The sequence below is a fragment of the Nyctereutes procyonoides genome, unplaced genomic scaffold, assembly GCF_905146905.1.
Source record: "Nyctereutes procyonoides isolate TBG_1078 unplaced genomic scaffold, NYPRO_anot_genome, whole genome shotgun sequence".
NCBI lineage: Eukaryota > Metazoa > Chordata > Mammalia > Carnivora > Canidae > Nyctereutes > Nyctereutes procyonoides.
The window spans coordinates 33759538-33819480 of NW_026575132.1; the positions used below are offsets into that span (position 1 = coordinate 33759538).

The window sequence follows — 59943 nt, forward strand, 5'->3', positions numbered from 1 at the left end:
ATCAGGCTCCTTGCACGGAGCCTGCTTCTCCTGTCTCTGCCTCTCTCTCTGCCTCTCCCTGTGTCTCTCATGAATAAATAAATAAAATCTTTTAAAAAATCAGTTCTTTACTCATATAAGTATGGATGGACTCATGAGTATTTGAATGATTGATTGATTATGTCTGTATCGATTAGTACACTGTTCATTGTGTTGCTCAAATTGTTCCATATATGGCCACCAGGAGCCTCTTCAAGTTAGCTCCTTTGCCTTTTGACATGTCTCCATTATTTTCCAACCACCATTAAGGAGCTCCAGGCCCAGTTCTTTCTTGTAGCAACATTGTAATTAGCAGATTTTAACCCAATTATGATTGATGCATGTCCGCATTGGTCATCTGAAGCTTTCAATTCTTTAATAGAACTTACCACTGAACAGAATTGCATTTATTTTGTTTTTGTAGGACTGGGGGTGTGTAAGTACTCATACACTCCCACATGCTTTATTAGATTACTTAGTTTTTGAAAATTATAAATAGATAGAAATTTGTGATAGAAACTCTCCTCCTGGGAGGAGTAATGCCTTTCCATGCCATCATTTTCATTCACTGTTATTAACCAAATTCTGAAGTTATCTCTCCTTTTTCTTGCCTATTTTGTTTGACCCTAGCTTGAGTGTTAAAAAGGAAGCTTCTTAAAGGACAGGGATTGATAGTTTTTCATACCCACCATTCAGCTAGCTTTGGGGACTAATTGGTATACAGATGCTGTTAGGCAAGTTTTTGCTTTTGTTTATTGCTAGAACAAGAAAATCTTCTCAAAAACACTCAGTGAAAAGATTCTGTCTTGTCTGTTTAAAAGAGAAAGCACTTTAACATAGGAGGTCTTCATTCTTAGTTTTCCTACTCCAGAGCTAATGGTTTCTAAGCTATTAACTGTATAGTTTTGTAGTCAAATGCTTGATATGCCATTTCATAAGAATGGCTGGATGTTGGATCTTGAGACTTGCTCTTTTTTTGCGCCACAATGGGTCCCTTCATGCCTACATCAAACCTTCTTCAAGGAGAACTCATATGTATTCTCAGTATAACTATAATTTGTGCTTGCATTCTAAAATAGCACAATTTCACTAAACATGATTTAGATTTGCAAAGGCCATTATGGGGAACTTTTCAAATGATAAAGACAAAGCATTTTGGAGTAGCTTCTGGAAAGAAGGAACCATACCAAATATTCAGAAGGGATATTTTTTATTGTTATGCTGAGGGCTCAAAACAAAATTTTGACTCCATAAGCCTTCTCCAAAAATTCTCTGGGAAAAGCTAAAGTTCTTACCTTTATTCATATCATCATACACCGGTCCTCACTGTGGCTTCCTATGTTCTACCTGCTGTGATTTCACAACTTAGACTACTTTCCTCAAGATTTTACCCAGAAGACTATTGATTTAATGGGTCTTTCTTTCCTCACTTCAGATTGCCAGAAGGTAAATCAGTGGAAGATTAATATAAGCTGAGTCATATTAAAGCCATAATAAAAGACTTTCAAAACCACAGAAAACCAAAATATTGCCATGGGTTTAAAATTCTATTTAGAATTTCCTGCAGAAGAATGAAACTAGACCACTCTCTTGAACCATACACAAAGATAAACTCAAAATGGATGAAAGATCTAAATGTGAGACAAGATTCCATCAAAATCCTAGAGGAGAACACAGGCAACACCCTTTTTGAACTCGGCCACAGTAACTTCTTGCAAGATACATCCACGAAGGCAAGAGAAACAAAAGCAAAAATGAACTATTGGGACTTCATCAAGATAAGAAGTTTTTGCACAGCAAAGGATACAGTCAACAAAACTAAAAGACAACCTACAGAATGGGAGAAGATATTTGCAAATGACGTATCAGATAAAGGGCTAGTTTCCAAGATCTATAAAGAACTTATTAAACTCAACACCAAAGAAACATACAATCCAATCATGAAATGGGCAAAGACACGAACAGAAATCTCACAGAGGAAGACATAGACATGGCCAACAGGCACATGAGAAAATGCTCTGCATCACTTGCCATCAGGGAAATACAAATCAAAACCACAATGAGATACCACCTCACACCAGTGAGAATGGGGAAAATTAACAAGGCAGTGAGTGCTTAAATATGCCCTTCCTTATTTAAAAGAAAAACTAATCATTCCTTTCACTGGTCATTGTAATACTTTTGTTTCATCTACAAGGACCAAATAGATAAGACTGTAGCTCTGTTCAATATTTTATGCAATTAATGCAATAGTATATTTTGTTTTTTGACACAGCCTAGTCCAAACAGCATAGTTTCTTTCCTTAGTCCTACTTAAGGATAAAGCTTCTGTAACAGACTTGTGCTCAGCAATCTTTACTATCCCAGTAGATAAAGACAGTCAATGTTTATTTGTTTCACTGGGGGGAAAGTTACAAAACACTTGGACAATGATGACTCCAGGATGTTTTATTGAGGCTCCATCTTGTATCTCCTGACTTTTAGGTCAGGATATCTAAAAAGTATCTATATTAATATACCTTGATACAGCATGTCACTGATCTCCTTCTGCGCTTGACTTAACTGAATCTTCTAAAACTGATTCTAAATACTTACTGATTAAATTGGTTTAAAAAGGATGCAAAGTTTTTAAGTATAAGATTGTGTCAGCCAAAGGTAGGAGTCGTTTGGGGAAAGACTGCTGACTATTCAAAATTATCCAAAACTATTTTCTAAAAGACAATCAAGAGAATTTCTTGGATTTACTGTTTATTGCAGATGATGGGGTCCCAGTTTTTCTGAACAATTAAGGCCTTTACATGAGCTTTACTCCTGTGGAACTCAGAAGTTAAAGATGCTTTTAGTAATAAAAATATTACTCTTAGTAGTATCAGAATGTCCCTCTTCAGCAACCACTTTTGCTCAGTCTTCCAGATGATGATAATGTTTTATTCCTGTATGTCCAGGAAAATTCAGGTCATGGTCTAGAGGCATGAATGTAAATATACCCATTAAGGACACATTGTATGTAGCCTCTCCCTTAACCCAGTAGCTGAGGCTTATCTTTCTTGCCTCTGAACAATTGCAGCTTCAGCTAAATTTTTCTACTAGTGAAGCTGGCCACTCTTTTCTCCTTACCCACTAACTGGGCTATGTTGTGTTTTTAATAGGATAATCTAAGCCCGAAGCTGGTTGTCTGAATACCACCTCCAAAATCTTGGTGTGATATTATTTGCTGATAGGTTTTATCTTAAAAGTGAAAAAAGTCAATACCACACGTGGTTTCTCCTTTGCCCAAGCAAGAATTTTGAAGTAAAGTTGTTTAGGTTTATTAAACAAATGTTTAATAAACAGCTGTATAATATCCCATCATATGACTGTGTCATAATATTAATTATTAACTGAAGTCATAAAGTTAATTAGGAAAGAACAAAACTAAAACCTTCATATTCAACAACATAAAAGATTATTAAGACTCCATATAACAAAATATATTTATATATATAAACAAATCAGGTATAAAATGATTAATTGATTGGAAGAAAATATTTACATCATACCTGACAGATAAAGGTTAGTATCCTTTTTTGTTCTTAGAGAGAGTGTGTGTGAGGGGCACAGAGGGGCAGTGGGAGAGGGAGAGAGCCAGAATCCCAAAAAGACTCCACATCTGCTGTGGAGCTCAGTATGGGGCTCAAACCCATGACCCTGATATCATGACCTGAGCCATAATCAAGATTCAGATGCTTAACTGACTGAGTCACTCAGATGCCTCAGGTCAGTATCCTTAATACACTAATCACTCCTAAGAGGAAGACAAACAATTCTATGGACAAATTAACAAACAATATAAAGGATAATTCTCAGAAGAGTAAGTGTGCATATCAAATATAATAATAATCAAGAAAATGAGAAGTAAAATAATAGTCAATAGTGAAATAACATTTTATCTATCATATTGGCCAACACTTAAGAGAATTACAACAGTTAGTACAAGCTAAGGGCACTGGGAAAAGGCCCCATTCCTCTGCTGTGGTTGTGTGAATTGCTAAACCTTCATGGAATAGAACTTGGCAGTACTTATGACATTTAGAACACGCATACCCTTTGATCCAGAAATCATACTTGAGAGATTGGCTCTACAGAACTTAAAGTCCCAGTGCATAAGAATCTATGTGCAAAGATCTGTATCCTAGACTCAGTGTCCATGCTAGTAGATTATTGAGGCTGATGTGTGCTTTTTGAGGCCATTGAGGGGATTAAAGATAATATGTAGGAATTGTATCTTGCAAATTAGCTATCAGTATTAAAATACATGACAATATGGAAACAGTGTGGGATTTCCCAAGGAGGACCCCACCTTTCCTTAGTCTGTCTCCTCATACATCATTCTCTGTACTTGGTGTTTCCCATAACACAGCACTCAGCAGGAGCAGCAAGGGAAGAACAGAAGGAAATAACAGCAAGGAATAGCAGAAATAAATTCAACAGTCAAGGAGAGAAGCCCGTGCTTCCTCAGCCCAGGATGGAGATACCCTGGAGGACCACCTCCTGGAACTCTAGCCCATTAGTCTATTGATGTTTCTTTAAAGTATTAATTAGTCTCAGAAAGTTTGGGGTAAGGGTGAAAAGAAGTCTCTGCATCTTGGAGGCAGCAGTTGAGCCCTGGTCATGTCTGCAGATCCTGGAGTCTGACCATTATCACCTTGTCTCTGATGGTTTTATTATCTCATGGAAGTAAGTCTCCCAGTGGGTACTTCCAGAGAGCTTGGAGGCTCTGGGGCAAGTTCTCAGGGGCCACTTCTAGCCATAGGAGACTCTGGAAGCCTTTGTTAAATCTCCTCTAGTAGATTGAGACATCACACTGGGGTTTAGGCTTCATATGAATTTTGGGGGAACACATTCATTCCTTCTATAGCAACTCTCCCAAGGGCCTGCCTTCTACTTTCTGAGATTTCCTTCAGTAAATTCCCTATAAACATGTTTTTGCTCAGGCTCTGTTTTTGGTAGTATCTGAAACCAAAGTAAGTTTATTTTTCCTGTTTAATTCCAGAAGAGTATTTCCTTTTTTTATTCTGTATTATGTGCCAACAACCTAATGATTTGGAAGCAGATTCTTGTCCAGAGCCTCCAGATAATAACTCAGACTGGATGACACTTTGATTTTCACTTTGTGAGACCCTAAGCAAAAAACCCAGTCAAGCCCACCCAGACTTCTGACCAAAGCTACTAAATTTGTGGCACCTCGTTTTATCACTGATCTTGAGTCAAGGAGCACCTTGAATGATAGAACCTATGTTCTTTTAGGGTCCTTCTAAAATTCACATCCTTCTTCAGAATGTGACCTTATTTGGAAATAGAGTCACTGTGGGTATATAACTAGTTTCAATGAGGTCATGCTGAAGCAAAGTGGCCCCTTAATCCATTATGACTGGTATCCCTACAAGAAGAGAAAAAGAGACATAGATATGTACAAAAAAGGGAGAAGGCCATGTGAAGGTAAAGGCAGTGTTTGGGGTGGCACTAAGGAGCACCAAGTAATGCTAGCAACATTGGAACCTGAGAGGAAGGCATGGGGCAAATTCTCCGCTAGAGTTCTCTGAGTGAGGGCATGGCCCTGTCTACATCCGAATTTCAGACATCTCGCCTCCAGAAATATGAAAGAATATAGTTATGTGGTGGAAAGTCACCTAGTTTGTGCTATTTTGTTACAGCAGTCCTGGGAAACTTGGACAGGACTTACGTGTCTTCCTGCTCTTTTAGGTGGAAATGAAGCCTGTGCTATAGTTTCCTTAATCCAGCCTTATTTGTTAGCTAATAGGTTGTCTATCACTCTCAGGTTTTAGTGAGACTGTGGATTGAAAAAAAAAAGAAAGATTTCATTTATTCATGGGAGACACACAGAGAGAGGCAGAGACGTAGGTAGAGGGAGAAACAGGCTCCCTGCCTAATGTGGGACTTAATCCCAGGACCCCAGGGTCATGCACGACCTGAGCCGAAGGCAGACACTCAATCATAGAGTCACCCATGTGCCCCAAGACTATGGGTTTTTATCCTCGCCTGTGTGCTCACGAAAATATCAGTGGGAGGTTATAGGAAGCTACTAGACACTGCTATGCAGCACAACTATTCTGACTGTTCTTGATGTAACAGGTTTTTTAAAACTACCATGAATCTTTTCTGGAATCAGGTGAGGTATTAATTAATTAATTATGAAGATAATAAATATTGCTAGAAGGTAAGAGAGCACTTCAATCCATTACATAAACTTTGCCTTGGCTATGGGGCTTTGAAGGTTTAAAAGGCCAGCTCCAGAAAGGAAAGACATAAACCAGTCAATTTCTCTTCAGGCTTAGAAAGGCAATAAAAGCATTTATGATTCTCAAGTGGTATCATTTGGAATAACACACCTTCAGCATTAGAAAGTGGTTAAGGAGAGGAAACTGAAAAGACTCTGGAACATACATCAGGCTATGTCCTTGAGACATTCTTCTACACTGCTGCCAGAAAAAAAACAACAAAATGCAGATCTGGTTTGGCCTTGTCCCTACTTAACACCACTCTGATGGTACCACACTGCTTTCAAGACATCATGCCACACTTCTTAGCTAGGCATTCAAGCGTCTCCATACTGTGCCCTCCCTACTTCCCTGTATTTATCTCCTCTACTTCCAGCATATGCTCTTAGCAGCAGCCACACTGGGCTATGCACACCTGCTTGAATATTCCATGGTCTTTAACCCCTCTGCCTTTGCATGTGTTTCCACATGGGCATGCCTTCTCCTCCTCCATCCCTCTCCCACTATACTGACGAATCCTTCCTGGTCCCTTCAATGCAGGTGGTCCCCCCAACCCCTAGAGCCTGCTGGAGCCAGCACAGGTCTCTGTTTTGCACACATCTCCATTCTATGCAGTAATTCATCTCATGGTTGACTTTTCTACTATTCTATTATGCAGAGAGCTCCTAGGCAGGTGCTATGGCCTGGTGAACTCCACCCTGGCAGTACTGGTACTGTGCCCATCAGTGTTGGCTGATTAAAAGATCACTGGAGTGGAGCACTGACTACACTTTTAGAGTCACATCAGAGGTGAGCAGTAGCTTGGTGTCTATGTAGTAGAAAGTCCACTGAGGCAGATAAAACCTCCTTATATATGTTGAGTAGGCTACATAACTTTTTAAGCCAAAAGAGCACACAGCCTTAAAAGGCATGCCTTTTCCATCATTGTGACTCATGTGCACTACAGTAACCAGATTCTATCTCCAGCATTATTTTCCAGTAAAAGGAGCCAAGATCCCTTAGAGGAAAACTGATTCCATGGCTTAGAAAAAAAATCAGTGGGTCTGGACTTACTGATAACATAAGATGAGGATGTTTTTAAGATATCAAGGGGAGAAGATCCCTGGGTGGCTCAGTGGTTTAACACCTGCCTTTGGCCCAGGGCGTGGTCCTGGAGTCCCCAGATTGAGTCCCACATCAGGCTCCTGCATGGAGCCTGCTTCTCTCTCTGCCCCCCCCCGCCCTCATCTCTCTATGTCTATTATGAATAAATAAATAAAATATTTTAAAAAAAGGAGTTGAGGTGATATATTAAAAAAAAAGATATCAGGGGGAGAGGCTCCCACTAGGGAGGATGAACAATCAGAATAATAATTGTGATGAATTAGAACAAGGTAATCCAGGGAAATGCCATGAAATGAAATTAATTTTTTCCTAATTATACATTAGTAAAAGGGTTTTTTTGTGTGTATATATATATATATATATATAGAGAGAGAGAGAGAGAGAGACATAAAATATACAATATATAAAAATATACAAATATGTATTTTTTAATCTAAGTAAATGTGAAAGAACAAAATAATGTGTTCAGTGTAGTAATATACAATCTGAAGGGCAAGTTACAAAAGATATCTTTAACAATTCTGCCACAAAGAATAAAGTTTAAAACTGGTACTTGACTTAGCTTCAGATGTTTTAAGGGAAAACTGCCCATGATGAACATTTCTCAGTCTAAGTGTGAGGCTAAAAACAAATTTAAATAAATTTATTCTTATTACTTCTGAGTAGATATGATTTACTTACTGGAAGTTCTCAGAAGACCCGAGTCAATAAATGTGAATATTTAGTAGCATTTTTCTGTGAGAATGGATATAAACATAATACAAAAACATACACAGAGATGAATTATTGTTTCTTTTAAAGTAGTCGCATCAGAAAGTATGTGTTCATTGTAATATTCCTGTTACTTAAACTATTATTAGATCACTAATTTAGATATTTGGAGATTATTTTCAGTGCTAATTTATAAGTTTTAAGAATATAAGTCCTATCCCTTTACTCATTTTTTTTCTCTCTCCTCTCAATTCCTTTTCTCCTTCCCTCCCTCCAACTGTTAGAAATGGCAATATTCCTTCCCCTTGCAAAACATATCCATTGGAGCCCTGTCATCACAGCTAGCAAGCAGATGGTGGCTAGAACTGAGAACTTCCTATGACAGCTTTTAAAAGATCCGTGCATGACCCTGACATCCCTAGGGCTGTCCTGGCTGACCTTCCTTCCTAAGATCTAGTGGTTCAATTCTTTCTTTAACCATCTTTCTTTACTTCTCTTTGTATTGTTTTAGTTAGCAAAAGTTGGCTTCAGCAGCTTACGGCTATAGAACATAATTGAGACAACTGGTTTACCTGTCAGTTTTGACTTCATTTGACAGATGAGAAGACCTATGATCAGAGAGGAAAAATGAATTGCCTGAGGGCATATAGATTTTCCACAGAAGTGGATCTGAAGGGGCACCTGGATGGCTCAGTTGGTTAAGTGTCTGCTTTCAGCTCATGATCCCAGGGTCCTAGGATGGAGCCCTGAGTTGGGCTCCCTGCTCAGTGGAGAGCCTGCCTCTCCTTCTCCCTCTGCTGCTCCCCCTCCCAGTTCTCTCTTTCTCTCTCTATCAAATAAATAAATAAATAAATAAAATCTTAAGAAAAAAAAGAAATGGATCCGAAACTCAAGACTAATCACTCCAACTCAGAGGTATATCTCTTATATGCACTACTTCTCACATTCAACACCCTTCTTCCCCTCTACTTTCACCCTAAGTGTACCCAACCACTGAACACAAAGATGTACTCATATATGGCTCTTTGTTATAATTCAGCCTTTTTGAAGTGGGGGAAAGAGAAGCACCCGGAAAAGGACTGGAAGAATAAGTACCAGATAAGATGGTGAGTTTATGAAATGCAATGCTACTTAGGATATCTTACCTACCAGGCAAAGGTGACAAAGCACCTAGGCATTACTCTGGGATCCCTCCTCTCCTTCCCCCTCCCCCCAGGCTATTTAAGTCAATCTTTTGCTACAGGAATGTAATTGGCTTTACATTTATATTTTATTTTATTTATTTTTAAAAGATTTTATTTATTGATTCATGAGAGACACACAGAGAGACACAGAGACTCAGGCAGAAGAAGAAGCAGGCTCCCTGTGGGGAAGCTCTACATGGGGCTTGATCCCAGAACCCTGAGATCATGACCTGAGCAAAAGCAGACATGTAACCAACTGAGCCACCCAGGTTCCCCAAATTTTCAACATTTTGAGTATAGCATTTTCAAAGGAAAATACAAGTTGAATGTAGTTGAATGTGGATCAACTACAGTCTGGTTTCTATTATATCTCCTTTGCTGCCATGCAGTGACGGTTCTAGGAAATACAAGAATCCCAATGTCCTAGAACAATGAAAACTTCTGTGACTGAGTACTATGTTCTTTGCCCATGAGGTACTTTCATTAGGTGGGGATATTTCTGAGCCTAGGGATTTAATCTGCTGATTTGCATCAGTGGTGACACTTAATGTCCTCGAGAGCACTTACTAAACATGTTTCCGGGTCCTGTACAAAGCAAGGAAAACAGACCCCTGAAAATGACATGTGGTCCATCTCTAGCTCAAACAAAAAGCCATGAGGGCATCATGAGAAATAAGCCCATCATTGAATACTTGGGTTGCTTCTATCTCTTAGCTATCATAAATAATACCCACCCTCTCCCCTTTAGTTCCAGAACAGTCTCCATGGCACTCAGCTTTAACCTGCATCAATAAACTAAACAGCTTTCAACATCAGAGAAAGCAAGGGAGGGTTCAGTGAATGAAATGAGGAAAGACGGATGCCTGGCTGGCTCAGTGGTTGAGCGACTGTCTTTGGCTCAGGGTGTGATCCCCACCCAGGATCTTGGGACTGAGTCCCGCATTGGGCTCTCTGCATGGAGCCTGTTTCTCCCTCTGCCTATATCTCTGCCTCTTTCTCTCTCTCTCTCTCTCTCTCTCTCTCTCTGTCTCAAATAAATAAATAAATAAATAAATAAATAAATAAATAAATAAATAAATCTTTAAGAAAGAAATGAGGAAAGAGGATTGGTTTGTGTAATCCTATCCCTTTGCTGGCTGGTCTCCAGTTGGTTATGAGGAGAACCAGCCAACAGGGGGCAGCAACAGCATTTTGGTTTATACTCACTTCCAAAGTGAAAGCTGTGTCTACTGCTGAGTGATGCGAGATCAGATTAGACCTTTGGTCCCACTGAAATTCTTCCCTACAGAGGACGTCATCATGCTCTTCCCACTTGTGAGCATCCCTTTGCTTCTCCTCCATTCATTTTTATCGAGTTTTCAGGAAAAACTATAGATCAAGACTTGCAAAATTGTCCTAGGAGTAGCAGAGTTGAACAACCAAGATCTACATGTAAAACAGAACCTATGTTTAGATCTCTTTGGTTCTCAAAGGGCAAATAAATCCAAATTTGTGGGTGTCTATGCAACTAAGGTAGACCCAGGCATGGAACCAGAAGAGCTGGAGGCTGTGTGTAGTAGAGTCAACACTCATTCTGTCATACTGTATCCTGGCAAGTCTCCTCTCTCTTTGAGGTCAAGGAGGTTGGGACTGTTACTTTTATTTTTGATAGCCATATACATGCATTCATCTCACATGATCTAGGATGGGGTAACAAGATTTCTAAAAGAGACATCCAAAAGGCCATGAACCTTTTTGTCATATTCAACCTTGATTAAGTTACTTGAACTCTCTGAGTCTGTTTCTTTATCTAGACAGTGGGAATAATATCTGTTGTGAAAACTCAGATGTTGAAGCCCTAACCCCTTGTGTGAATGTATTAGTAGATAGGGCTTTTAAGGAGGAAGTTAAAGTTAAATGAAATCATAAGGGCGACACTAATTCAATAGGACTAGTGTCCTTAAAAGAAGAGGAAGAGACCTCGGCAGCCATTGTCGTCGTTGTCGTCGTCTTCTTCTTCTTCTTCTTCTTCATCTTCTTCTTCTTCTTCCTTCTTTCTCTCTCTCTCTTTCTCTCTGTATGGATAAGGAAGAAGCCATGCAAGAACACAGTGAGAAGATGGCTGCTTTGGAAGCAAAGAAGAGAAAACAGAAAACAGCCCTGTCAAGACCTTGATCATGGGATACTGGCCTACAAAAGAATGAGAAAGTGTTTATTGTTTAAGACACCTAGTCTGGTATCCCATTATAGCAGGTCAAGCACGCGAATATAATATCTAATGTTAGCACAGGATGCTGCAAATAATAATTTCCTTCTTGAATATCTTACATGCTTAGACTTCGATATTCAATTTCCTATTATACTTTTTCACCCAGATACTACCACAAACATCTCAAGATCAGCATTTCTTAAAACAAATTTATCTTCTCCCCCCTAAACTCTAGTTACCTGGGCTGGAAACTACCACTGTGTTTCCTCTTTTGCTCACATCTCAAATCTGATGTGTCTCCAGGCTTGTCCATTCTATCACAATATCTCTTAATTCTCTCTTCCTCAGCACTTTCCACTCCAGGAACCCACTTTAATTTCCTCCCATGTGGACTATTCTAAGAATCCTCTTGACTCTCAGTAATAGCAAGTAGTCTCCTGGATCCACATCTCTATCTTTCAAATCATCTAGAAAAAATATTCTCTCCAAATTACCAACTTAAAATCTCTTCCAACAACTTTTCATTTTCTAATTTTTGAGGGTCTGGTATTGCTTGGACATGAAAATGATATTAAGAAACTGTGTGTGTGTGTGTGTGTGTGTGTGTGTGTTTTAAAGTCTGCAAAGTCCTTAAGATGCTCTAAATCTGGCTTTAAGTTGAAAAACACAGAGTGTTGGGTTATTTAAAAATTGGAAATGGCTGTCTTCTAAAAATGACATAGACTCTATGTGTGTGTATTTTATAATTCAAAGAGTGTAAGAGAAGAATTAGGTCATTAAAAAAAAATAATCATCCAATATAGGGGAAGGTGAGGTAAGTGGCCTTCCAGGACCCTTCAGACCTGAGAATCTCTGATTCTTTAAAGGTTGATGCCATTTTTTACATTTGTTTTTTTTTCATTCACTCAACAAATAGAAGTGTGTGCCTTGTGCAAGGCTAAAGAATGAATTACACAATGAGCAAGGACCTCCAAGGGAATAGAAAGACTGAAGAAGAGATAGAAGGACAGCAGATGGGGGAAGAATCAAGTTCTAGGTGGGATCTCCAGCAAGGTAGGTATGGTATCTGACAGCCAGGCTAAAAAGTCCCCAGAACTCTCCTTACCTCTTTCTTTATCCTTCTTTGTGTGCTTCTGTCTTGGCCATTCTTCATTAAAACTGTGGCTTGAATGACTACTATAAGCCAGGAGCTCACAGTCTAGTAAGAGAGAGGAAGAATGAGAGAGCTTGAAACATGGATCATTACAATTCAGTTTACAGGAAGAACATCTAAGAAAGATTCAAGGCTGACTTCCTGGAGGTCTGACTCTGAGTAGGTATTGGGCAAAGCAAGATAAGCAAAGTTATAGAGCAGTTTGGAGTTGCTGTCACTCAGTGTGGAGCAGGGAATGAAAGGAAATGAGATGTGAGGCCCAAGGTAGGAAGTGAAGCCGTGTAGGTCCGAATAGGCCAACTTGGTTTCTTCTGGGGGAGTTTTTCATTTAACAACATGGTTGTTCTACTTCACGGGATCATCGCCTTTCAACCTATGCTCTAAAAATCTTTATGCAACTCACCTTAACAAACTGTCTCACTCTTAAGGTAATATTTAAGGCTCTTGTGGAGGCCCATTCTAGCTGTATCTCCCACATCTCTTAGATGAAACTGAATTGTCAATAAAGCAGCTACTTGCTGTTCTCTGAGCATTCTTCTGTGCTTTACAGCTTCCACTCCATCATATAGCTCTGCCTCTCCCCTTCTTGCTCCTCTCACCCTGTCATACATGCAAGCTTTACATTCTTAAAATTCTACTCCAAGTGTGGCAAACTGGTTAGAAGAGTAGTGACTAAAAATCTGAATTTTTGGTTTCTCTTGGAAAATCAAGAGCTGGTATGTGTGGGCCTGAATGTCCGCATGGCAACAAGTGGCTAAAATGGAGTTGGGTTATCCTTTAGAGGGGCACATGTGCTGCAGTTTACAGAACAGGTCTTTTTAGCTTAGCTGCCTAGCTTCTACCACCTTTTGGGTTTCCATTCCCTAACCTGATAAATGTCATCCCTTTCACAATATATTCTCCCAATTTGAATGACAATCATACCATATACTCATCACCTGTTTTAATATTACTTTAGAAAAATATAACTTACCTTTGCTTCTGGTCTTTTATATATGGCCAGTGCCCAACACATTTTTATTTCCTCAACAAAATGAAAGCACTCTGCCTCCCTAATATGGAGTATAAATACCGTGTTTGTGGCTATGTACGTGTATTTTGAAGAGGGACTCATATTACCTGTCAAAAAAATCATAGGTTCTTAAATTTCCTTTAAAAACGTATTAGATGGTTCTTGCCCTTTATAGGCATCCTTTTCTCTGTAAGTCTTGACTCATTTAACAGAAATTTCACAGATGAAGACATAGACATGGCCAACAAGCACATGAGAATATGCTCCGCATCACTGGCCATCAGGGAAATACAAATCAAAACCACAATGAGATACCACCTCACACCAGTGAGAATGGTGAAAATTAACAAGGCAGGAAACCACAAATGTTGGAGAGGATGCGGAGAAAGGGGAACCCTCTTGCACTGTTGGTGGGAATGTGAACTGGTGCAGCCACTCTGGAAAACTGTGTGGAGGTTCCTCAAAGAGTTAAAAATAGATCTGCCCTACGACCCAGATCCAGCAATCACACTGCTGGGGATTTACCCCATAGATACAGATGCAGTGAAACGCTGGAACACCTGCACCCCAATGTTTCTAGCAGCAATGTCCACAATAGCCAAACTGTCCGGAAGGAGCCTCGGTGTCCATCGAAAGATGAATGGATAAAGAAGATGTGGTTTATGTATACAATGGAATATTCCTCAGCCATTAGAAATGACAAATACCCACCATTTGCTTCAACGTGGATGGAACTGGAGGGTATTATGCTGAGTGAAGTAAATCAATTGGAGAAGGACAAACATTGTATGTTCTCATTCATTTGGGGAATATAAATAATAGTGAAAGGGAATAGAAGGGAAGGAGAAGAAATGTGTGGGAAATATCAGAAAGGGAGACAGAACATAAAGACTCCTAACTCTGGGAAACGAACAAGGAGTAGTGGAAAAGGAGGTGGGTGCGGGGGTGGGGTGACTGGGTGACGGACACTGAGGGGTGCACTTGGCAGGATGAGCACTGGGTATTATGCTATATGTTGGCAAATTGAACTCCAATAAAAAAAAAAGTATTGACTCATTTAAAGTAAAAGAGAACCTATCTTTAAATTTATGGGAGTAATACTTTTGTCACTGACAATTTCAGATTCCATATAATAGTTTCTCTGTCTCTGGCAACCTAATCAGTAAATTCTAAACAACGTCCCAGGCTTCATGCTAAGCTCTCTACCTGCATTTAATTCCTTCCACAAGTCAACCTTAAGTATCTTCTTTAATTTATTCAAGAGCAATTATTCAAATTGACTAGTTGCTAGGTAATTAAGATGTAAACCTAAATAGGCTGACCCCAGGGCAGTCTTCATCATTAAATCTTGCCCACCCTTACCAAGGACTAGTATTCTCACAGAGACCCCATTTTATGCAAGCACATCACTACCTACCTCCCACCCCCCACCCCACCAAGTAATGGATTATAGCAGCAATTCTCAAGTGTGTCCTGGACCACCATATTGGCATCACTTGGGAGCTTGTTAGAAATGTAAATTATCTGGCTACAGCCCAGACCTGATAAATTAGCAATTCTGCGAATGGTCCCAGAAATGTGTTAACAAGCCTTTCAGGTGATTCTGATGCACCTTGAAATTAAGAACCACTGGGCAGAGGTCCCTCCTCTGTGCTTGCAGGGCACCTTGTTCTTGCTTTCCTAGTTTCTCAGTTCCTCCACTTGACTACTCATTTAAAGTTCTTTAAGACGGACTTGATTTATTTCTACCACACTTACAAAATGACTGAATAGATGACTGTGGCAGGCCAAGATATTTAACAACACTCCTTACTCATTAGTGTAGGGTGAATGAAATTTCAGCAATACTTAAATAATAACCTTGGAGTTTTTTTTTTTCTCTTCCCAAAGCATCCAGAGATGGGGTAAGAAAGGAGCCTGCCAGAGGAATAAAAGAATTCAGTCTAGTAAACCTGAGTGTTGATGGAAATTCCACAGGATATTGAAGGGGAGCATACTTTCATACAAAACTGTATTCAGAAGCAGAGCCTATCAGATTCACATTCTCCTGTAACTCAATTCCTAGTAGTGGAACACATCCTTTAATTAACTTAAAGCAGCAATGATTTGTCTCTTGTAAGATGCTCATAAAAGGAGATGAAGACTGCCACAGTGCACATTAATTACTACAGGAGGCTACCCTGTTACTGACCTGTTTGCTCCTAGTTTTAGGGCTCTGAGAAGACATGCATACCAAACTGGGAATACATAAAAACCTGAAGAGTATTTGCTTTACTTCTATACAGAATGTAAGTGTATTCAGGGTAAAAATATAAATTTTGAAATCTAGCAATATACAGAGGTTTTTCTGTTGCAGGTTGCTGTCAAAATTTGCAAATTATTAAGGTGGTGTTGGTCCCAGTCAGAAGTTACTCCAGACACAAAACTGCTATAATACTGAGGGCAGATCCTCAAAAATGGCCCTATAGCCATGCCCCTGCTACAAAGTGACTTGGTTGTGATTAATAGGATACCTGCTAAGTGGTCAAAGATCAAGTTATCTTTTTGTAAAAGATAACTATAATCACCTCATAGTCCCAAAACACTTTGTGGATATTCTGTTGGATGAAACTTATCAACAAGACCATCTTCTATGACTTGGACTCAAATGCAAGGCCAGGAGGGGGGCAAAGTTCAAGCTTCAGGAAATCAATAACACACAAAGCAAGTGATTTTTCCAAAACCTGTGATTTTAGGTGTTGTCTATATCATTAAAACAATTTCCCAAGGGCAAAATAATCAGGAGGTAGTAGTATGCAAAATATTCCATTTTGTTTTATTTTTATGGATAACTGTCATTAATACAGCAGGAACTGGTATGATTATAAAAGATACAAAAAAAATCAGAAGAATGTTAGCATTCAATAGAAATTAAAACCTGAGCTGAAGGCTGATCAGAAAGTCTGACTTTTGGCACTGTTCTGATGAAAGTTAAGAAACATGTATGCTTGACTTCATAAATAATTCATATTAAATCAGAGAAAGTTAGCTTACATTTCAAAATCTACACATTGAACTACAATGCACCAACACTTTAAATGATTTTCACTGTTGACAAACATTTAAGATAACCAGTGTTATCTAAAACTCTCAAAGGGGGTACACAGGGAAGTGTGTAAATTGTAGATTTCTAATTAACAAGTGGAGATGTGTTGGTATAATATGGTTTGATTATTAATTCATGTAGATCTAAAAGGCTAGCTCCGTTTGTCAGAGCATAAAAGAATGCCAAAAGACAGAGGCATGGGGATAGATCAACATAAATCCACCCCAATTTCTGGAAAACAAGTGATACAGTATAACACCAAAGAACTGTGCTCCTAGGAATAGGAGACTTGTGGTCTAATTGTTTTCACTTTGGCTTCTAGAGTATCTCTTACTAAGAATTTGGTGAAAAAGAGGGAAATTCCTTTGATTAATAACTGTCCATAAGAAGTAGGGAAAAAAAACAACAAAAAAAGCTAACAAAGTGATGGGCATTATTGATTAAAAATCTGAACATGAATACATGTTGTTATGTTCAATCTGGAGTCATACTTACAAACCAATGGTTAATATACTACAAAACTTTACAAACATAAAATCTCCTCATCGGTCGCAGAACTTCCAAACTAATGTAATTAATTTCTTCTCCCTTTTAATTACTCCTTTCACAGAAAATCCTAAAACTGAGGAGTCACCAGAATACCTGCACTTTTACATGTGTCATCAAAAACATAGTTGTTTTTGTCAAAATGATGCAGGAAGCAATATCACAGGAGTTCAAGATCTTAAAGTCTCTCAAAACATAGTTTCAGTTTTTTTGTACTCCAAGTTACATAAAAAAAAAAAAAAAGAGAGAGAGAGAGAGAGAGAAAGAGAACAGGTGGACTCATAGTTTCTTTCAGCCCAATGTCGGCAAATATCCAATGTCTCCATGCTAGGAAAGGATACAGTATTTAAGTGGTCTATTACAAAATATCTCCAGTTCTAAAAGAGATAGCTTTTATTTATTTTTAAAAGAAGGTTGAAGCAGTGCCCTTTACTTAGTTTAGCGGAGACCAGCCACTGACTTCCTACCTGTACCAGCTTTCCAGGATGACACTAAGTGAGTTTTTGACCTAATACTTTTGCCTCGGGTTTTACGAGGTTTCTCTTCTTTGTGCACCTTCGTGTGCTGCCTAAGATGAGAGCTCTGGCTGAAGCATTTGCCACATTCACTGCATTGGTAGGGCTTCTCCCCTGTGTGGGTTCTCTGATGTTGAATAAGGTGGGAACTCTGGCTGAAACATCGGCCACACTCATCACACTGATAGGGTTTTTCTCCAGTATGAATTCTCTGGTGCTGAATGAGATTTGAGCTCTGTTTAAACCTTTCTCCACACTCATCACATTTATAGGGTTTTTCCCCGGTATGGATCCGCCGATGCTGAATGAGGTTAGAGCTCTGAAAGAAACTTTTTCCACAATCGGCACATTTATGGGATTTCTTTCCAGTGTGAATCTTCTGGTGTTGAAAAAGGGTTGAGCTCTGACTAAAACTCTTTTCACATTCAGTACATTTATAAGGTTTCTCATCCAAGCTTCTTCGCAGTCTACTCAAGCTTGAGTCAAATCGAACAGTCATTCCCCATTTTTGCCGCTGCCTGCCTGTTTTGCGTGGGTTCTCACAGGCTTTTCCTTGGCTCGAGCTCCGAGAAATACTTCCCTTTGGTTTTCCTAACCGCATGGTGATGAGCCAAATGTATTCTTAAGAGTCTGCTCTCTTCTGAAGTTTCACTTCCTAGTGCTACACAGCTCAGAATTTTCTGTGTAGAAGAAAAAAAAATAAGAGCCAAGATAGATCATTGTTGTTATTATTCAAATTGAACCCATATTGTTTAATCTTCAACCCACTGAAATTGCATCCATGTTTAAATAAAAAATGTATCCAATACATAAGAAAACAAAGACAATTTGGGGGGAAAAACATTTGGAAAATAATTCTAATAATTCCCAGGGTTTCAACTTAATAAATATCCCCAAATTTTGACCCAATTTACCTATAGAGTTTTTGTCTGTTGGGATAGGACAAAATAAAAATAATGCGAAATGAAGTAAGTTTTTATTAAGGCATTATCAAGTAAGTTTTTATTAGGCATTATCAAGTGAATATATAACTCTGAAGGATTAACGGGTGGAGACAACATAGTATATTAACGGGAACAGAATAACTCCGAAAGACAACCTAAATTTAGGTAATAAACCATTACTACATTTTAATATTTACTCCTGTGTTAAAGTTCTACTTACTGGTGACTATTTTAGGCATCCAGATTAGAAAGAAATGACAAATCATAGCACTTTATTAAATATTTTTGTCTATGCTTCTTTCGCCATTCTACTTTCACAGCATGGATACAACCTGGCTCTAACTTTGCAGCATGAGTTGTTTTGAAAGTAGGAACTACCCTATAAAGAGTTTCTGGAAGTCAATTCAGTAATCCTGAATGAGAAAATGTAAACGAAGAGATGCTTTATAGGTTTGTTTTCCCTAGATTCTAATGATCCAAATGAAACAAAGGAATTGTTTCTGGAGAAGAAAAGAAATCAAGAACTTTTACTGGATAGTGGAATGAAACTGGGTAGAAACAAAGAGTGGTGAGTAGAACTCAAGAAACGGAGGAGGAAAAAAGTAGTTTACATGCAAAAATAGAAGTTTTAAAATACCCAAATGCTGCAAAAACTCAAATTAGTTTCATGTATTCACTTATAAGGTCGTTTAAAATAATGGCTATAAACAAACCTATAAGCCACAAACTCCAAATAGGTGACAATGTGGAATAAGCGAGGCTGCAAAAGTAATAAAATTATTGGAACTATTTTCCACATCTTATGTCAGGAAGTAGACTTTAAAATGGGAATAGTTACTCTGGGTCTCTGCATCAAGCTTATAAAGCAAATAATGGAAAATACAAATTATATCATTGTTCTTGCCTTTCTTTCCTTCATCTGTTTGTATAATTCAGACTCCAGGCCTGGTAATGCTGAGGACTTTACCTGGATATTTAATAATTCTCTATGTTAAAATTACGGTCAAGTATCGGAAAGAGCCAAGTGCATACAATACCAAGCACCGAGAGAGCACTCATTACTCATTAACTTTAGTCAGTATTTGCAGAATATCTAGTTCAAGGAGGCATTTGTTAGGTACTTGGTGTAGATGATGAAACAAACAGCTATAACAGAAATCATACACTGAAAAAATCATTTTGGACACTACAGAAATCAGATGTGGTAGGAAACTCTGAGACCACGTAACCCACCGAGGCCACTACTCGTGACGAAATCGCGGATGCAGACACTATTCTATGGTACTTAATTCGCAGAGCAGCTTTATGCGGTGATGCCCACTTTACAGCTACGGAAAGGCAGGCCTCCTTCGGCCAGGTCCCCAGCCCCGGGCAGCCTGATCCCAGAGCCTGTCCGCTTGACGGCGGAACGGCGGGGCGGCGGGGCGGCGGGGCAGCGGGGCAGCGGGGCAGCGGGGCAGCCACAGCTTTCAACGCCCAGCGCGGCGCCGGCTGCGGCCGGGCTGGCTGCGGCCGGGCTGGCTGCGGCCGGGCTCGGCCTCACAGCCGGCAGGTGCGGGTATCACCGCAGACCTGGGGGACGAGGGCCGCCGTCGTGCCAACACGCGTACCCGGAATGGACCCGCTTTCTGCTACGTAGAACTGGGAGGACAATAAAGCTGCTACATCATCGGGTGTTAGAGGCGCAAAGGAGTCCGTATCCGGAGGTCTCCTAGCAGCCGCGTGCTACCCAAGCACTGGTTCAGAGTATCTAGTCCTGCAAAGCGCCGGGCGGCGGCCGGCCTAGGGACCGCGGCCGGAGCAGCAGGGGCCCCGCGCAGGCCTCCGCCCGCCCAGGCCTCCGCCCGCCAAGCCCCGCAGGCCGGGCCCGCCCGCTCCCTCCGCCCCCCGCCCCCGCCCCCGCCCCAGCCCCGCGCCGAGCCCTCCCGGCGGCTCCCGGAGAGGGGGTCCGGGTCCGCGGCGCCCGAGCGGCCTCGACCACCGCGCCGCGCGCCCCCGGCCCACTCACCGCGCAGCGGGCCGCCGCCGCCGCCGCCGCCGCCGCCGCCGCCCTGGCTCGCTCGCTGGCTGGGCGCCCCTCGCGCCGCCGGAAGTGCGGGCCGCGCCGTCTGTCGGCGCCGGCGGCCGCTCTAGGAACGTGGCGGGGGCGACCCTCTATGGTGCTGGGCCCACCGGAAAGGAGGGACCCAGACTTTCTCCTTGCTTTGCTGCCCCGCCCGCCGCCCCGAAGGCATCTCGAGGGCTGCAGGACGCCAGACCCATGGCCGCGTCCCTTTGTGGGTGCGAACTGGCCTCCCTCCCGGGCGGCTCACTGCAGCCCCAGCAGTCGGGGCCTTGAGAGGCGGCAGCAGCCTGCCCAACCGCTAGACCTCCTCCCTCCTCCGGGTGTCGAGCGCTTCATTCTAGAGGTGCTCCCAGCTCGGGGAAGCCCGCAACGGGCTGTGGAAGCGGAGGAGGGCGGGGGGGGGGGGGGGGGGGACGGGCACTGAGGAGGGCGCTTGATGGGATGGGCGCTGGGTGTTACAACCAAATGTTGGCAAATCCAGCTCCAATAAAGACAAATGAAAAAAGAAAAAAGAGGTACTCTGGGGAGAGCTGCAACTGTTACTGATATAGTCACCTGTGGTTTTTTGAAAATGTTTCCTTAACGGAGTAAATGTCAACTGTTTTTTTTTTTTTTTTTTTAATTTCAGGGGTAGGTGCACCTGGATGGCTCAGTGGTTAAGCTTCTGCCTTCGGCTCAGGTCGTGATCTCGGGGTCATGGGATCGAATACCCCATACGGCTCCCCGCAGGAAGTATGCATGTGTCTCTGCCTGTCATGAATAAAAAAAAAAAAAAATTAAAGATCTTTAATTCTGGTGTAGTTTCTAGTGTAGTTAACTTACAATGTTATATTAGTTTCAGGTAAATTTTAAGATCTTAGTCCGCTTTGTTAAGCCACTATGAATGGGCAGCATCCAGGAAGTAGAGAGATGCTCCAAGGAGTTGTACAAAATGGAAAGTTTTTTTTTTTTTTTATAGGAAGGAGGGTGGGAAACATTATTAGCAAAAGGAAAAAAGAAAGATTGTTATATTTTGGTGGAGAGGGATGGAAAGGCAGAGTCTTTGTCATATGGATGCCCTCACTAATGATCATCAGAAAAGTTCAGATGTTACAAGACCACATTCCTGGCATAAGTTGAAACTGTAACTAAGTCTTGGTTTCTTTAGGGGAGGGGAGCAGGGGCAAAAGACTCCATTTTGGGCTTAACACCTTAATTATCACCAAAAAGTGTCTGGAAGATGGGAATGATCACACTCCACAGATAGGACACCAAGGCTTAGAGAAGTTTACTCAGGTTCACACAGTGTGTTTAGTGGAAGATCAAGGATTGGGAGGAGTCTTTTTGGCACCACGGTCTCCTGACTTTAAGCCTGCCCCCTCCTTTCTCTTTGAGAATGATCTCTCTTGGTTCTCCTCTCTCACAAGCTCCTCCTCCTTCTCTGACAGCCTGGCAAGTGCTGGGTTATCTGACCTCTCTTCCTTTCTCTGTGCCCTCATTCCCCTGTAGAGCTGCTTCAGTCTGATAGCTTCAAATGCCATCTTATATGCTAAAGACTCCTGACTTATAACTCTAGTAGTCCGACAATGGGATGCAAATATTATTGAACTCCAGACCTGTATATCCAGTTGCTTATTCTGGGGCCATTTGCGTATGTGATGGACATCTTGAACCTAACATATGTCCCAAAGGAACTTCTGACATTCACCCAACCAGTTTCTTCAACAGTCTTCATCCTAGCAATTGGCAACTCCTTTTTTCTAGTTGCTCAGGCCGAAAATCTTGATGCCATTCTTGTCTCTTCACCCCCAACCCAAACTCAATGAAATCCTGAATTCTGGTATCTCTGTCTTCAAAATATATCCAGGATCAAGCCACTTTCCACATCTTCACTGCTCTATCCTCCACCAAGCTGCTGTCATCTCCTTGTTGGCTGGGCTTCTCTGGGAAACCACCTGGCAGGGACCAGTGTGCCCTTGAGCCTGGTTGTATCTGAAGAGCTCATTCTAGGAAGGGAGTACACACATGGTACAGAAAAGCCCTGTCTCAGCAGGGAGCACTGCTGCATTTGGCAATAATTTAAGGGAGGATGGTCACATGTATGGCACAAGTGCAGTAACAGGAGTGATCCATCTCCTAGAAAAGGGACCCTGAACAATGGTTCTGTCCACCAAGCTTGAGACTTTGTTTCCTTTGGGTTCCCTGGGAAAGGAAACTCTAGGGATTCCCATTCCTGGGTTTGCAGAAAACATCTCTATTAAAAGCATGGCCAGAGGGGAGCAGAGCCCCACCCTGCATGTTGTGAGTCCAGGGGCAGGTCAACAGCTGGCTTTCTTCCAATCTCAGCCTGTGGGGTCTAAATACAGCACGTGCACATTTGTTGTTTTCATACTTAGAATGAATTGGCTCTGACTGTACTTCCTGCTTGATCACAGTTGAGGACTAAGAGGCAGGGGGGCTGCTGTCCATCCGGGCACCTGAGAAGAGTTCTCTCTCTCCTTTCTCCACAGCTGCAGGGTACCTGTGTCCTGCCCACCAGGGGACAGATTGTGCATTGCTGGCTCCTCCACAAATCACCTGGTCAGACTGGATGTGCTTTGTTTCCATGGGACTAAAAGGTCCAGATGTATCCTGGGTGAACACATGGCTTTTTTGTGATGGTGGAAAGGCCTTTAATCCATTTTCTGGTAAACATACCTGCAGGTGGCATATGGTATCACATGAGAAAAACAAGCTGTTTTTTGGTTCCTTCTGATAATTTGTTCTGGGCAAACTACCCTGTTTTTCCTGCGTCCAGTACTTTTGCAATCATGTTGATTTCATCCTTTGTTTATTATTTTCTCTGGTTCCTGAGACTGGGAAGATAGTCCTGTTTTAGGAGAGGACATTCACTCACCGGAATCTGTACTTTGTTTTGGCTACTTTTATTGCCTGAGATACTAGTTAGTGAGGGAGCACATGAGAAATACTGTAAGCTCTTTGGAGAGGAAAATAGAGCTCCTGCATTAACCAGCAGGAAGCCACAGAGCCTAGCAGAGAAAGTCTGCAATTGTGGTGTCATGGTGAGCTGAATTAGCAGCTTTTTAAATTGCTTCTGAAAAGCAAATACACTGTTGATAGAAAGATTGGCTAACCCCTCAGCTGACTGTAGAGGCCTACATTTTTCCCTTTCCTGTGCAACTTGCTAGTGTTTTTTTCTTAGCTGTGATATTCAGAAGTTAGTTTTGATAATGTCTATTTCAAAGGTGGTCTCATCTAGATAGGCCTTAAATCGTATTTTAACAATTGCAAAAAAAAAAAGAACATCCTAAACATGAAAAAACTATGAAGCAGAACCAGCAAGTACTTTCAGAGGGGGTCCTGATCTGATGGTTTGCCGTGTGCAGGGCCCTATCCTGCTCCTAACCTGGCAGGTGTTTCTCAGGCTGGAATGCCAACTGTTCCAATCTGGGCTCAGCCTCCAGGGCCCCTTCCAGGGCTCTATACCAGCTCTATCCTCTGTGGGCCCCCTGGCCCTCCTGGGTATCTAGTTTGCTTCTCCAATTGAGGATAACTCTGAACACCTCCTATTGAGGTGAACCGTGGCTCTTTGTCCCTCCAGGAGTGAGCACTAGCCTGGCACAATTACTGCTGAACAATGGATTGGCAGTTGTCCTAGACCTGAGCTTGTAAATATGTGCTGGGGAGTAGAACGACCTGGGAAGGCTGTTTGATTTGTTTTCTTCCCTCTCTTAGGTACTACTGCCGTCCCATCCGAGCCCCTGCGTGGAAGATTCCTATGGTCCTCTGAGATGCTGATCCTATTGCTCATCATCCAGGCTGCTCACAGACTCCCATCAGTGATTCTTCCCCTGTGCCCTTTGGCTACCTTTGTCCTCAGGCCCCACACTAGTCTGAAATGCACTGAAATGAAGGAGTCACTTTGGGATCTAGAGCAGCAGGCTGTGGCTCAGCTTTGGCTCTGTTGCCAAATCTGGCCACATATATTGTAGGATAAAAGTTTCAGAGGTTAGAGCTGGGAGTCAAGGTTGACACATAAAAGCAAAAAGAAGTCTTGGTCCTAACTCCTTCAGTTGAATAGAGCACGCCTTTATTGAGTACCTAGGAAACTAGAAAGGAAAGGAGCACAGAGATTATAGATACAATAGGGGATCTCCCTGGGGCATCTCTGCATGTCTCTGCGACAATGGAGCTAGGTCTGGGAAATCCTGGCATGAAGTTCACCCTGAACGGTGGGTCCACACAGCATGGCTGCTCCCAAGCTCTGCTCTTTATGGGGGCCAGTAAGGAGCCATTGCATGGAACAGAGCTGGAATGAATGTCTCTTATATTTGGAGGATTTTATAGTTCTTCTCTTTAAATCTGCTATCCACAGGCCCCAGTGGGAAAAGAATTTGGGCTTCAACTTGCTCTGTTCTGGACAAACACTTCACATGACTGATGTAAACTGTTGCATAGTTTTGCAAAGCCTTTCCTATTCTTTCCAGAAATTCCCCATCAGCTGATGAATCCAAATTGTTCTGGCCCCAGGGAATTTAAAGCCCTTTCTCCTCATTGTGCCCCTTTGATAGGAAGTGTAGAGAGTGGAGGAAAAAGCCCAGAAAGGGCAGGAGGCACCCATCCATGGGGCAGTGGGGATGAGGACTGAACATTGCCTTCTTGAGCCACTGCCTGAGCCCTGGACTCCACTGCACATGGGCTGGCATCCTTCCAATGTCATGTGGACCACCTCCTCTCTGTGATCAAAGTGCCATGTTACCCGCAGTAAAGCTCCTTATAAGAATTCCTTCAGGTCTCATAGAGGTAGTTAAAAGCCAGGGCTGCAGAGAAAGGATGGGATGCTCATGGTCTTATTCCCGGTCTGACCTCTGCTGCCAGGGTGCTAGGCTATGCAATGCTCCTTGAGTGGCATTGAGGCTTGGAGGCCAGGGATGCCATGGGGAAGTGACGGCCAGAAGCAGGGCACATCCCATATCTACTGGCATCTCCAGCTTTTCCCAGCAGAGTCCTGAGCAGCAGCACGAGGTGAAGGCAGACAGGGATCTCATGGTTCATGTGGATGAGGAGGTCAGGGGCTTGTGGCCATGCAGAAACTCTGGGCCAGGCACTTGGAAAGCAGATAGAGCATACATCCCATGGGCTCAATCAGGTACTGCTCTCCTGAGCAAGACAGGTGTAGCATGAATAGGACTGGCCACACCATCCAGCCACATAATGTGGCCAGTGCCCCAACTCCAGGGCTGCTTACTGCACAGGCAAGCCTCACACACATAGACCCCACCGAGCAAATTCGTGGCTCCGCAGTCCTGGCTCTGGGCCCTGTGAGTGCTCAGAGAGCCAGGGACATGTGACTCATGGTACTTAGGCAGGTAGACATGTAGAAACACAGGTGCTAGATTCTTCAGCAGGTGGCTCTTGATCAGTGTGACCAATCAGGGCCTGGCCACCCACACTCAGTGTGCATTGGCTGTGGGAGGCTTCCGGAGAGGCTGGCACTGGCTGGCTACTTGGTCTCTACCAGCTGCTCCAGACGCTGCAGCATCGTCAGACGCAGGGCTTGGAACCTAGATGAAGACACAGCCAAGAGGACTCACTGACACTGGAACACACAGGGACAGGGGAACAGAGTGAGGGACTGCACAGATGACTGGGCCAGGAGACCCAAGGCTGATTAGTGGCTACCATCTCTTCTCCACCAAGGAGAGGGAAGAGCCAGGCCCACACCCTGTAAGGCCAGTGGCTTAGAGGAACAGTCAGACAGGGCTGCAGACCCCGCCAAGCTTCAAAAGCAGAATGTGCTGTTTCTATCTAAAGATTCTCCAGTATAGAAAGGAGCATGCTGGAGAGGACAGGGTGGCAGAGCAGGGATTGGGAAGCCTGAATTTAGGCCCAGGCTCATCAGTGACCCAGGCTGCAACCTTCCTCGCCTCAGGCCTCGGTTTCCTCTCTGTGCCCTGAATAGACTGGCCAGGTGACCCCCCAGGTCCCCTTCCAGCTCCCAGACCCGACAGCAATACAGCAGACTGCATGGTGGACTGTCCCCTCTGATTGGGGGTCTCTGCTGACTTCCCAAATGGGACCTCACTGCACAGAGGTGAGGGGTGGGGTTGGGGGCTTAGGGCAGGGCTGTGGCTTTTCAAAACTCATTCAGCCAAAAACTGGAATCCAAACCAGTCCGCCTACTACAGGCCCTCTCACCGTGAGCAGACTGCCTCCTTCCCTTCCTTAAGGGGGACTCCAACCCTGGCCCTGACTGAGTGCCCCATGTGCTCTCCCTGCCCCATCCTTCACTCTGCAAAAGGACAGAGCAGTCACTGGCCAGTGCAACTTGGCTAGCCTCACCCAGCTGGGCTTTGATTTAGCTTCCCCAGGAGCCAGCAGGTGACACCTGCTCATGCTCACCTTTCCATCTAACAGGTCGGGTCCCTTGCACCTAAAAGCATCAGCTGATACAGAAAGTTCCAATGGCCACTGTTTTTTGGCAGGCTCAGAATTCCCTCTAGCACAAAAGGCCCAGACCAGGCTGAATGTGCCCTGAGCAGACCCTCTCCTCAGTCACTCTTCCAGGGCTCTATTATCAGTAGAACTTTTTACCCTGGTCCAGCACCCACCCGCACTCCTGTCTGACTCTCCTGCTCAGTTTCAGCAGCTGCGCCCTTCCCATGCTGGTGAGGTGCTGAAGCCAGATGGGTGGTTTGCACTGTGTCCTGCCATGTTCACAGGCTGTCACCCCAGCTTGATGTCAATAGTGAGCAGGGGGCCAGAGGGCGGTGCTGGGTAGCCAGGGTCCGCAGGTCTCCCTGAGTCAAGCAAGTGCACCTGATGCCCCCAGAAGGGACAGCTCTCCCAGCCCCGGCCTGGGTGCTCTGCCCCCTGAACACTTGCCCTGATGTTCAGCACCCACGACTGGCTCTTTATGTGCTGCTTACTTCATGGTCAGTTTGATTATTTCTCTTTCCTCCTCTTCTTTTAATTTTTCAACAAAACTGTCCAGCACCGGCATTTCAAATTTAATGTACTGAGCGACCTAGAAAATCCAAGAACATTTTAATGTGCTTTAAATTAGATGCCAAAAATGTGTTTTCTTTTCCTCATGGCTTCCACAGCAGCCGACTCAGCAATGTTTTAGAGCTGAGGAAGTGGCTGCCCTGCTCCTCACCCACCCCCAACAACCTGTCTGTACTAGGATGGAGGACAGAGAAGCCCATTCTTACCTCACAGGCAATAAATATCCCTGGGAGGAAAGATTAAGTTGAATATTAGGAAATGTATTCAATAGAAAGTAGAACCACACTGGGTGTTCTCCGGGGTGGGGGTGTGGAGTGCTGGGAACACCATTGTTTCTGACAGTGGAATGAAGCCGCACCAATCTGTGAGTGGTGTGAGGGATACAGGCAGAGTAACTAGTCTTCACCTTGGATCCAAACCTTACTGGTTTTTTCTGTGCAAGGGAGCTCAGCAACATGCTCCTTCCTAGCCTAGGACTCAGCTGTGGTAAGACTTAGCCACCTGTTCCCTTCCACTGGCCCTGTGGCAGGGGCCCTAGTTAAGGAGCCCTTGTATGGGTCTTTGATGTAATGACAACTAAACACACTCTAACAAAGGAAAAGTTTCTACCTGCCTGAGGGGAAAGGCAGAGGCAAAGGTTTTTTATGACCCAGTTTCCTTCCTTCTCTAGGACAGCTGATAGAGCTGGTGGCCACTGGCAGGAGGAGGGAAGGCTGGAGCCATCACTATGCTGGGCTTGGGGCCCTTTAGGACAGCTGTGTGAGAGGTTGCTCAAGAGGGCTCTAGCCAAGGTCATCTTCAGAGCCCTTGGGAGACCCCCATGCTATCGTCTAGCCCCTTCCTCAGGAGCAGGCCTCCCTGAGCCTCAGCCCTGACTCACATCATGGGGAACTTCCTCGCCCAGGTCTGCTTCCATCAGGAATATCCTGGCGATCTTCTCACATGGCCCATGAAGGATTCTGGAAATCAGTGGGTACTCGCAGTCTTTTAATTTTGTTCGCTCTGAAAAAGAAGGCAATTTACAAAATTCATGGGGCATTAGGATTGCCCCTCTTCATTGCAGGATTGGAATGTGGCAAAAGATGGATGTCCAGGGGGCCTGGGAACCTTCTCTAGACCCCAAAGAGAAGGTTGCTCTGAATGATGCATAATGGTGGCATTCAGCAAAGACAGGTCAGAGAGGAACAGGAGCCCAGAGAGTAGGAGAGAGGGGACAGGGGACATGGGGAGGCCCGGCTGCTCAGTTACCATGGGGCAGAACCCTGCACAGAATGACATGTAGGTTCTGTACCAGTTCTTAGGGGGCGAGGGGCTTCAGCTCCAGCTCACAGAACCTGACGTGCACCCCTACCCCTCCCAACAGAGTGAGGTTGAAGACAGTGGCTTCCCTTGTGGTTTTGGTGGGATTCTGAAAGGGGCAGTGAGTGTGCCTGGGTTTGGGCCTGGCAGAGACATTCATGGAGGCCCACTGCACAAGCCAGCATGGCCCTCAGAGAAGGAGCATGGTCCATGAGCTTGCCAAACGCACAGAGATTTTTGTTTTTCTGATCTCAAAGCACAGGCAGACACTTACCCCCAGACTCGTGAACAATGTAGAGTGCAAACTCACTGGGGCCATTTTCCACCTGTGCAGGCAGTGACAGGAAGTCAGAGCAGGGCTTGATGAGACAGGACAGAGAGCGATCCCTGGCAGTAACCACACCCCCAGTGCCACACACGCACACATAAGTCCCCAAGGATCCTTCCCTCTCTTTGCTTAAAATCCCAGAGACGTTGCATTAGCAGAGGGCTAATAGACCTTCTACCCAGGAACCTCAGGCAGTGTCCCCAGCCTTTGCCGGCCCCCTCTCTCCCTCTCCCAGCAAGACAGCAAACCACCAGCATCCCAAGTCAAGGCAGCACATGGCCAGACTTACTCGGAACTTGTTCAGCAGCAGGGTGAGCACGTGCAGGGTTGTCATGGTGCTGTTGACTCTCACATTGGTCACAGACCCGTAGGCAGGAGTAAACACCGAGGTCTGTAGAGGGAGGTGGGCAGTTCAGGGTGGGGCCAGAGGGACATGGAGCTGACACCACACGGGGGCTGGGCACTGTCAGCCAAAGGGCCCGGGGTAACAGGTGAACCTCGTCTCTGGGCTCTGTCCAGTCACAGATCCACACAGAGCTGTGCCCACATCTGGTGCACTTGGGGAAGCTGTAGCAATTCCTGTCTTACAGAGGCCTGTGAGAAAGATGCCTCCAAAGCCACCAGGGCTAGCTCTCTGATCCTAGCAGCCAGTCCCATGGAAGTACTTCACAGTGGGTGGGGGGACCAGTCTCCTCACTCTTTCTTTGGGTCAAATTGTCAGAGGTCTGTTGATTCTAAGACCAAATGTTCTGGAATCTGTCCGCTCCTCCCCATTCTCCCAGAGGCAGAGGCTCAGTTTGTACTGCATCAATGTCTCACTTCTCCCCTTCCAATCTCAGTGCTTTCTGTCCATCCTCCACACTGCTGACCAAATGAACAACCTTTCAAAAACCCTGCAGCTCAAAGTGCATTCTGGATCAGCTGCATTAGCATAGAGTCTTGGCTCCCAGCCCCAGATTCCTGAATCAGAATCTGCATTTTGAGGAAACCACCAGGTGATGCTCTCCATAGAGTACAATTTGAGAAGAACTGCCTTTTGGCAATAGTTCTAGTTAAAAGGATCTGAAGGTTTCTCATAACCTAAATAATACCATTTGGAGCTCCTCTCACTGTTTGCATGTGTAATACAATGATTCTCTCCCCAGTGCCCTGTGGTCCCCTCACATAAGCTCTTCACAGTTTGAGGGGCGCATTTATTCCTGCAGATATCTTGCCTTTGCCTGTGGGACACCATATATACAGTCAACTAGGGCATCACCTGGTTTAATATGTTCTCAGTGAGTAGCCAGGTTATAGACCTGCTACGCATTTTACCTAAAATCTTTGATTTAATCCTTATTACAGCTTTTTAAAGTACCCATCACTAGTCTTCCTTTTAAGAAAGGACACAGAGTCTTGGAGAGATCAAGTAGCTTATCATGGTCACCTATCTAGAGAGGGCAGAGCCATTGGAAACCCCATGCTTTACCCCCATGGCACTGGGGGCTCCCTGTGAGTCTCACCCCCTAAAGTGAGCTCTTCCTTGCTTTCTAAAACCAAATTCAAATGTACACATTCCTCCTCTGTGGTCCTATCTCTGCTTTCTCCGGGATGTAACCAGGGCACAGGTATATTAAAGACTTGCTCAGTTTCCCAAGTACCGGAGTCAGACTCAAATCCAGGCCTGCCTCCTTCAAAGGTGACATGCAGAGTGATTCTGGGTTATACAGAAAGCCAGACTAGGCTTCCAGTCCCTAAGAAATATGGAATAGAGGAGGCAGGCTATTTCAAGAAGAAAGGTCTTGTCAACAAGACATTATTAGTGTTTCTTCTGCCTGAAGTCTTTTCTCAAGATGATACTGACCAAGTAGGAACAAAGATCCCAAGGGCTTGCAACTAACCACAGTGGTTTCTCTCTGATAGAACACATTTGAATCAAACAGCCCAGGACAAAGCAAAGGGACAGGTACCAAGTATTACTGAGTGTGGAAATCACACCAACACTACTGTGAATCAGAATAGTTTTGGAAAATGATTGAGTGAAGTAATAGTGTGCAGTTCTAAGAAATAAAATCCAGAATAACAACCTCAGGAAGTCAATTCTAGGTATTTCTTTTTTTAAATTGTTGCCTGTGATTCAAGTACTTTGTCTCCTGATTTCTAAGGACACTGATTCTGAATGGATTGCAATTAAGGGAGAGAAAAGGAGCCCCTTACTCAGCCAGGAGATGGGAATCAACTGTCCAACATGCCCAAGATACTAGCTCACATCCTGGAAGTTAGTTTGCCTGGAAAAATGAACCCACCTTCTGTAGGTAAATCTGTTACTGGGAGAAAGACCTGCCCTGACTGGATTACAGGCTAGTGGATTGAGTGTCAAGTTGGCTAAGGAGTCCTTCAATGAAAAAAAAAAAAAAAAAAAAGGAGTCCTTCAATGGACACGAAAAGCTGTGACAAAAGCCCTCACTTTCATTTTTATTCATTTCAAAGGCTCAGACATCTCCATGTTCTCTGGGACATTTGCAATGACTAACATAAGGGTTAATGCACCAGACGCACTTCTTAGAGATGAATGATTCCCTTAGAGGAGAGGGTGAATGTACTGGAGATAAACTCCACTATATGGCATCTTGAGTCATGGATCAAAAGCTTCCTTTTTTAGGAATGTAGAAATCCAAAGAGCTCAAACCCATGCAAATATTCTTTTAAAATTTTTGAATAATCCCTCAAAATAGCATATAAATATCTAATATGCTTACTTAACACTTTACAGACTAAATCTGTTTGAATAAGATTTAAAGAATACCCAAGTCAGATTGTAGGTCCTTTGGCTAATCTAAACCATTCTTAATCTCTGCTTAACTTCAACCCTGCCTCCCCTGCACCCTCTCAGGAAACTACTCTCAAATAGTCCTGGGTTTCCCTGCACTTAGCAAAGAAAACCTAGTGTCACCCATGAGCACTCATTGCGAACCCAGCACAGATTGGAAGCTGGAAGCAGAAGCGGGCCAGGGGGCGGGGGGTGTCCCGTGAATAAGGCAGGGTCCCTTCAGCTTGCCTTGCTGAATTCTTTACCCCAAAGTCCAGGGTGCTCTCAGAGCACTTGATTGAAAGGCCTCTGGCAGGCCTAACCTGTACAACTGTTCTTCAGGTCTGACCCTGAGACCTGCCTCTGCCAGGCCCCCTCCCTCACCCCTCCCCTTCCCCTTTCCCATCACCCCTCCTATGAGTCATTGCCTATCAAGGCAGGCAGCTGCTTCAGCTGGAAACCTCTGTTTCCATTTCCCATCGGTACAGGATGTGGCCCTGTTATAGGACACTCCATCCAAGGCCTCACCCAAGCTGCCAATCATGCCATTTATAGAAACAATTAACTTCTCTTTCTACAGTTTGGTTTGTTTGGGGACTGATGTCATCTGGGGAAGGAGATCTTTTCCTAAGGTCAGTACAATACATACTCGGACAAAAGGCTAAGTGCTGGGAACCAGGGGCAGGGCAGGTTCTCTGGGACACAGAAACACATGCCCCTGGACACACCTCCACCTAGCAGGACTTAATCTACCCAGGGAGAATGCCAGCAGCACGTCATGTTCCCATGAAACTATCAGTCGAGCTCAAAGAAAAATGTCTCATGAGACATAAACTTGGCATGACTTTCTAAAAATCCATGTAACTTATATAAATGGATTGACAGTGAGTATGTGGTAAAAAGAAAAAAAATACAGGCTTTGGGTTCACCAGCTGGAATGTGTTGTTTTTTTTTTTTTTAATGTAATTTTGATGGGACTTTGGACAAGCTATTTTTCCTCCTGAGCCCGTTTATCCATGAGGACACAGATGTGACCCCGCCAGTACATGGGGCCATGATGAGGGTGAGCTCTGACAACACTATCGTGAGGCCTGCTTGGGGCTGGTTGCCTGTGGCCTCAGCTTCAAGGCCTATGGGAGAGGCTAGGCTGGGACATCACCTTGTGGTTGTAAAAGTGTCCATTGATAGAGAACCGATGTCGCCGGATCCTCTGGGCCTCGCCAGGTGTGCGGGACCGGGGCCTCCTCTGGATCACACAGGCTGCATCACTCTTGGTCCGCATAAGCTGTGGGGTCTCTTCATCTTCCTCCAGGGGCTCTGTAGTGAGGGACAGAGGAGAAGGTTAGTCCTGGATGGAGCCAAGGTACCAGAGAATTGCTGTGCTCCAGTGGTCATGCAGTGTGTGGGGCTTTGTTCCCGGGAGATCTGTGGTCATGCCATGCTGCAGCAGACAGTAATGTGAGTGCTGTCTCTGTGACGGAGCCTGGGGTCCAGCTTGGGTGATGCTTGCTTCTCAGACAGGAAAGGTGACCCCCAGACAGATAAGCTGTATCACCATGCCGTATGGTTTTTGGCAGCCACACACCCTGTCCTCTGAGCCCCCATTGAATGCAAGGGGAGTACACAAAGAGGACAGATGAGCAGTCTGGCTCCCAGTGTGGGAGGAAGACATCCTAGAGGCCCACGGGACCAGGAGAGGGCCATGCCGGCTGCTGCTATCCTCACCTTTCTCTAAGGCAGGGACTCAGACAAATTACGTCAAACAATGTCACCCTGCAAGCCACTACTTCCTTTTCTATAGCTGAGAAGCTGATGGGAATGCCTTGTACTGAGGAGGTATTTAGCAAGTGTTGCTCCTGAAGACAAATAAAGCCACTCTGTGCTCCTCCAAATTGCTGGTCTTTTTTTTTTTTTTCTTAGAAAGGGAGAGAGAGAGGGAGAGAGACAGAGACAGGAACAGAGACAGAAAGAGACAAACAGAGAGAAGGCAGGAGAGGGGAAGAGGGAGGAGAGAGAAAAAATCCCAAACAGGCTCTGCGCCCAGCATGGAGTCCAACTCAGGGCTAAATCTTACAACCCTGAGATCATGACCCAAGCCAAAATCAAGAGCTGGGCACTTTAACCAACTGTGTCACCCAGGTGTTCCAACACAAAGCTGTTTTTCAGAGATGGTGGTCATGAGCCGAGCCCCTCCTCTCCTACTTCTGTTGAGTGAGACAGGACCAGGTAGTTTGAAGCCTCACTTACCTGAGCTCTCTCTGGAACTCTCAGCCCTGTGTGCTGTCTGTGAGCTTGGCTCCTGGGCAGTGACCCTGCCATCCTGAAGGAGTGGCTCCTTTCTGAAAAGACAGTCATGGTGCTCAGAGAGATGTTCATAGAAAAAAGTAGCTCATATCACAGAGAAGAAGCTGTCTTTTCAGTTCTAACAAATTTATAAAAACAAATTCTTACATGAAATAAAAGAGCAGTAGGAGATTAAATTTGTGTGAGTTTTTAAGATAGAACAGGAGATGCCAAGAAATGCTTATTTTGCCCGGGATACTGGGAAGCCCCCTGGCTACAGCTCCTTTCCTTGCAGATAAGGTCACTCCTGTGAATGTATGAGAAACAACTGGGGGTGATAGTCTGGAAAATTCTCCAAGAGTGAGATGACTTGGTCAGCATCTAGAAAGACCAGTGTTGGCAGGTGGAGCCATGGCCTCAGGCAGTCACAGGGTGACAGGGTAAGGCTAGCTTGTGCTCTCCAGTGCCCCATTTGGGAATGGGACTTTTGCCCTGAGACTGAGGACACCACCCCATGGACATTCCAAACAGTAAGCTCGGGTTGCACAGGTGTCAGGGAGGCCACCTGGCCCTGCCTCAGCCATCCCAGCACTCACAGGTGGCAGCCGGGCTGTCCGGGTGTCCAGGAGCCTGAGGAGAGGTGGACTCGCTCCCGGTCATCCTGTATCTGGAGCCGGATAGGCCGCCTCAGTCCCCAGGCAATGTTGAGAAGCCCCTCGATGACCAAAGCTCCTTCTTCCTGTGGGGAACCCACACAGGTTAGCCTCTTTTCCCAGAGCAACTCTCCTCAGGGGTCACTCCCCACCCTCCCTGAGCCTCTGTAAGGCCCAGACCTTCATCCATGGAACTCCCTGAACACTCTCACCCCCAAACATGCCCTCTCCTCCTTGGGGTCCTGTCCTGCCCTGAGAAGGCACACAAGCCTCTACATGCTCCAAGGTATGAGGCCATGGGGCTGACTAGAGGAAGCCTGAGGCATGCCCTTCCACTGTTCAGTTCATGTCTGGCCAGGGCATGGCCTGGGATGGAGCAGCTGAGTCAGGCGTCCCACAGGAACCCAGCTGCTATCCAGCAAGCACGTCTACACGGGGAGGGAAGAAACATGTCCCAGAGAAGCATGGCCATGTTAACACTCGTGTCATGCAGGGTGCCCTCCCACATCCCTCTCCCCACTGCACCTGGGTAGGGGGTCCTGTGGTCACCAGGAACATGCTATGGGCACTGGATTCCATGCCCACCAGAGCAGGGGTGACTGCTCCTTGGAGCTGTGTCTCAGTCTTGCCCTTTTCCCCACACTGCTCCCAATTGCTGCAGTAACCATTCAAGTGGGCTGGACCCGCCCCAAGCTTTCTAAGCTGCCCTCTTTCCTGAGGGCCTGTGTTGCTCTTCTCAGCACCTGGACACTGCCAGCCCCCATGTTCCACTACTGGCACAAATACCCAGAATATCTACAGCAGCTTTCATTCTGCATCCCCAGCCAGCCTTGGTTTCTCCCCCAGGGTCTGCGAATGGCATAGCTATTGCCCTCCTGCCAAATCCTGAGGTCCTAATTGACAGAACCTTCCAGAGGTACGCTCAGCCAGTTTCCCCTCACTCCCCTTGGGTCTTTAATTCTGTTTCTGACCTCTTTCAGGCTCCTATCTTTGTGTGACCACCTCTACGCTCTCTGTGCCTGGACAAATTGTCCCCAGGCGTGTGCCTGGCCAGGCTGCTTTCAGAGCATCTGCCTAAAATCTTCTCAGCCTCACCTCCCCCAGAGCTGTGGTCCTCCCAGCTACCTGCCCCTAAACTGCTTTGATACTAGCCTTTTGACAATGAATGCTAAACACCATTCTCCCACTGCTATCTCAAATACCACTTTAGATTCACAAATTCCATTTCTTTCTCCTTATTGGCATTGAAAGCCTTCTGAGGATAAGGGACCTCATGGAAACATCCTTGTAACCCTGGAGGGGCTTACACAGGTGTCCTGCAGAGTTGATTTCATGGTAAGTTAGTAATTGCTTAAAACACCCTGCTATCCACAGAGAAAATAGTTCTACTGTGTTCAAGGTTATCAAAATACACATAGCTTTCTGGAATGACCTTGCACTATTTGTTAAAAAAGAAAACAACAGCAACAGTCAAAACAGAGCAATTTTTGCTAATCACTGATGTTACACAGTCATAGACATGTGACTAACACTCCCTGCAAAGGAAAGACTGGATTGACTGACTGGAGTTAAAGGGGGTAGGAAGAAACCCCAAAGTGCGGTTCGGTTCTGTTTCCCGTCTTGGCCTCAGATGCCAGTCATATGTCAACAGTCTGCTGGGAGAACTACCCCCCTCCGCCCACCCGAAACACCTCAGCATGTTCATTCACGGAGCCCCGCTGCCTGCCAGCCCCACATTGGACCCTGTGCAGGGAGATCAAGCAGCCATGGTTCTGTGTCTGAGAGTCAGGAGATCATCTAGTGCTGTGAGGGGCAGGAAAAGAGACCACAGCTGGAGCACGGCGCAGTGGGGCCAGACACACTGAGGCAGGTTCATTCAAAAAATAGGAAGACTCCATGAAGGAGGCAGGAGGAATTGCTCTGGGACTGGAGCAAGGGGCTGAAGCAGACCTGCTGCCTCTGAGTTCAGGGATCAGCTCTGCTGGGGGGACTGCTGGCCTGATGTCACTCAGGCCCAGTGTCCCTGCAGAGGCAGCATATGTGCCTCCGAGCTGCCCTCTGACCACTGTTCCACTGTCCCTCAGCCTGGACCCATCAGGATGGAGGGAGAGCCCTGTCAGGCTGCAGCTGTCTCTAGTCAAATCAGAAGAAACTGAGGGCAGAGCAGAAGGACGTCCAGGCTACTGGGCAGCCCTCACCATACAGGTGGAGGAAGCACATGCAGGCAGAGGCAGGACTTGAATGTGGGTCCCACGGCCTCACATTTCCAGAAGTCAGGAAGTCATTCTGGGCCCTTTGATTCTGGCTACCAGTGACTACGTCCCTCCTTGTTGGAGCCCCTGACCTCCCCCTTGGCCTGAGGTGACAGGAGGGGTGTCACGCCTGCCCTGTAGAGTAAACATCCCCAGAGCCTCCCACAGCTCCAGGCTGGCAGCTGGGCCAAACCCCGCCCGCCAAACTGTTTTCCTCTGAGAGCCTTCCTGTTCACTGCTATTTTTGGCCCTCGTGACAGTAACTGATGGCTGGTGGGAAAGCATAAAAGAAGCTGCCAAGCCTCTAAGTTCGTCAGACAGCACGGGGAGGCTTGCAGTCCGGACAGTGGCCTGTCATCCCCACCAGAGTGCTCACTAGCCACCTCCCAGCCATATCCACGCTGGATGCGGGGCTCCACCTGCTGGACTCCGCACCCTCCACCCTGAGCTTTCTGGGTCTTCCCAAGGACTGTCTTTGCTCATCCAGCAGCCGTGTGATCCCCAGGTGAGAGAGAACAGCCTTCCTCTGGTTAGAGATCCAACAGAAAGGTTCTGTTTATCTTCGAGGGTGGGGGCATACTGGGCCTCAGTGGGGTTAGAGAGCAGGGTGTGTGGTTGACAGCAGTGCTAGTAGCAGCTGAGGGCTTTGTATTCGTGGAGGAATTTCACGTGAGTTGTATTTGATGCATTTCCTACAACACCCTTTCCAGTGGGCACTTAGAACCCCATTTTATGGATGGGTCAGGGGAGGCTTAGAGAGGTGACCTTGCCAAAGGTCTGCAGGTCAGATGCCCAGCAGAGGCTGCCTTTACAGCCAGGTTCTCTCCGACTCTGGAGAGAACTGTTGGACCGGGTTCTCTTCTTTATACAGGCTCTTCAATAACAGTGAGGATAGACTCTTGAGCACAAGGCTTTCAGTGTTAGCAGGAAGGAAGGGCCCAGGAGTCTAGGACTGGGCTGGGGTCTGCAGACTTCACTCTACTCTCAGGCCCTCGACTCACCTAAGCAGCCTCAGATGAGAGAGGGAACACAGGAGGAGTGACAGAATGGCAGACCCTCATCCCTGGTCCTCTTGTTGATCGCCAGGTTGCTGCTCCCCCCCTTGTTGACGGCCATGAGGTCCCGGCTACTGCTTCCTGTGGCCCATCTGCCCACAATTCAGGAGACCTCGGAGGAGATGCTGCCTGGGGGCCCTGGGCAGGAGCCCCCAGCCTCCCCCAGCCTGGATGACTATGTGAAATCCATTTGTCAGCTGGCACAGCCCACTTCAGTGCTGGACATGGCCACAGCCAGGGCCCAGCCCAGCAGAGCCCTCTGGCCAGCCAAAGCCTTCAAGAAGAACTGCCCTACTGAGTCCCTGCAAGACATCACTACCCACTTCAGTGGTCAGCAACCTGCACCAACCAGGGATTGCACTGCTGACCCCCTGGACTGGCTCTTTGGGGATTCCCAAGAAAAGCAGCCAAGTAGGAGGAACCCACCAAGGACGATTGGCTCCTCTGCAGACCCCTGGGGTCCACACAGACAGATGGATGGTGGCAAGGCCCAAGGGACTCCCAGAGGGAGATTCTGTGATGCCAGCGTGCAGGAGCACTCTCTGGTCAGACCCTCAAGGGATTGGCATCAGGGCTCCTGGGCTTCCAGGCAATTCAGTGGGGCTGCAGCCTCTCCCCCGGCCCCTCGCCCCAGCAGCACCCTCAGAACTCTCTATTTGCACCTCCCGGTGATTCATGAACTCTGACCTCTCCCCAATAAAGCCTTCTGTACAGAGCACGCTGGTCTGTGTCACCTCCTCCCCCTCCTCCCCTGAGGTAGGCACCATCCCCGGCAGGTCTCTGAGATGGAAACACTTTTCTGCAGAGGCTGCCTGCCTGGGCATTTCATAGCAAGATCCCTCCTCTGAAGAGTGAGAACAGCCTATCTGGCATGATATGGTGTTACTGTTCCTTGCTGGCTGATCACCTTGGGCAAGTTACTTAACATTTCTGTTTGTTGGGTTTCTCATGGGTAAAATGGAGGTAATTAAACAGACCTGCTTTCTAAGGTTATTCTGATCAGTAAATGGGATAAAACCCACACGCATCATGGGGTGCATGTTATAAGCCCATACACATGCTTATACGCACATTTATATGGTTGCTTTACAGGCAGGGAGGGACATGACATTGGTGGCAAGTGAGAAGCAAAGCTCTCAGCCACACAGGGATTTCAGAGTGAGGCCCTGGGCACTCCTGAGTCAGCCTCCTGGCCTCCACTCTCAGAGCCTGTGCTTCATGCAGCCCAAGAGGAAACATAGGGTTTCCCCAAATGTACCTGCTAAGTTTGGGGGGGAACCTATTACTAGGGTACCAGGGGTATCTCAGTGGCTCCAACTCACAAGCCCTATTGTGTCATTGGGAGAGTTTTTTTCCCATGCTGAGGACCAAAACAGAACCTGCACCAGCTCAGCTTGCAGGGTGCCAAACCACTGGACCAGGTGGCCCTGTCCCCACCATCCCATCCCTTCCTCCATCCAAGGGGTGCTTCTCAGCTGTGGGCAAAGTGCGGGCTGTTCTCCAGCTGCCGTGCTCTCAGGCAAGTCCAGTGGCCAGGGCCTCACTTCCCATGTGCTAAGGTTTGGGCCAGCCCTGGGTTCTCCAACCCCAGGGCCTGGAGGTGTCTGGCAAGGAAGGAGATGAAGGTGAGGCATAGGGAAGAGACATGGTCTTCTTAGAGAGGCAGGTGAGACATCAGAGAATGCAAAAGAATCAGGCCTGAGGACCCATCACCATGTTTCCTGGGCCAGATCAGAGCTGGCTGACCCTGGTCAAGGTGGAAGGGACAGAGGAGAGAGGAGGAGGACAGAGCTGGGGCCCTGGCCAAGCTCACAGCCTGCTTCAGTTTCCTTCATCTCTTTGCTCTGTGAATTATCAAACTATTTTCTTCCTTTCTTCTTCCTTTCCTTCTTTATTTTTTCTATTTTAAAATTGCTTTGCACTTTAAAAATGTTGATCTGCCCTCTTATATGTGTGTCTTGTGGGAAGGCAGAATGTAAACCATACATTTAACATTTTCAGACAAGTAATTACTCACTTTCCTTATCTGGAAAATGGGGACATGCCCTTCACACCCTGCAGGGGTTGAGGAATGGGCACGTGGCCTTGGAGATGGAGTAGAGACACGGCATAGGAATGCCTATGTCTGCCACAACCTGCTGGGTCTCTGGTCTGCTCAAACCTGCTGGTCCCTGACCTTTGCTGGCAAATAAGTGTGGGGCAGCCTTTAGCCAGAATATCCTTAGAAGGTGGTGAGGAGAGCTGACCTGGGAGGGAGTGCTGGCTGGTGACCACATGGGCTGGGCTCGCCTCACTGTCGCCTCTTCTGTGAAGCTGTGTGAAACCAGGTCAGAAGGAGGCAACTAGGATGAGGTTGGCTAATTCCCCCCAAGCTCAATACCCACACGGCTGCATTTGGGAGGTCAGACAGGGCTCTGGACTCCTCTGCTAATATCCCCTGATGTGAAAGAAGCTAATGGCAACTTCAGAAGGTGGCAAAAACGAAAACAAACAAAACAAAACAAAACAGCACCTGAATAAAGGGCATGAAGAAGGGGCTTCTGGCATTATTCCAAGCTTCCCACGGGACGGTACAGCCTAGCAGAAAGTCCTCGTGATGGGGGTCCTGTAGAGCAGTCTCCTCCTCACTCACCACTGGAGTAGGGAAGCAACACAATGCCCTGACCAGGGGGCAGCCCGGGAAGCCCTTGGGAACTCTCAAGGGAACGTAGCCACTGTGGAATAGTCACCCAGGTGCCAGCAGTCTGTCAACTGCCTATCGTTCCTGCCTTCAGATGTTAAAAGAAGGGGGATCATTATAAGAGGGAAGGGTATCCTGACTTCCTCCACCCAGAGAGGAACAGAGGTGCAGGAGGCTGGGACCAAGGATGGGGACTGGGTGTGGTGCGCACTCTTGGCCACCAGGGGGAGGAGCGGAGGCCGGCTCCCCGAGTGGCCACACGCTGGCGCACCAGCCAAGGTCCTACTTTTCATCACAGTGATAAATTTACCCCCTGGTATTTCCGGGTGGACATTTTTCTCTCGAGAAGCCAGTCTCGTTAAAATGCTTTGCTATCTTCCAAAGGCACAGATGGCTCCAGGTTGCTCATGCTCTTCATTGTAATATAAGCAAAAGTATCCCAAAGGCAAAGGTCATGACAGAGGAAGCAGTGACTGGGCCTCCTCAGAAGAGGAAGCCCCGTGGGGTGCGGGGAATCCTTCACCCTCTGGAAGCTGGGGGAGAATTCACAGGAAATCCCTGGCCCCAGGGCATGGCCCCTGCTCCCTGACGCACTTCATCTCTCCATGTTCTATGGATCCCGGAAGAGATGGTGGAGAAGGTGTCCCCAAACCATAGTAGTCAGGCCACAGTTGCTCAGGGGGAGGCCCAGTGACAGCAGGGAGCAGGGTCTCTTCTGGATCCCCACATGGCTCTGTGAGGGCACAGCGGTGCTGAGCCCTTCAGCGCTGGAAGCCACCTCTACTTGGTGATTGAAGGTGACAAGCAGCTCCCTGCATCCCTGATGGCTGTCAGAGCTTAATGCTGTTGCTGTATTATAAACTTGTGTGCTTAGGCCTTGGAGCCACGCTGGCATCTTCCACTCACTGCAGTGTAGGAGAGACTTAAACTCTGAAAGCCTCAATCTCTTTGTCTGGAAAATGGCCATTTCGACATCACGAAGCTCCTATATTACAATAAATAATATAGGGGCAAAGTGCCTGGTGCCCGGCTACCCTGCCCTCAGGGCCTCCCGTGCCCAAGGAGAGGCCAGCCTGAACTGTGGGGTCTGGGGTCTGCATTCGGAGGAACTGCAGAGGCCTGAACACCTGGTGGTGGGTGGGTCACGGAGGTACTTGGTATCCAGGAATCGGTCATGCATCTCAGCGTCAGAACTCTGTGCTACCCAGGCCTACAATGTCTTTGTGGTGGCAGTCACCTCCTGAAGATGCCAAGTCCCTCAGGCTGGTGCCCCTTGGCTGTTAAGGCTGCAGTAGGTTCCTGAAAGGGGCTTTCTGGCTCCAGGGAGATGAAGTCAGATCCTTACGCCTTCTTCAGCTTAGAAACCAGAAAATCCCCATCTGTGGGTGTTAACTTCTTACCGCAGGGGGCTGTCAAGAATACCTCTTCTCCTTTCTGGAGTCTCTCACTTTGCCATAAGGACTGTCCCACCACATACAAACACAGGGGACATGGGTTTGGGGGCTTCCCAGCCCTACTCCCCATACAACTGTTCCTACAGAGGGGACTGTCTTGGGGAATCCCAAGGGCCAAAGCCAACTCTTAAGAGTAGCAGTTCTCAAACTTGGCCCTCATTACAACCCTATGGAGGGCTTGTTAAAACACAGTTGGGAACATAGTTTCTGATTCAGCAGGCCTGGGGGCAGGACGGCGATGAGAATTTGCATTTCTCCCCAGTTCCCAGGTGACCTTGAGGCTGCTGGTGCAGGGACCACAGGTTGAGAGCTGCCAAGTCTTAGGTCAGTCACTGAGGTGCTGAGGAACAGGGTCTAGGCAGAAGACCCCACCGCATGCCTCCAGCACCACCTAAGAGAGTCCAATTCCTCAACTCAGCAGTCAAAATTGCCCAGCTGGCACTCAGGACCAATCTCAACCTGCCCTAGGTCCGGGCCTGCTGGTTAATCACCCAATGGCTATGCTTAGGTGCCATGCTGTGCCTGTCTTGGGGACGTGGAACCAGCCCATCACTCAGGTAAGAAAAGTAACAGCGAAACCAGAGGTAGCAGGGCAGTGGCATCAGAACCCTGCCAGCAACAGTAAGTAGCAGGGCTGTAGCTGGCTGCTAAGCGGGCGTCAGAGAGCTGCTCTGAAGAAAGAAATGTGTGGCAGGGCAGGGGTGGTGGGGACAATTTGTTGGGGTTGGCCTATGGGCCTGAGAGGCCTGAGCAAGTCTGGGGGAGGTGGAGTACGAGGTGTGTGCTGTTCCAGGTCATCCTGGCAGCCCAGCGCAGCCTGGATCGCCAGTCAGCAGCATCCCCCGCATCCAGCCTCCTGAGCTGTGTGACTAGAGTCGGGCCTGGGCTTTGTTTTACCCACAGACATGTTTTGGTTAGCCACCATGGTGTTTCGAGGTTTGGGAAATTCCACATGAAATTCCAGATATCTAACTTCTTTTGAAAAATTAGAGAGTCAGGCTGTTTGGAGCCCAGGTTCCTGCACAGCAGGGATGGATTCCACCCAAAAGGCAGCAGCATCTGCAGACAGGACATGCTCTCCCACATCCTCTGCTCCCCAAGCCTGCCCTGCCTCTCACATCCTGACCTGCCTGCTCCTGTGAGCACCCTTTGGGGAGCTCCCTTCCATTTCAAGGCTTTATTCTGACTGGCAAACACAGACACTGCTTTCACTTCTCATTGCCCTGTGAACCTGAGCAGACCAGGACCTTGTGCTGAATTCCTTATTCATGCGGTGGGCTGGGCAGAGAGGGGACTAGGCTGTGCAGTCATAAAGATTTCAAGTTCCAATGTCCTGGCAGTTCACTTGGGCAAAAGTCCTAGGTGGAAGGAGAAGACCTGCAGGTGATTATTTCCACCTGCTCTGAATTCTTGCTGGGTTGGGGGTGGGGGGATGCTCTGACCCTCAGCACCCCTTTTAGGACCTCCAAGGAGACATCCTGGCTGCTGGTAACCTGGTCCCTAGTTCAGAAGATGAGTGACCTCATGATTTATCATCCAAACTGGGATATTTCTGAGTGAAGGGGATGGTCTGAATAGTGGCCCTGGAGTACTTAGCATGTATAAACCAGACCCATCTTCAGCAAACCAGGATAGACGGTGGCCTGTGAATAAAGAAGAGAAACAAGGCATACCTCTCGGTGTCTTAGCTGAAAGCTTCTGCCCTCATGGTAGCAGTTGTAAGTTTTTAGCAAGCTTAAGAGCTCCGACCTAAAAAGATAAAGACACACATAATCTTGGGCCATGGCAGGCCTTTTGAGCATAAGGATACATGTCCTACCAGCCACACATAATCAGTTTACAGCCTAGACTCTGCCATCAGACACATGCTTTTCAGTTTTCTAGAGGTTTCACATGTCAGCCCTTGTGGAAGGTTTAGGGATGGAAAGAGGAAGAAGAGAAACTCACAGATGGCCCACATAATTGTGCAAATTGTGTTTGTACACTTTCACTATCACAGATGAGTTCCTGACAGTCTCCCTGCCCTTTACTTCTAAGTCACTTCCTCAATAAATCCACTGAGATTGGATTATTAGCACTTTAAAGACTCTTGCTTTTTTCCCCCATCTTACTTCCTAGAAGGGCCTGGTGTAGCTGCTCTGGGGGCACCCTGAGGGGTGCTGTCTTTTCCTCATCCCGACTTTACAGACATCTGAACAAGAGATGAAGTTGACAGCTATGAGAGAAGATCCTGAAGGTCCGAGGGAGGCCACTCTGTCCAGATGCCTTCTTCCCAGAATAAACGGAGGCCATGGCAAAGAGAAGACAGTCCCTGCACCCAAGCGGGGTTTTGCAGGGAAGCATGGTCCAATAGATAAGAAATTTGAGCCACATGTGTAATTTTAAAACTTATAGCAGTCATCTTACATAGGAAAACAAAACAGGTGAGATTAGTTTTCATAATGCATTTTGTTTTATGGCACAATATATTTAAAATATTATCATGTCCACAGGTAATCAATATAAAAAATATTAATGAGACCTTGTTCATTATTTTATTTTGCAATACGTGTTTGCTACCTTCCTTTTATATTAACTACACCTCGGGTACCTGAGTGACTCAATCAATTAAGCATCTGCCTTCAGCTCATGTCATGATCCCAGGGTCTTGGGGTCTTGGGATCAAGCCCCAAATCGGGCTCCCTGCTCTGCTGGGAGTCTGCTCTTCCTCTCCCTCTGCCCCTTCGCACTGCTTGTGCTGTCTCTCTCTCTCTCTCTCTCTCTCTCTCTCTCAAAATAAATAAATTCTTCAAAATGTTTATATATTAACCACACTTCTCCAACCATAAGTCATGTGCTTGGCAGCCATAGGGACTCATGGCTCCCTTTCTAGACTGTGCTGCTCTAGAACCTCTTTAGGCAGGGCCTTCACTGGAGCCACCCAGGGTATAGAATGGCAAAACCTGCTGGTGGTGCTCTGGTGTGCTGCCCAATGTGGGGATGATGGCAACTGACAGGGGAAGTGGTTCACTTGTGATTCAATGAATATTATGGCATTAACAAAGCATGACTAATGTCGCATGTTTGTAGTGCTTGTAAGTATGTAAATGCTGAACATAAACATATATATATCCTAACAAGTTTATGTTCAGCATTTACATACTTACAAGTATACAAGTACGTAATCATGTTATGGTTATTATTATGACTTTTCCAAAGTTATGTTTAACATTATTCTTATTATAAAATTTAAACAAGGAAAATGATGGTATGGGCAGTACTGTGAACAGAATGCTGTCTGTTTTCTCAGGTCTCCACTAGGAGGTCCCAGGAAAGAGGTCAGCAAAAGGTAGGAGGCTGGCTTGTCCTCAAGGTGGCAGATAGTTGCTGCCCAAGTTTATAAAAGATTTGGATTCAGGACTCGAAAAGCAAGATAAAATAAAAAATATACTTTTCTTTAGTTCAGAAATAAGTTTGAAAAAGTATTCCAAACATTTTTATAGTAAAACAGAGTAAATAAATTAAAATATTAATAACAAATAGTAATTAAGAATTAAGAAAAATTAACAAAATAAATTTCAGCAAAGCTGAAAATCATTATGTCAATAAAATACTTTTCAGTAAAAACTCTAACCCTATTTTGAGGTTTTTCTTTTTTTCCCGAAACCCTGAACTGTTTAACACAATAAAAATGTTAGAATTGCTCTAGTTTTTTAATAAATTAAATGCCATCTGTGCACAGTCACAGCAGGCATTGCCATACTTTCCTGTCTTTGTGGGCCTGGGGAGGCAGGGGTCAAACCCACACTCCAAAGAGATCCTTGATCTCCAAGGAGACAGGCTTCAAAAAGAAGTGCCTCCATCACTGTCCCTGGGGCAGGCACATCGTCATATCCATGAAAGGTGTCCTGAAGCCCTCCACCAAAGTCTGTCCATGGCGGGGAGTGGCCACAAGAAGATCCCCTCCCTGTATACAAAGGCTTACTTCAGGATGGACTTGCTGTCACTGATGGGGACATGAGAACTGGGTGGACAATCTTCCTTCATCTTCCCTTCTTGCCTGCAGACTGGGAAGTTACCTGCTGGGAAGAGGAGGACGGATAGACAGACAGGTGAGCCTGGAGAAGCACTAGCCAGTGCAGTACCCAGAGCCCTGGTGTGCCCGCCTGTGGCTTCAGCCTTACCTGCTACCTCCCAACCCACCTACACCCCTTCTCCCTCCACTCCTTGGCAGAAGGTGGCCACAGCTGAAAGACCAGGCTCAGAGGAATTAATGGGCCCCATACCCACCTGGGGCAGTCAAGCTCCCCTGGAGGAAGGGAGAGGGTGAGAACTGAAGTGCCAACTGGTACCCAGTACCAGCCCTATCAGCCCCCCTCCCAGAATCTCATAAGCCCTGGAGATCTGGATCATGTAAATGTTTCAGACACAGGCTCTCTTCCCCCAGCCAGGAAACCCTGAATAATGGTTTCTGCCTCCCAACCCCCAAAGCACCCTGGGCCTTTTCTCCACCATTCCCACTGAGCCCAGGCTGGTGGCCCCATCAGTGCCTTTGGAGTCGGCACATCTGACTAGTGATGGGCTCCTAGTGATGGGCTTATTGGTACTGTGGTCACTATGTGCTGGAGACTGCATTGAGCATTCTCTCTGAATTATCTTATTACCTCTTAACAACAACAGCGCGAGGTAAGCACCATCCTAGTCCCATTTTATGGATGAGAAAACAGGGACAGAGGTTGAGTACTTTGACCAAGATTCTTAGCGAATCAGCGGCAAAATCACTATGTGAACACAAGCATTTAGGTCTTAGATTCTGGTCTCTGACAAGATTCCATCAAAATCCTAGAGAAGAACACAGGCAACACCCTTTTTGAACTTGGCCACAGCAACTTCTTGCAAGATACATCCATGAAGGCAAGAGAAACAAAAGCAAAAATGAATTATTGGGACTTCATCAAGATAAAAAGCTTCTGCACAGCAAAGGATACAGTCAACAAAACTCAAAGACAACCTACAGAATGGGAGAAGATATTTGCAAATGACATATCAGATAAAGGGCCAGTATCCAAGATCTATAAAGAACTTATGAAACTCAACAGCAAAGAAACAATCCAATCATGAAATGGGCAAAAGACATGAAGAGAAATCTCACAGAGGAAGACATAGACATGGCCAACATGCACATGAGAAAATGCTCTGCATCACTTGCCATCAGGGAAATACAAATGAAAACCACAATGAGATACCACCTCACACCAGTGAGAATGGGGAAAATTAACAATGCAGGAAACAACAAATGTTGGAGAGGATGCGGAGAAGGGGAACCCTCTTGCACTGCTGGTGGGAATGTGAACTGGTGCAGCCACTCTGGAAAACTGTGTGGAGGTTCCTCAAAGAGTTAAAAATAGACCTGCCCTACGACCCAGCAATTGCACTGCTGGGGATTTACCCCAAATATTCAGATGCAATGAAACGCCGGGACACCTGCACCCCGATGTTTCTAGCAGCAATGTCCACAATAGCCAAACTGTGGAAGGAGCCTCGGTGTCCATCGAAAGATGAATGGATAAAGAAGATGTGGTTTATGTATACAATGGAATATTACTCAGCCATTAGAAACGACAAATACCCACCATTTGCTTCAACGTGGATGGAACTGGAGGGTATTATGCTGAGTGAAGTAAGTCAATCGGAGAAGGACAAACATTGTATGTTCTCATTCATTTGGGGAATATAAATAATAGTGAAAGGGAATAAAGGGAAAGGAGAGAAACTGAGTGAAAATATCAGTGAGGGTGACAAAACATGAGAGACACCTAATTGTGGGAAATGAACAAGGGGTAGTGGAAGGGGAGGTGGCAGGGGGTTGGCGTGACTGGGTGATGGGCACTGAGGGGGCCACTTGGTGGGATGAGCACTGGGTGTTATGCTAAATGTTGGCAAATTGAACTCCAATAAAAAAAAAAAAGATTCTGGTCCCTGAACCTCTTCCCTATATTGGTCTTGCACAGTGCCTTAAACCCTCCAGCCTTCTTTTTCTCATCTATGCAATGGGGTGGTCTCTTCCCTAGAGGATTGCTACTCGAGTCACACATGAAACCATGAATTCACAGCCTGGAAATCTTTGTGGAGTTTCTCAAACCCTTCCAGGGAAATGCACTAGTGCCTATGGCCATCTTCTGCACAGATCTCAGCTTCTCTCTCTCTCCAACTTACTCTAGCCAAGAACTCTCTTCTTGAGGCATGCTGTGTGTTGGGCAGTGAGCCACAGCTTCTCTCTCTCTCCCCACCCCCCCTTACCCCAATCTTGGCCTCATCTCTCCTCTCAAGTGGTGGCTAAGACTCTGAGGGATTCCATCACATTGAGAACTGTCACAGACAGGATCCACAGCTTGTCATTCATAATGAACCTGGCCCAGTCAGGTCTTCCCCACCACCATGTGTGTGCAGATGTTCCTGGGGACTCCAGGTGATTCAACTGCTGTGGTATTAGTGTCCTCAGAGCATCCCCGTGGGCCCTGACTATGACCAGCTGAGCACCCTCTCTTCCAGCTTGTCTCATACCACCCACGAATAAGACAAGCCTGCCTTCCACGATGGCATCAGGCCTGAATAAGCATTTGTTTCTGGAAGCAGGAGAAACACGGAGAAGGGGAATGAACTAAGGGAGGTGGGCTTCTCAGTGACCTCAGAATCATCCTATAAATACCTCCCCTTTGCCTGGGTCTAGAGTGAGGCAAGACATGGCCTAGAGGGTGGTCAGGCCCCCAGATGCAGCTGCAGTAATATAGCCCTATAGCTACAGGACACAGGGCTATGTGCCACAGGGGCCCTAGAGTGGGGCCTCGCTGTCAGGCAGCAGGATTTCAAAACCGAGTTTCAGTTCCTTAGCTCCTCAGGCTCCAGGGGGAAAAAGTGATCTGCCAGACTCCCTCTTTGGCTAGTTCCTCAAACACTTCCATGCAGAGCTGGCTTCAGCCCAAGAAAAGTACCTGGGTTTCCCTTGCAACACTGCTTCTGTGCGTCCATGGCACAACTGTGTCTGGCTTTACACAGGCTCATTGTGGGAAGGGCTGTATTTACCCAGAAGTAACAGCAGATGTTATTTTTCTCTCTCTCTCTCTGTAGCCAGCTTCTCTCCCACTCCTCCTCACTTCCTGCTCTGACTTTGAGCCTCTCGGAGCTGCCCCTATTTCTCCTAATAGGCTTGCCGCTTTGTCCTCCTTTTGGGTCTCTACGGTTGCTGTTTTCTGGACAGAAAACAGCCTCCTCCTTGTCCTATACTCTGATGCTAGCTCCGCCAGGAAACCCTTGCCAGAGCAGCTACCTCCTCCAGTATCGGGAGAGGCTCCTTCCAGTCCAGCACCTGCTCTGGGCTCCTGACTGTGCTGGGTCTGCAGGACCTGACCTGGGTATGAGGGAGCTGATAGGAGGGTGGCGGGCGGTGTGAGGGTGAAGATGCAGGCCTCCACACAAGGAACAGTACTTTTCCGGCTCACCTCTTGTTTCCAATCCCAACCCTGAGCCTTACACACAGCAGGAGGTCCATAGATGACTGTTAAGTTATTGGATGAATTTGAGAAGCCTCATGGGATCCTCCAAAGTCAACTTTCCCACACTTGTGCCTATCTAGCTGGAATAAAAGATGTAAAAGTCTCCGGGGGTCAGGGAAGTGATTAAGCTGAGGCACTGGTCAGTGGAGTCCCTGGGGAACTGGGGACATATTCCTTCTCTGGACGGTCAACTTTTCTGCTGTTTCATGAACAGTCATAAATCTGGATTTGTATGGGTTCTATTTCACTATTTAAAGTCGGACACTGTGGCCGAGACATTGATTGTCCCTGGAACCCCGTGTTCCCCCACTCATATCATTTAGCTCCCTGTCGGGCCACATGACTAATATGTCACATATTACACACAAGAAGTGTTGGGTGTCACTCTCAGGTTGGTGTATTTGAGCAGCGTGTAATCTTGTTCTCTGCCATGGTGATCCAGAAAGGCACATGTCCCAATTGCTGCAGCTTCCAGATAGTCAGCCTAGGTTCCTCTGTGGACTAGAGTCCTCTGCCAACCCACTGTGGATATCGACTGGGAGAGACAAATAAACCCCTCCCCCCATGCTGGGAAAAGCTGCTGGTGTCTCAGGGACTTGTTACTGCAGCATAGCCTGGACTATCCTAATGCAGTAAATTATTTAATTAAAAAATTTATAGTTAAAAATAAAATGTAGCCAGACAAAACATACTTGCAAGACAGATATCCTTGGTGGGGCTCCAGTGTGTGACTTCTGACTCACCACAGGACTCAATTTACAATACTTTGATTCTCCCATAGCATGTAGGGAACATGCCGATTTTGCTCTATTTGGTAGGAATACTTCAAAGTGGAACCTCTATAAGTCTCTCAGTGATTAGTCATTAATATGCTTCCTAAAGAGCTCTGGGCCACAGGCTGCTAAACAGACCCTCATGGCTTCAGTTGACTGCCCTTTCCTCTCTGTGCCTTCATTTTCCCATCTGTACAATGGGAATATTGATCTCCAATTTTCTCAACTGTAGAATTCTTTGTTCAAATTGAGTATCTGTGCAAATCAGATTAGAAGGGGCTGCTTGGGTTGACAGTGAGATAGGTGGTGGGGAGCCCCATCCAAGGCTTTGCCTAGGACTCTGGATAATATTACTTGCAAAGCACAGTACTAAGTAACACATGAGACCTTCCCTGCACTGACCTTCCAGAATCTGCTTTTTAGAAGGACATGAACAACATGCTGAGTGGCTCCAGCTGGAGTAAATTGGCATCAGCTGGGAGAAGGGGTCAGGAGGAAAACAACAATCTGGAATCATATATGGTCAAGTGAAAGGAGAAAAGGGAAGGTGGCCCAGAGGGTAAATAGTTTAGCTTGGCAGGCACAGATAATGGGGCATACCACCCTGGGGAGGGCAGGAGGTGAGTAAGCAAGGCTGCAGGAAGGCAATGAAGAAGCTGCTTCACAAAAGGGGGTCTCTTCCAACTTGCTGGACTGGGTCTGAGCCCGATGCGGTAGGAAGCTGGCCCCCTGGAAAAACAGCCTCTTCTTTGAGAGAAGCACATATTCCTATGTTTCTTGATGTTCATCATCTGCCTCTCTGATTCTCCCATGTACATCCATCCTTCCACACCAGGTAGACAACATCTCTACCTCTCTGAGTTCCAGAGCTCACCTGGGGGTCACTCACAGAATTCTACTCCAAGTATGAACATTGTGTATTCGTGCCTCCTTTACCAGACTGAACTCTGAGATGATTTTCATTCATCTTGATAATCCTTATGTCTTTAGAGTTCTAAAGTGAGGTACATGTGCACCTCCGGGGCTCCCTAGAGATAACTGCTGAATGAGAGAAAGAGAGAGACAGAGAGACAGACACAGAGACGAGAGAACAAGAGCGAGACACCCCCCTGCCCCCAGGAAGAAAGCAAACATAGATTCTTCTCTGTTCACACCATGTTCCTGAAACTGCTCCTTCAACCTTCACTCTCCTTGGACCCTGGACAGGGCCTTGGAGAATCTCTAACGGAGTGATGTTCAACCTTTTATAAAAATCATAATCTTGTTTTTATTTTTTTTCATAATCTTGTTTTTAAAGACAGAAGCCCAATGCACAGATTAAAACAAGGCTACTTTGGTTGAAGCGGGATTCGGGGAGAGGACAGGCTGAAGCCGGACAGCTACCAAGGCGCAGCTGAACAACCAGAGGGACAGATGCAGCTGAGCAGGCCAAGCTCTTTGGCTCTGGGAGGCCAGCCCTCCGTCCTGGCCTGCTCCCCTCCCTCCAGGCCTCAGCACACCCAGCTCAGGCCTCCACTTTTTCTCCCAGGGCTGCAGGAGGCTCTGTTCCTGACCAGAGGACTGAGACTGCAGTCAGGGCTCCTTGTCTCCAGAGAAGGTGCCCCAGGGCGATGTGCCAGCCATGGTTACCTGTCCCCAATGAACAGGCAGTGAACTGTTTTTGCTTTCCACATCAGTGGCTGCGCTGCCACCTATGCAGAGGGGCTGCTGAGGACAGCTGGCACTGTAGCCTGCCCCTGCTATTGTTCCTGGCCTTTGATTTGGGACAAAGGACAGGGAAGCCTTTAACTGCTAGGCTTGGCCCATCTTTTCCTTGTTCGTGGTCATGGAGCCCATGATCACAAAAGAAAGCAGCTTTGTGGCTCTTCAGTCACCACTCCAGCCCAATTCCTGCTGGCCCCAGGCGGAAAGGAGAAAAAGGCTAGGGAAGTGGGATTTTCAAGAAGCCAAACTGAGTGCATCTGAGAGCCTTTTCTTTTGAGAAGCTGTGGTGCCTACTTTTTCCTCTTAAAATGTCTTTTTTCATAAAATGATGACAAAAATAGATGGTCATTGTCCTAACTTGGCAAAATTGGCAAATGCATCAATATCCACATTAAAATGTTCTGGGGATGTCTGCGAGATTTGAGGGCTTGGTAACCTCTGTTCTAATACTTTAGGATTCCTATCTTCTTCCTTAGGCATGATTAAAATCAAACGTGTAAATAAAGTGACGAGAGAAGCAAATGAAAGGAGGACAGAGGTGTGGGGCGCAGCTGGGAGCATCGGGCCCAGGCTGCAATCAGACTGAAAGGAGGCAGGAGGCTCAGAGAGAGGCAGCAGGTGCAGGGAGGGACACTGCCTTGCATTCCTGAGAAGCCTAAGTTCCCTGTTCAGCAGCCCAGGACCACGATCTCCAAAGGGCAGCTGGGCAGGGAGGGGGGAGGCATTGAAAACAAGGAGCATTACAAGCAACGCTCCAGCCCACCCCCCAGCACCTGTCAGCCAGCAAATGGCAGGAGCCTGGCCAGGGAAGGACCTCCTGTGCCTGCTGCTGCTACCAGCTGCCTCTGAGAGGAGGCCTGACTGGAACAGGCTAACACTTAGAAACACATTTTTGTTGAGAAAGCTAGTTGTGGGGATGTGGATGGCAGGCAGGGACTCAACAGCTGTTCCCTCTGCCCCTCCACACTGCTGTCCCTGCCCCCCCCTCCAGTTCCAAGAGCCACCACCATCTGCCCTCTGGGTCAGCCACACCCCTTCCTGCCTCACCCCAACTAGGAAGGAGAACCCAGAGGACACTGTGCACAGTCCAGATGGAGGTGATGGTGGCAGAGGGAAAGCAGGAGAGGTGGCCACACCGCTGCTAGCCACCTTCACTCACTGCCTTCTGGGCTGGCTCATGGACCCTAGCTCACCTTGACTGCATACTCCCCACCTCTGTGGTCCTGGGGTCCTATCCACAGGGCCTCCCCAACACTGTTGCCTGTCCTCAGAAGAGCTTGGCCATCTGCACTGGAGCAGGCTGGCTTTCCTGGCATCTTCTTCTCAGCCTGAGCTCGAAGGCAGCACCTCACCCAGGCCCCTGTGGGAGGATTTCTGGTTTTTGCTCTTGCTTTCAAGGCATGGCAACCTGGGGCCAGAAAGACATTTCCTGTCCTTCTGCTCCCTCTCTCAGATACCCCTTGGGCCGGGGGGCCCTCTTGCTCAAACCAGGCTCACCTCTCATCTGTGGAAGAGGGGATCTGTGCAAAGGGGAATCCTCTCAGCCATGCTTTTTGGGCCCAACAGGTGCTCAGACTGACCAATATCCTGAGGTAGGGGTGGTCTGGGGACAAGCCCTCCTGGTGCTCCATGCCAGATGCTGCAGAGCTGTGCCAGGTGCTCTCTGTGGCTGCCCCCACTTCTGCTGTCCACTGTACCAGGCCTGTATGCCAAGTGCTTGACTTGCTGGTAGTGGTTTTCTGTGAGACGTAGTGTGGCTCTAAATCTTTTTGGCCACAGAGCCCTTTGGAATCTCTTTAAAGTGTAACACACACTCCCCAGGAAAATTTACATATGTGCATGAATGTGCAAGTATGTACATATCAAATCTGCACACCACTGCAGGGGCCTCAGGAAGCTCCTGTGCACATATCCCTGGATGCTCAGATCCCAGGTTAAGAATTTCTGCTGGAACGTATCACAGTGAGATGGAGGAGGCAAAAGGGCATCCCAGAGAGAAGTCTGGGTGTGGATTTTGTTGCAGCATACACCTGGTGTGTGACTTCAGCATGTTGTGCCATCCCTTGGGCCTCAATTTAGCGGGGATTGTACTGGCTGCTGGCCCAGAGTGGCTTTGGGGCTCTCCTTGGCTCTGTAGCTATGAGGCTGCACGACCTCTCTGCTCCCACCTCCCAAAGTCAGGCAGGGCAAGGGGAAAGGGTTCCAAATCTCTCCCTCAGTAGTGCCTCCTGGGGAAGAAGGTCAGACAGCCAGAAAAGAAAACTGAGCAAACTGCAAGTTCCCCTTTCACAAAAGCAGCAGCCACTTCCTATCTGATCTTAATTTACTTTAAAACAGTTCCAAAATATTTCCTTCAATGTTCTCTGTGACCAGATGACAACCCAGCTTCTCCAAGGCTCTGGACTTAAAGCTCTGCTCCCTGATTCTTCAGCTGTGTGACCTTAAGCAAAGTCCCTTTCTCTCTCTGAACCTCAGATTCCTCATTTGGTAAATTGCTGGCTGCTGTAACATGGGTCTCATATGGAGTTCACCCACAATAAACTGAAGCTCCTGGGATGCCTAAGTGACTCAGTGGTTGAGTGTCTGTCTCTGGCTCCGGTCATGATCCTGGGGTCCTAGGGTCGAGTCCCGCATTGGGCTCCCTGCAAGGAGCCTCCTTCTCCCTCTATGTCTCTTGCCTCTCTCTGTGTGTCTCTTGGGAATAAATAATAACATCTTAAAAAAATAAATCAAAGCTCCCATGATAGGTCACAAGGTGGGGAGGTCAGAAGGGATAGCGGGATATGGGGATGTGAGACTCACAGAAAAGGGCCATCTTCCCAGCTGGAGTGACCATGAGCAAGGACATATGGCTGAGTTTACTCTCAAAGCCAGGGCCCAGGTCCCCAGGGGCCTAGGCCAGAGTGCCTTCTGGCTGACCTCCTGGTCAGAGTCTTCCCGTGAGGCTTTGCATTTACAGGATCTGCACTGTGACTGGCTGAGTTCTGCTCACGTTGTTTGTCACTGTCCAGCTGACCCAGACCGAGGGGGACCCTGGACTTTCACTGTTTCTCCACCTCCAGGCTACCCACTAGAGTCTCAGGGTGGAAACAGGGCCTTCCTTCCCATTTTCACAGGGGCTCTCTAACAGGTGGCCTCAACCTCACTTTCACTGTCAAGTCTGGAACCACCCGCACCACACAGAGAGAATTATGACATGAACTACTGGAAATACACTCCACCACTGACAACGTGCTGAAACACATGCCATTACAACTTCCAGCCAGAATTTTTTTTAACCTAAATTTCATGTGTTCCATTTTAATGTGTTCTCCTCCTCCTTCCTCTCTTCTCCCTTCCCCAGTCTCTTCCTCCCTGCTTCCTTCCTCCAGCACTTCTGACCCTGGTGGCAGCAGCTCAGGAATTATACAGGGGAGCAGGTGGAAAGCAGACCTGCATTCACCTGTTAGTTCTACCAATTCATTGCATTTTTTTGCTTGTTTGCTGGTTTTTGTTTTTTCATCACAGCTACTGGCAACAAAGCTTGATTGTACCCTTAGCAAACTACAGAGAAGCTAGCAAGGGTTTCTCCTGCCAGTGCAAGCATGTGGCTTTGAAGTCTAACCTGCTTGGGTTCAAATTCCAGATTCTCAGCCCCATTTACTGCAACTTTATTTAATTTGCTTAGGAAGCAAGGTTACTAAAGATCTCCTTACAGTGTTTTAAGAAAACACCAGCTAGCACGGGCCTTGCACTGAGGGCGGTGGGAGGGAGGGGCTGGGAGGGAGGAGGCCCTCCCTCCCCCAGGCCGTGTCAGACTGTAAAAACACTGTAGCATCTCTCCAGAATCAGTCAGGAGCATGTGGTGGGGGAGAACAGGGTGGCTGGCAGGGTGAGCTCTGAAGTCAAGGGGTGAAATGAATGAGACCTGGCACCAGAAAGTCTAAGTTCAAATCCTGACTCCCTCACTGACTCATCTGGCTGAAACAGGGCAACTCTGTAACTCTGTAAGCCTGTTTTCTCGTCTGAAAATGGGGATAATGAAAGTATTAGGGCTGTGAGACGTGGGTGCCATCTTGTGCTAAGGCCCTTTGCACAGGTGAGAGAACCCGGCAAATCTTCTATCAAGAGCCGGTGAGGCAAGCCCCTCCTTCTGCTATTATCTCGGCGGGCGCCGGTTCTCCATCTGTGAAATCTGAGAGTTGTGCCAGAGCCTCTTTGAGCCTCTCCCGCCTCAGCCTCAACTAAGATCAACGCTCCTAGGATATTGCCTAAGAGAAGAGACGAGGTGAGCCAAGGTGTAGCCTGCGGCCCCTCTCACCTACGGTGCCCGGGTTTGAGTCCCCGTAGTGCCTTTTCCCCGGAGAAGGTGCCTGGCGCAGCGCCCACTCTCAGGAATGGGCCTGAGGCCGGGGCTGCGCCAGGCTGGCAGGGGGGCAGGGAAGGGGCACCGGTGCGCAGGCTCCAGAGCCCACGGCTGCGGGCGGGCTCGGGGGCAGTGCTCCGTGGGCCCCCACTCCGGCCTGTGCATCACTCACCCTCGGCCCATCGCGCAGTCCGGAAGCCGCTGCCCGCGCCGTGCCCTCGCCGCGCGGCACCCGAGCCGGGTCTGCAGCGCCTGAAGCGCCGAGTCCCAGGGGCCGGGCGCGTGGGGCCCGCCCCGCCCTTCGCCCGGCGCTGGCCGAGGGCCCGCCCCGTCTGCCCCGCCCCGTACGCCCCGCCCACCTGCCCCGCCCACCTGCCCCGCCCCATCTGCCCCGCCCATCTACCCCGCCCCCATCTACCCCGCCATCGGCCCCGCCCATCTTCCCCGCCCCCATATGCCCCGCCCATATGCCCCGCCCATCTGCCCCCCCATCTGCCCCGCCCCCATCTGCCCCGCCCCTCGTGTCGCTCCGGCCGACGGCACCGCCCGGTCCATCCCGCCCCGGGCGCCCCGGAGGGTGGGCCTGGCGGCGCGCTGGGGCTGCGGGAACGGTCGGGGAGGCCGCGCGAGGGGTGTCCCCGCACCGCGACGAGGGCGCAGGGGACGCTCGCAGCCAGCAGCCCCGACTCTGCGGGGAGGCCCGGGCTGTGGGCGGTCTCCGGGACCTCTGGGGGACTGAGGCCCTCGGGTTTCCAACAAAGGCTCCTGCGTGGCGCCAGCATCGCCGGTGCGAGCGGGGGACGCCGTTACCAGTGACAGCCAGAGCTTTGTCATCTTTTTTTTCCTCTGGGGCCACCCGTGGGTGTTCCTGGCCCCCCGGAGCGCCAGCCACCCCGTCCAAGAACTCGGGTCCGCTGGTAAAGAGAAAATAAACGTCTCTTCACTCCCCGCCCCTGAAGGAGGATCTCCCTGCGCCCAGACGGACAGGACGAAGTCCACAGGCCTCAGGACACTGCAGCATTTCTGGGCCACGGGGGTGCCGGGGGTGGGGGGTGGGGGAGGGGCTGAGGGAAACCTTCGCAGTTTGTGTTACATCACCATCCCTAGTCCTGACCTCCAGACCTCTTCGCCTCTACTCTCAACACGAATCCTTTTAGTGTCATTTGATCTGTGGTTCTTAATCTTTGTAGAAACAGATGGCCATTCTACAACTTGAGACATACCTCTTAGAAAATGGCAAGTAAAATCAGCCTGGGATTTGAGTTTATGAGAGGAGAGGGGCTGTGCTAATCGTTGCTGTCGAGGCTGCAGGATTTGGGGTCAAGAGATTGGGCTCTGCTATCTATTTCCTGCATGACCTTGCCATGGTACAATTGCTCTGGGCCTCAGTTTCCCCACCTGCAAAAATGAGGACGCTAAAGATGACCAGAGATTCTTCAACTTTGCATGAATCTGTGGAGAATGCCCCACCCTTGGCCAGCTCTGGGCTTCCCTGTGATCAGGGACCCCCACTTCTGCACAACCCAAAGGTCTGGTCATTAAAGCGGAAGCCAATAACTGGTTCTTTGAGTTTTTAAAAAACAATGGGCAAAATTCAACGTAGCCCTTAACCTCTGAGTATTCAGCCTATGCTCAGTAGGATAAATAAGCATAGCTCCAGGGTAACATACAATTTCCCTGGGGCTTTCCAGCACTTGAGAATGAATCATTCTCTCTGATCTAGTTGATGGTGATGGAATGACCGGGGCTGGGGCTAGCCTGCAGTGATGATTGCTTTTGAGGAAGCAACCTGATGTGCCTTGCACTCCTACTGTGTGTCATGCACTGTGCTAGTGCAACATGTCAGAGACCCCACAGGATCCCCTCCACAACCCCAGGGAATGGGTGTTTTCACCGGGATTTTGCATGGAACATGAGTGTCCATCATCAGGGTCCTCAGAAGGAGGATCACCTTTTCCTTCAGTATTCAATGAGACTGTATTTGGTCTCCAGTTCACTTACACTGGGTGTTGTGGATATTGTTTGTTTCCAATCCATTATCCATTTTCTTTTTTGGAAAAAAGAGGAAAGAAGGAAAGGAACAGAAAAGGAAAAAAGCTGGGGTGCCTGGGTGGCTCAGTCAGTTAAGCACCTGCCTTGGGCTCGGGTCATGATCTCGGGATCCTGGGATAGCGCCCTGAGCTGGGCTCCCTGCTAAGCGGGGAGTCTGCTTCTCCATTCCCCCTCTGATCCTCTCCCCTGCTCAGTCTCGTTCTCTCTCAAATAAATAAATAAAACCTTTAGAAAAAAATAAAAGGAAAAAAGTTGAGAAAGAGAGAGAGCCAGTAACTTGTTTGGAGTAGCACCATGCCAGCCCCTAGTGATGGATCATGACCAGCTGCATTTTTTTCATACGGCACTTGGAACCACCCAACAGTGGGTCCTGAAATTAATTTAGTAGATGATGCGACTTGTATTTTTAAAAATGGAAGAGAAAATATCAGTTTACAGCACACAAAGTAAATATAAGTTATGTCTTATGAAATTTTTGTTTGCATTATTTATATTTTAGTTACATGCATTAGGCTGACATGAAATGTGTTTGTCACTGTGGGCTATGGTCAAAAAAGTTTGAAAGCCGCCATCACAGTCAATCTTGATAATCCTTTTCATGGCTTTCCCAGTTTCCTTTGAAGCTAGAAGGACCAGATGACCCACTTTGGAGTGAAGAGACAGGGTAAAGTGTGCTGGGGGTGGGGATGAAGTCAACTTTTGCTTTCCTGGTGGAAGGAACAGAATACCCCTTTCACTTGTCTTTCTCTCTCAAATGTGGATACCATGTGTAATTTATGGAGCACTGGCAGCTATGTTGAGATCATGATAAAATATGTCCATATGCTAAGGCTGGTGGACCATAAAGATAAAAAGAGTCTGTGTCTTATTTACATTATGAGGCTCCTCTACCATGCCTGTACTGCCTACTCTAGACTTGTCATGGAAAAAAAAAACAACCCTATTTATTTAAGTC

The 59943-nt window shown here is 47.0% G+C and overlaps 3 protein-coding genes and 1 long non-coding RNA gene across 7 annotated transcripts; 2 read left to right on the top strand and 2 right to left on the bottom strand.

Moving 5' to 3' along the window:
- Positions 1–7812: 7812 nt before the first annotated feature.
- ZNF22 (zinc finger protein 22) lies at positions 7813–20838 on the bottom strand. 2 transcript variants are annotated; one of them, XM_055345326.1, is made up of 4 exons: positions 20747–20838; positions 17747–18474; positions 12589–12681; positions 7813–11349 (listed from the first exon to the last, which is right to left on the bottom strand). In XM_055345326.1, exons 2-4 carry the CDS (start codon positions 18393–18395, stop codon positions 11198–11200), a joined length of 894 nt encoding a protein of 297 aa, XP_055201301.1. In that variant the 5' UTR covers positions 18396–18474; positions 20747–20838; the 3' UTR covers positions 7813–11197. The 2 variants fall into 2 exon arrangements, with proteins under 2 accessions (XP_055201301.1, XP_055201302.1); XM_055345327.1 differs by lacking the exon at positions 20747–20838 and adding an exon at positions 19972–20143.
- A 172-nt stretch (positions 20839–21010) lies between these two features.
- LOC129522848 (uncharacterized) lies at positions 21011–24707 on the top strand. 2 transcript variants are annotated; one of them, XR_008666996.1, is made up of 3 exons: positions 21011–21146; positions 21432–23469; positions 24518–24707. It is a non-coding gene; the product is annotated as an uncharacterized LOC129522848 (long non-coding RNA). The 2 variants fall into 2 exon arrangements; XR_008666997.1 differs by having other exon boundaries at positions 21432–21535; positions 23293–24707.
- A 143-nt stretch (positions 24708–24850) lies between these two features.
- On the bottom strand, positions 24851–57232 carry RASSF4 (Ras association domain family member 4). 2 transcript variants are annotated; one of them, XM_055345324.1, is made up of 11 exons: positions 57109–57232; positions 46547–46640; positions 44256–44331; positions 35085–35227; positions 34453–34544; positions 33365–33522; positions 29707–29808; positions 29364–29415; positions 28671–28792; positions 27712–27809; positions 24851–26346 (listed from the first exon to the last, which is right to left on the bottom strand). In XM_055345324.1, the coding sequence occupies exons 2-11, from the start codon at positions 46606–46608 to the stop codon at positions 26286–26288; spliced, it is 966 nt and encodes a 321-aa protein (XP_055201299.1). In that variant the 5' UTR covers positions 46609–46640; positions 57109–57232; the 3' UTR covers positions 24851–26285. The 2 variants fall into 2 exon arrangements, with proteins under 2 accessions (XP_055201299.1, XP_055201300.1); XM_055345325.1 differs by lacking the exon at positions 27712–27809.
- DEPP1 (DEPP autophagy regulator 1) lies at positions 37721–39164 on the top strand. The gene is made up of 2 exons (XM_055345328.1): positions 37721–37898; positions 38480–39164. The coding sequence occupies exon 2, from the start codon at positions 38508–38510 to the stop codon at positions 39132–39134; it is 627 nt and encodes a 208-aa protein (XP_055201303.1). The 5' UTR covers positions 37721–37898; positions 38480–38507; the 3' UTR covers positions 39135–39164.
- Positions 57233–59943: the final 2711 nt, after the last annotated feature.

What these genes read in the sequence shown, in the direction of transcription:
- ZNF22 (XM_055345326.1), bottom strand. Translation starts at nt 18,395, where the DNA reads ATGCGGTTAGGAAAACCAAAGGGAAGTATTTCTCGGAGCTCGAGCCAA. An exon ending in ATCCTGGAAAGCTGGTACAG is followed by an intron (nt 12,682 to 17,746) that starts GTAGGAAGTCAG and finishes CTCTCTTACTAG; the next exon opens with ACTGTGAGCTCCTGGCTTAT. An exon ending in AAAGAAGGATAAAGAAAGAG is followed by an intron (nt 11,350 to 12,588) that starts GTAAGGAGAGTT and finishes TTATCCATACAG; the next exon opens with AGAGAAAGAGAGAGAGAGAA.
- DEPP1 (XM_055345328.1), top strand. Translation starts at nt 38,508, where the DNA reads ATGAGGTCCCGGCTACTGCTTCCTGTGGCCCATCTGCCCACAATTCAG.
- RASSF4 (XM_055345324.1), bottom strand. Translation starts at nt 46,608, where the DNA reads ATGAAGGAAGATTGTCCACCCAGTTCTCATGTCCCCATCAGTGACAGC. An exon ending in CATTGTTCACGAGTCTGGGG is followed by an intron (nt 28,793 to 29,363) that starts GTAAGTGTCTGC and finishes CTTCTTTTTCAG; the next exon opens with AGCGAACAAAATTAAAAGAC. An exon ending in GCGAGGAAGTTCCCCATGAT is followed by an intron (nt 27,810 to 28,670) that starts GTGAGTCAGGGC and finishes TGGATTTTCTAG; the next exon opens with GTCGCTCAGTACATTAAATT.